The sequence below is a fragment of the Acanthochromis polyacanthus genome, chromosome 22 (genome assembly GCF_021347895.1).
Source record: "Acanthochromis polyacanthus isolate Apoly-LR-REF ecotype Palm Island chromosome 22, KAUST_Apoly_ChrSc, whole genome shotgun sequence".
In the NCBI taxonomy this organism is placed as follows: Eukaryota; Metazoa; Chordata; class Actinopteri; family Pomacentridae; genus Acanthochromis; species Acanthochromis polyacanthus.
This window is the reverse complement of record NC_067134.1, coordinates 580,650-638,426: the sequence shown is the minus strand read 5'-3', so window position 1 is coordinate 638,426 and position 57,777 is coordinate 580,650. Positions and strand designations below refer to the sequence as shown.

The window sequence follows — 57,777 nt, the reverse complement described above, 5'->3', positions numbered from 1 at the left end:
CCCTGAGAACGTTTTATCAGCGTTTCCTGAGAACGTTTTATCAGCGTTTCTCTGAGAACGTTTTATCAGCGTTTCTCTGAGAACGTTTTATCAGCGTTTCTCTGAGAACCTTTATCAGCGTTCTCTGGAACCTTTATCAGCGTTTCCTTGAGAACGTTTTATCAGCGTTTCTCTGAGAACGTTTTATCAGCGTTTCTCTGAGAACGTTTTATCAGCGTTTCTCTGAGAACCTTTTATCAGCGTTTCTCTGAGAACGTTTTATCAGCGTTTCTCTGAGAACGTTTTATCAGCGTTTCTCTGAGAACCTTTTATCAGCGTTTCCCTGAGAACGTTTTATCAGCGTTTCTCTGAGAACCTTTTATCAGCGTTTCTCTGAGAACGTTTTATCAGCGTTTCTCTGAGAACACTCCATCAGCGTTTCCCTGAGAACGTTTTATCAGCGTTTCTCTGAGAACCTTTTATCAGCGTTTCACTGAGAACGTTTTATCAGCGTTTCTCTGAGAACCTTTTATCAGCGTTTCTCTGAGAACCTTTTATCAGCGTTTCTCTGAGAACGTTTTATCAGCGTTTCCCTGAGAACGTTTTATCAGCGTTTCCCTGAGAACGTTTTATCAGCGTTTCTCTGAGAACCTTTTCTCAGCGTTTCCTTGAGAACGTTTTATCAGCGTTTCTCTGAGAACGTTTTATCAGCGTTTCTCTGAGAACCTTTTATCAGCGTTTCACTGAGAACGTTTTATCAGCGCTTCTCTGAGAACGTTTTATCAGCGTTTCCCTGAGAACGTTTTATCAGCGTATCTCTGAGAACCTTTTATCAGCGTTTCCCTGAGAACGTTTTATCAGCGTTTCCCTGAGAACGTTTTATCAGCGTTTCTTTGAGAACCTTTTATCAGCGTTTCTCTGAGAACGCTGCGTCAGCGTTTCTCTGAGAATGTTCCCTTAGTGTTTCTCTGAGAACCTTTTATCAGCGTTTCTCTGAGAACACTCCGTCAGCGTTTCTCTGAGAACGTTTTATCAGCGTTTCTCTGAGAACCTTTTATGAGCGTTTCACTGAGAACGTTTTATCAGCGTTTCTCTGAGAACGTTTTATCAGCGTTTCCCTGAGAACCTTTTATCAGCGTTTCTCTGAGAACCTTTTATGAGCGTTTCACTGAGAACGTTTTATCAGCGTTTCTCTGAGAACCTTTTATGAGCGTTTCACTGAGAACGTTTTATCAGCGTTTCTCTGAGAACGTTTTATCAGCGTTTCTCTGAGAACGCTCCGTCAGCGTTTCTCTGAGAATGTTCCCTTAGTGTTTCTCTGAGAACCTTTTATCAGCGTTTCTCTGAGAACCTTTTATCAGCGTTTCTCTGAGAACGTTTTATCAGCGTTTCTCTGAGAACCTTTTATCAGCGTTTCTCTGAGAACATTTTATCAGCGTTTCTCTGAGAACGTTTTATCAGCGTTTCTCTGAGAACCTTTTATCAGCGTTTCTCTGAGAGCGTTTTATCAGCGTTTCTCTGAGAACGTTTTATCAGCGTTTCTCTGAGAACCTTTTATCAGCGTTTCCCTGAGAACGTTTTATCAGCGTTTCTCTGAGAACCTTTTATCAGCGTTTCTCTGAGAACGCTCCATCAGCGTTTCCCTGAGAACGTTTTATCAGCGTTTCTCTGAGAACCTTTTATCAGCGTTTCACTGAGAACGTTTATCAGCGTTTCTCTGAGAACCTTTTATCAGCGTTTCTCTGAGAACGTTTATCAGCGTTTCTCTGAGAACCTTTTATCAGCGTTCCACTGAGAACGTTTTATCAGCGCTTTCTCTGAGAACGTTTTATCAGTGTTTCCCTGAGAACGTTTTATCAGCATATCTCTGAGAACCTTTTATCAGCGTTTCCCTGAGAACGTTTTATCAGCGTTTCCCTGAGAACGTTTTATCAGCGTTTCTCTGAGAACCTTTATCAAGCGGTTTCACTGAGAACGTTTTATCAGCGCTTCTCTGAGAACGTTTTATCAGCGTTTCCCTGAGAACGTTTATCAGCGTATCTCTGAGAACCTTTTATCAGCGTTTCCCTGAGAACGTTTTATCAGCGTTTCCCTGAGAACGTTTTATCAGCGTTCTCTGAGAACCTTTTATGAGCGTTTCACTGAGAACGTTTTATCAGCGTTTCTCTGAGAACGTTTATCAGCGTTTCCCTGAAACTGTTTATCAGCGTTCCCTGAGAACGTTTATCAGCGTTTCCCTGAGAACGTTTTATCAGCGTTTCTCTGAGAACGTTTTATCAGCGTTTCTCTGAGAACCTTTTCTCAGCGTTTCCTTGAGAACGTTTTATCAGCGTTTCTCTGAGAACGTTTTATCAGCGTTTCTCTGAGAACCTTTTATCAGCGTTTCACTGAGAACGTTTTATCAGCGTTTCTTTGAGAACCTTTTATCAGCGTTTCTCTGAGAACGCTCCGTCAGCGTTCTCTGAGAATGTTCCTTAGTGTTTCTCTGAGAACCTTTTATCAGCGTTTCTCTGAGAACGCTCCGTCAGCGTTTCTCTGAGAACGTTTTATCAGCGTTTCTCTGAGAACCTTTTATGAGCGTTTCTCTGAGAACGTTTTATCAGCGTTCTCTGAGAACCTTTTATGAGCGTTTCCCTGAGAACGTTTTATCAGCGTTTCTTTGAGAACCTTTATCAGCGTTTCTCTGAGAACGCTCCGTCAGCGTTTCTCTGAGAATGTTCCCTTAGTGTTTCTCTGAGAACCTTTTATCAGCGTTTCTCTGAGAACCTTTTATCAGCGTTTCTCTGAGAACGTTTATCAGCGTTTCTCTGAGAACGTTTTATCAGCGTTTCTCTGAGAACGTTTTGTCAGCGTTTCTCTGAGAACGTTTTATCAGCGTTTCTCTGAGAACGTTTTATCAGCGTTTCACTGAGAACGTTTTATCAGCGTTTCTCTGAGAATGTTTTATCAGCGTTTCTCTGAGAACCTTTTATCAGCGTTTCACTGAGAACGTTTTATCAGCGCTTCTCTGAGAACCTTTTATCAGCGTTTCCCTGAGAACGTTTTATCAGCGTATCTCTGAGAACCTTTTATCAGCGTTTCCCTGAGAACGTTTTATCAGCGTTTCCCTGAGAACGTTTTATCAGCGTTTCTTTGAGAACCTTTTATCAGCGTTTCTCTGAGAACCTTTTATCAGCGTTTCTCTGAGAACGTTTTATCAGCGTTTCTCTGAGAACCTTTTATGAGCGTTTCACTGAGAACGTTTTATCAGCGTTTCTCTGAGAACGTTTTATCAGCGTTTCACTGAGAACGTTTTATCAGCGTTTCTCTGAGAACCTTTTATGAGCGTTTCACTGAGAACGTTTTATCAGCGTTTCTCTGAGAACCTTTTATCAGCGTTTCTCTGAGAACGTTTTATCAGCGTTTCTCTGAGAACCTTTTATCAGCGTTTCTCTGAGAACGTTTTATCAGCGTTTCCCTGAGAACCTTTTATCAGCGTTTCTCTGAGAACGTTTTATCAGCGTTTCTCTGAGAACCTTTTATCAGCGTTTCCCTGAGAACCTTTTATCAGCGTTTCTCTGAGAACCTTTTATCAGCGTTTCTCTGAGAACCTTTTATCAGTGTTTCTCTGAGAACGCTCCGTCAGCGTTTCTCTGAGAATGTTCCCTTAGTGTTTCTCTGAGAACGTTCAGTGGTGGTTCTCACATCGCTCGGTTCCGTCGGCCGGTCCTCCTGCCAGTCGGAGAAGAACGCCCGGTGGAAGGACTCGGCGTATGAGTCGTTGTGCGATCCGGGCGAGGTCAGGAAGTGGACGTAGTCGGCCAACACGGCGCCTCGAGGCTCCGGACGGGAACATCAGAGAACTTTCCAGAGACCAGAGTCCGAGCAGCTCTGAGAGAACACAGAACATTCAGGGTGTTCTCACCAGCCTGGAGACCTGCAACACAACAAGGACACACGCAGACACGCAATCACTGCTGCACACGCACACAAAACCACACAATCTACAGTTGCGTTGTCTAGTGTAGTCTTGTGTAGTGTTGTGTAGCATTGTTTAGAGTTGTGTAGCGTTGTGGACCTTGGTGGTAGTGCACGGAGCCTCTGGAGGACTTCCATAAATCCAGTTTGTCATGGAGGATGATGTTTCCGACCACATCAGGACGTTTGGAGCCAGATGACCAGGCAGAGCGACCGCTGCCAGCTGCAGCACAACAACACAACAGCACATGAGGCCCGTCCAGTCATGATGACATCATCAGCAGGTGACTGTAGTCCGTACCGGTGTTGGACAGGGTGAGGATGCTGGATGGGTGTCTGTCTCTGGGGGAGCTGAAGCCTGAGATCCAGCCTCCAAAGTCTCTGCGGATGTCCTGGACATCATAGTACCAGTGGACCGGCATGGACATGGAGTCGGCCGCACACATGGCCCACAAGGCCTCGCCCACCGACCGCCTCATCTGGACTCACCTGGATCTACCTGGATCTACCTGGATCTACGTGTAGCACAGAGACATGGGTTAGTGAGGAGCTAGCATCTACAGGCTAGGAGTGAGCATCTACAGGCTAGGAGCTAGCATCTGTACAAATGAACCGAGGCATCGAGGCGTGTCTCGAGTAAAAGTGGGCGTGTCAGATGAAGCTTCGCTTCGAGGCTTGGGTCGCTTCTGAAAAAGTCACGTGACCGATGACAAACGAGGCCTCGGTTTGTGCAGATCACGTGATTGGTTCGTTCAACGTATCGCTGTCCCATAAAAACGTTTCGAATCTCGAGCTACACTGTGGGTGTTGTTGGCGTTTGTGGAGAGAGGAGTGAGAGCGAGTTGTAGTTAGTATTATTCAGTAAGTATTATTAGTTAGTATTATTCGGTGTGAAATAGCAGTAGCTGGAGGAGTAGGAGAAGTGTAGGAAGAGCAGCAGTTTAGATTATTTCCCAACTGCAGTGCTTTGATGTGAGATATTAGATATATTTTTCTTTTACATTGGTTTATGGGTTGTGTAAAATTATGGGTGTTTGTGTGTCAGTTTTACCATTTGTAAATGTAACTTCTGTATTTGGTGTCTGCACCTTCTGTCACCTTCTTCAGTCACATGGGAACTAGACACTGACGTGTATGTAAAGAAGCCACTGGGAGCCACAGTTCTACAGCAGGGCCTGCAAAGCATGTGTTAGTTTCTGTGTTACCTGTTCTGAAAGACAACATGTGTAAGTGAAACATGTACAAAAGTTTTATTTATTATTAATAAAATGAGCTGTAAACTATACACTGGTGTTGGGTAATGATTAATTCATGTGATGGTGCATATATAAATATATTTATATTTATATTGTGGTGACAGTGATTTTACAAGAAAACACTGTAAGAACATTCAAATTCCTGCCAGTTCCATGTTTGTTGGTTGTATCACAAATACTCTCTCACAGATGGAGCAAGGAAGAAAGAGGAAGTCCTCACCCGTGTGGGAGCATTTTGAGTTGACTACTCATAATAAGGTTTTTATGTGTGAAAACTCATAATATATTGGATACCTGCCATATATTGAACTATCAGTCCTAATATGTATGATTTTATTAAAGGTGAGGTGTTCCAAGGAGCTGGAGAAATATTGTCCAAAAAAAAGAAACCACCTAAATCCCAGCTCTGTGGAATAATTCTCTTATTTTTGAATAATATCAAATAAAATGCTGTCCCTACTTTTGTTTTTCACTGGTACCACAAGCACAGTCACAAAGCAAAAAGTAGCACAAGCACATTTTATTTATGTCGCCCTCATTACAATTAAAAGTATTTAAACACTTTACAGAAATCCAGAAACTGACCTCAATCAAGCAGTCAAACTACAGATCTCAGATCTCTCCCCGTTTGTTTCCACTTTCCTCTCTCTCTCTGCTGTCAGGAAAAACAGACACTACATTAAGTATATTATATGTTTATTGGCATTATCATTTAAACACAATTCAAAGCTTCACATAGCAAAGCCAGTGTGTCATTATAGGCACTCTGCCTGTTGTACTGTATTTGTCCACTTGATGGCGCAGTAGAGCAAAAGAAGCACCATGAAGCTTTGACCCATGAGTGAACCAACTGGATGGAAAGCCTCAGTGCTTCATGAAGCTTCATCTCGCCATCACTAGAAATTACCATCTAGAGGCCAAAAACTAGCTTGCAGAGGCAAGAAACTAGCCTCTAGAGGCTAGAAACTAGCATACAGAGACTAAGAACTAGCATGTAGAGGCTAATAACTAGCATTGTGAGATAAGGAATGAGCATTCCTACACCAGTAACTGCTCACTGGCATCTCTAGGCTAACAACTAGCATTAATAAGGGAATTTTTGGTGATTCTGGGTAACAACCTACTTTATTTTATTTTAGCTTTGTTATTTATGGTAACTCTGAATTTCTATCAATATATATTTCTATCAATAAATAAAAACAGTTTGTCAGGTTGAATGAAAGTGTCTTGCAGCAGCTAAATGACCTGAAATAGAAAAACAGCAAGTTACACGTCCTGTTAATCGATAAATACATGATTAATAAATAAATACAGTATGTTAAATATTAATGAATAAATACAGTAAATATTATTGAATAAATACAGCAAGTTACACGTCCTGTTAATCGATAAATACATGATTAATAAATAAATACAGTATGTTAAATATTAATGAATAAATACAGTAAATATTATTGAATAAATACAGCAAGTTACACGTCCTGTTAATCGATAAATACACGATTAATAAATAAATACAGTATGTTAAATATTAATGAATAAATACAGTAAATATTATTAAATAACTACAGCAAGTTACACGTCCTGTTAATCGATAAATACAGTAAGTTAAATATTAAAAACTAAATAAATACCGTAAGTATTAGTGAATGAATGAATAAATAATTATTAATAAATAAAAATAAATACAGTAAGTTAAATATTAATGAATAAATACAGCATATTAAAAACTAATGAATAAATACAGCAAATATGAAAAAATAAATACAGCAAGTTACACACCTTGTTAATAGATAAATATACAATATTAATAAATAAATAGAGCAAATTAAATATTAATACATAAATACAGTTAGTTATACATCCTGTTAAATAATACAGCAAGTTATGTGTTAATAAATAAATACAATAAGTTAAATATAAAATAAATACAGTCAGTCAAATATTAATTAATTAATGCAGTCAGTTAATTATAAATAACTAACTAAATAAATACAGTGATTTAAATGTTAATAATTAAATAAATAAATACAGTAAGTCCAATATAAATGAGTAAATAAATAAGTAATAAGTTAGTAAACAAACAAATAAATAAATAAATTAATTAATTAGTTAATGGTCAATGTCCTGTTATTTTCCAGCTGATATCAATGAATAAACACAGTTAAATGTCCTATCAGCGGCAGATATGAGAGAATAAAGCCAGTAAGTCAAATATTAATTTAATAAAAACAGTACATAGTAAGGAATAAATACAGTAATTTAAACGTCCTGTTAGCTGTTTTTTTTTTTAAATAAACAGAGTTAAACGTCCTCACCTGTGTGCTTTCTGCTTCAGTTACACCAGTTTTAATAAATAACTACAGTAATTTCAACGTTAGCTATTTTTAAAGAACAAACAGAGTTAAACGTCCTCACCTGTGTGCTCTCTGCTTCAGTTACGTCAGTTTTAATAAATAAATACAGTAATTTAAAAGTACTGTTAGCTGTTTTTAAAGAATAAACAGAGTTAAACGTCCTTACCGGTCTGCTCTCTGCTCGCTCTGCTTCAGTTACGTCATTGCTGTTACGACATCGTTACAAAACGACAGGAAGTGCTAACGTTAGCATGACAGGCTAAATAACGGTTCCGGTTATACCAAGCGTGTGTTTCTGTGGACTGTCGGAGCTTCATTCATTCTGGTGGTGTATTTATTTTACGGTGTTGTGTTTATTTCACACTAAACCGGCGCTACGGAGGCCGAAGGAGCTCAATGCAGAAAGCGAAGTCTGTTGAAGTTATTGTTCTTGCCTCCCACAGTCTAAACTGTCAGGCAGCCCGCCTCTGTATAAAACGAGATTTATTTGAACACTCAAACCTTTATGGTGTTTTAATAAATTGAAAAGGGTCATGAAACTATCACAAAGATGAGAGACACAAAGGCTACCTTTAGTTTTTTAGTGTAAAATACGTTTATCTTCTTAAAGCCTGACAGACATTTGTCGGATGTAAAAATCCTACTGACACTACGGCGGCCGCTATGGACCATTGTGAAGCGAAGGATAAATCAGTTCAGAGCAGATTATGACTGTTAGCAGATAATTAGCTTCAACTAAACTGCCAATTACTGAATTGTGTTTTTAATCGTTGCTCCGCAGTCAATTCATGTCGGTAGAACCTGCTGTTTGCCGTTAGCTGTTAGCCGTTAGCTCGGAGCGGCTAGCTGTTAGCTCCACGGCTATTGAATGAATTAACACGGAGGCTACTCTAACTACCGGAGCTGCTTAGTGCTTCATTATCTCCCGTTAAAGTGCCTCTGGTACCACTGAACAGTCTGTCCGGTACCGGTACCGGTGAGCTCCGGTGCTTCTGTTGTTAGCGCGGTGTTAAGCTAGCTGGATGCTAACGGTCAGTCTGGGATGGAAACGGCAGAGTTACCGGAGACACAAGTCGGTAAGAATCACTAACAGTTTACAGTTAACCGGTTAGATGTAATTAAAGTTAACATAACCAGTCAGAAAACAGGTTAAAGTTAACATAACCAGTCAGATAACAGGTTAAGGTTAACATAGCCAGCTAGATAACAGGTTAACGTTAACATAAACAGTCAGATAACAGGTTAAGGTTAGTTAAAGTTAGTATAACCAGTCGCATAACAGGTTAAAGTTAACATAACCAGTAAGATAACAGGTTAAAGTGAAAATAACCAGTCAGATAACAGGTTAAAGTTAACATAACCAGTCAGATAACAGGTTAAAGTTATCATAATCAGCCAGATAACAGGTTAAAGTTATCATAACCAGTCAGATAACAGGTTAAAGTTATCATAACCAGCCAGATAACAGGTTAAAGTTATCATAACCAGCCAGATAACAGGTTAAAGTTATCATAACCAGCCAGATGACAGGTTAAAGTTAACATAACCAGTCAGATAACAGGTTAAAGTTAAAATAAACAGTCAGATGACAGGTTAAAGTTAACATAACCAGTCAGATAACAGGTTAAAGTTAAAATAAACAGTCAGATAACAGGTTAAAGTTAACATAACCAGTCAGATGACAGGTTAAAGTTATCATAATCAGCCAGATAACAGGTTAAAGTTATCATAACCAGTCAGATAACAGGTTAAAGTTATCATAACCAGCCAGATAACAGGTTAAAGTTATCATAACCAGCCAGATAACAGGTTAAAGTTAACATGACCAGTCAGACAACAGGTTAAAGTTATCATAACCAGTCAGATGACAGGTTAAAGTTAACATAACCAGTCAGATAACAGGTTAAAGTTAACATAACCAGTCAGATAACAGGTTAAAGTTAAATAAACAGTCAGATGACAGGTTAAAGTTCACATAACCAGTCAGATAACAGGTTAAAGTTAACATAACCAGTCAAATGACAGGTTAAAGTTAACATAATCAGTCAGATAACAGGTTAAAGTTAAAATAAACAGTCAGATAACAGGTTAAAGTTGACATAACCAGTCAGATAATAGACAGGGGGAAAAAATTAAGCAAAAGCCAGATCAAACTACTGAATTTTTAGAAGAGTTTTGAATGTCGAAAGTGAGTCAGAGTTGCGGATGGGAGGTGGAAGTGAATTCCAGAGTTGGGGGGCAGCGGCTTCGAAGGCTTGGTCCCCCAAAGTCCGGTGCTTAGTACGGATGATGGGCATCAGGAGGTTTGAGTGTGCAGAGCGAAGGTGACGGGAGGGTCGGTGGTGTTGGAGGAGGTCAGAGAGGTAAGAAAGGGCCAGGTTATGGAGGGACTTGTACGTGAGGAGGAGAAGTTTGAAATGGATACGGTATGGAACCGGGAGCCAGTGAAGCTGTTTGAGGATGGGGGTGATGTGCTCCCTGGAGTGGGTGTGGGTAAGAAGGCGAGCAGCAGAATTCTGGATATATTGTAATTTTTGCAGTTGAGTGAAGGGAAGACCAAAGAGAAGGCTATTGCAGTAGTCAGGTCTGGAGATAATGAAGGCATGAATGAGTATTTCAGCAGTGGTGAGGGAGAGTGAGGGGCGGAGACGTGCAATGTTGCGGAGGTGAAAAGACGTTTTGGTGACGTGTTTGATATGTGATTGGAAGGAGAGGGTGGGGTCCATGATGACGCCGAGGTTGCGTACAGAGGGGGAGGGGGTGACATGATGACCGTCAATTAGCAGTGTGAAATTCTGAGCAGAGGGGAGAAGAGATTTGGGTCCGATAAGAAGTTCTGTTTTGTTGGTGTTAAGTTTTAGAAAGTTGTCCATCCAGGTTTTCTTATCAGATAGGCAGTTGGTTATGGTGGAAAGGATGATGGGGGTGATGGATTTAGAGGAAACGTAAAGTTGGGTATCGTCGGCATAGCAGTGAAAGTTAAGTCCATGGTGGCGAATGATTTGACCGAGGAGGAGCATGTAAATTGTGAAGAGGAGGGGTCCAAGCACCGAACCTTGGGGATCGATAACAGGTTAAGGTTAAAGTTATCATAATCAGCCAGATAACAGGTTGAAGTTAACATAACCAGCCAGAAAACAGGATAGAGCTAGTTAAAGCCTGGATTTGTTGATCCTGTTAACAGAATAATTCTGGGTTTGTTGTTTTTGTTTTCAGAGCGTGCAAAGACGTTCTGGGCTGAGGAGGACGTGGACCAGGCGTTTGACGGGTTCTTTGTGTACGTGGACCACCTGAAGAGGGTTCTGAAGGCCCACACGGCCACAGACAAAGGTTTGGCTCTGTCTCCTTGCTGGTTTTAGCATTGTGTTTCCGTGGTGACACTGGTGTTGTTCTTCAGAGTATGTCCAGGCGCTGCGGCTGTTGGAGTGTCTGGCGGGTTCGTCCTCGACGTCTCCAGCAGATCAGGACTCCTCGGTGGTCCAGGTGGTCATCGGCTCAGGTAGGACCAGTCTGAAGGTGCAGCAGCCACGGGTGAGCCTCGGTTTCACTGTGTTCTCGTCTACAGATGAGCTGCTGCCGGCTCAGTTCTCCCACAACAGCCCCGCCTCTGATGGAACCCAAAGCTCTGCAGCGCCACCTGCCGGCCAGGACGAATTACTGCCACCTCTGCTGCCAGAACAGCTGCAGTACCAGCTGCACACCTGCTGCAAGGTGACTCACCTGGAACTGTTCTATCTGGAACTGTTCCCCTCTTCTAACCGGAACTGTTCTTCTCCTGCTCTAACTGGAACTCTTCTTCTTCTGTTCTACTGGAACTCTTCTTCTTCTGTTCTACTGGAACTCTTCTTCTCCCGTTCTAACTGGAACTCTTCTTCTCCCGTTCTACCTGGAACTCTTCTTCTCCTGTTCTAACTGGAACTCTGCTTCTGTTCTACTGGAACTCTTCTTCTCCCGTTCTACCTGGAACTCCTCTTCTCCCGTTCTACCTGGAGCTCTTCTTCTCCTGTTCTAACTGGAACTCTTCTTCTCCTGTTCTAACTGGAACTCTTCTTCTCCTGTTCTAACTGGAACTCTGCTTCTGTTCTACTGGAACTCTTCTTCTCCCGTTCTACCTGGAACTCTTCTTCTCCTGTTCTACTGGAAGTCTTCTTCTCCTGTTCTACTGGAACTCTTCTCCCGTTCTAACTGGAACTCTGCTTCTGTTCTACTGGAATTCTTCTTCTCCTGTTCTACTGGAATTCTTCTTCTCCCGTTCTAACTGGAACTCTTCTTCTCCCGTTCTACCTGGAACTCTTCTTCTCCCGTTCTAACTGGAGCTCTTCTTCTCCCGTTCTAACTGGAGCTCTTCTTCTCCCGTTCTAACTGGAGCTCTTCTTCTCCCGTTCTAACTGGAGCTCTTCTTCTCCCGTTCTACTGGAATTCTTCTTCTCCCGTTCTAACTGGAGCTCTTCTTCTCCCGTTCTAACTGGAACTCTTCTTCTCCTGTTCTAACTGGAACTCTTCTTCTGTTCTCCTGTTCTAACTGGAACCCTTCTTCTGTTCTAACTGCAGCTCTTCTTGTCCTGTTCTAACTGGAACTCTTCTTCTGTTCTAACTGCAGCTGTTCTTCTCCTGTTCTAACTGGAACTCTTCTTCTCCCGTTCTAACTGGAACTCTTCTTCTCCCGTTCTAACTGGAACTCTTCTTCTCCCGTTCTAACTGGAACTCTTCTTCTCCCGTTCTACCTGGAACTCTTCTTCTCCCGTTCTAACTGGAACTCTTCTTCTCCCGTTCTAACTGGAACTCTTCTTCTCCCGTTCTACCTGGAACTCTTCTTCTCCCGTTCTAACTGGAGTTCTTCTTCTCCCGTTCTAACTGGAGCTCTTCTTCTCCCGTTCTAACTGGAGCTCTTCTTCTCCCGTTCTACTGGAACTCTTCTTCTCCCGTTCTAACTGGAGCTCTTCTTGTCCTGTTCTAACTGGAACTCTTCTTGTCCTGTTCTAACTGGAACTCTTCTTCTCCTGTTCTAACTGGAACTCTTCTTCTGTTCTCCTGTTCTAACTGGAACCCTTCTTCTGTTCTAACTGCAGCTCTTCTTGTCCTGTTCTAACTGGAACTCTTCTTCTGTTCTAACTGCAGCTGTTCTTCTCCTGTTCTAACTGGAACTCTTCTTCTCCCGTTCTAACTGGAACTCTTCTTCTCCCGTTCTACTGGAATTCTTCTTCTCCCGTTCTAACTGGAACTCTTCTTCTCCCGTTCTAACTGGAGCTCTTCTTCTCCCGTTCTAACTGGAGCTCTTCTTCTCCCGTTCTACTGGAACTCTTCTTCTCCCGTTCTAACTGGAGCTCTTCTTGTCCTGTTCTAACTGGAACTCTTCTTGTCCTGTTCTAACTGGAACTCTTCTTGTCCTGTTCTAACTGGAACTCTTCTTGTCCTGTTCTAACTGGAACTCTTCTTGTCCTGTTCTAACTGGAACTCTTCTTGTCCTGTTCTAACTGGAACTCTTCTTCTCCTGTTCTAACTGGAACTCTTCTTCTGTTCTCCTGTTCTAACTGGAACCCTTCTTCTGTTCTAACTGCAGCTCTTCTTGTCCTGTTCTAACTGGAACTCTTCTTCTGTTCTAACTGCAGCTGTTCTTCTCCCGTTCTAACTGGAACTCTTCTTCTCTCGTTCTAACTGGAACTCTTCTTCTCCCGTTCTAACTGGAACTCTTCTTCTCCCGTTCTAACTGGAACTCTTCTTCTCCCGTTCTAACTGGAACTCTTCTTCTCCCGTTCTACCTGGAACTCTTCTTCTCCCGTTCTAACTGGAGCTCTTCTTCTCCCGTTCTAACTGGAGCTCTTCTTCTCCCGTTCTAACTGGAACTCTTCCTCTCCTTTTCTAACTGGAACTCTTCCTCTCCTTTTCTAACTGGAACTCTTCCTCTCCTTTTCTAACTGGAACTCTTCCTCTCCTTTTCTAACTGGAACTCTTCTTCTCCTGTTCTAACTGGAACTCTTCTTCTGTTCTCCTGTTCTAACTGGAACTCTTCTTCTGTTCTCCTGTTCTAACTGGAACTCTTCTTCTGTTCTAACTGCAGCTCTTCTTGTCCTGTTCTAACTGGAACTCCTCTTCTCCTGTTCTCCTCCAGACCTGCCTTCCCAGTTTACCCAGCATGCCTCAGTCCACGCCTCCGTTCTGGGGTCAGAACCCACTGAAGGTTCCGCTGCTCTGTGGGTTTAAAAGGCTGAGTGCCGTTCCGCTATCATCGCCAGGAGGGGGCGGAGCCAGCGAGGACGAGGGCGACCAATACGACTGGGACGTCATCTACAAAGCACCGTGTGGACAGAGTCTACGTAACTATGACGACGTGATGCGTTTCCTGTTGGCAACAGAGAGCTACGATGTCCTGCAGGTCAGCTGGAAATACTCTGTTACTGGGGAAAGGACTCGAGTACTCCCAGACCCCAGATTACATGTTTTTACTGACTTCATTTGACAAATGTTATTTATTACACATCAACTATTTAAGTTTTATATATATAGATATAGTGAATGTGTTTAATGATTTATTTCAGAAAAGATTTAAGAAATAGTTGAATTAATATATTGTAGTTTAGATGTTTGAATAAGAACCAGAATCCTTCGTTTTCTCGCTGCAGATGGACTTCTTCACCTTCAGCGCCGCCGTCCGATTGGACCCGCCCCCGATGGCGGGCCCTCGGCGCCCGGAGCAGGACCTGAGCCGGGGGGCGGAGCCGACGCCGGTGGAGCTCTGCGTCGGGGACGGTGGCGTCCGGCCGGCAGAGTTTAGGTACCGGAAGGACCGCTGGCCACACGGCTGCTTCCTGAGCCGCGGCCCGGCGCTGTTCCATGACTGCTGCGACTGTCGAGACGGCTGCAACGATGCAAGCAGCTGCGCCTGCATCGCCATGACCACCGGGGGGCGCCACTACAACCACCACAGGCTGCTGGAACCAGTGCTGTCAGGGTGAGGAAGAATGAGTAAAGGTTGTTGATGATGATGAAGGTGGTGGTGATGATGATGATGAAGGTGATGATGATGATGATGATGAAGGTGATGATGAAGGTAATAGTGATGATGATGAAGGTGATGATGATGATGGTGATGGTGATGAACGTGATGATGATGATGATGAAGGTGGTGGTGATGATGAAGATGACGATGTTGATGAGGATGAAGGTGATGGTGATGATAAGGATGATGTTAAGGATGGTGATGATGGTGATGATGATGATGAAGGTGGTGATGATGATGAAGATGATGAAGATGACGATGAAGGTGATGATGAAGGTGGTGGTGATGATGAAGATGACGATGATGATGATGAAGGTGATGGTGATGATGAGGATGATGCTAAGGATGATGAAGGTGATGATGAGGATGGTTCCATCAGTGTGTGAATGGGTGAATGTGACATCCTGTAAAGCGCTTTATAAATACAGACCATGTACCATGATGGTGATGATTTTGGTGATGATGATGATGGTGGTGATGGTGTTTCCATGGTAACCCTCCCTGTCTCCAGGCTCTATGAATGCGGTCCGTGGTGTGGCTGTGACCGGTCTCGTTGTCAGAACCGGCTGGTCCAGCGAGGGGTCCGGGTTCGGCTGCAGGTCTTCCAGACTCCGGACCGTGGTTGGGGTGTCCGTTGCCGTGACGACCTGGACCGCGGCACCTTCGTGTGCGTCTACGCCGGCGTGGTGCTGCAGCGAGTCCCCACTCCCACCGAGCCGCCACCGCCCAAGCTGACCCGGGCCGACCTGCCATCGGACGACGAGGTGGAGGTGGTGACAGAGTGGCTGGCCCCACCGGTGTTGGAGGGGCGGAGCAACCTGCTGGAGACCCCGCCCCCACCCACATCCCCGCCCACCTCACTGCCGCTGCATGTCCCCGTCATCCAGAGACATGCTGATGCCGCCGCCGTGCCTCAGGACCGGGACAAGGTGTGTCTGAGTCTGTCTGACCAATCAGCAGCATGCAGGCCCTGCAGCAGCCAATCAGAGCAGACCAACAGAATGACTTCTTTTTGGAACATTTCTTTACTTTTTATATGTTTCACATTTTAAGTTTCTTTATTTTGTCGACTTTTCCTAAAAATAATTATTTGTTCTGGTAGAAAACTTTGTTTCCTCATTGAGTTTTACTTTTAGTTTTATTTGTAGTTTTACTGGTGGTTTAGTTTGTAGTTTTACTGGTGGTTTAGTTTGTAGTTTTACTGGTGGTTTAGTTTGTAGTTTTACTGGTGGTTTAGTTTGTAGTTTTACTGGTGGTTTAGTTTGTAGTTTTTCTTGTAGTCCTCTTCCTGGTTTCTGGTTCGTGGTCCTGACTCCAGGCTACTGGTTTTTTTGTCGTCAGTTTCAGATGGTTTTGGTGGGAGGAGCCGAGCCGACGCCTCCTTCAGCAGGTAAACAAACAAACAGAAAGACTTGTTGTTAATATTATCCACTTTAATTCTGGTTTTCATTCAGTTAAAGACGAGAGTGACGATAAACAGCCCTGATTGGTTCCTGTGTGTCAGGTGACCAGAACCAGAAGGTTTCCATGACAACGTTGCTGCAGGTCAGAACGACAACGAACATCCAGAAAGACTTAAAGAGGACGATGGACGACGTGTGTCTGATCGACGCCAGCAGGGAGGGCAACGTGGGCCGCTTCATCAACGTGAGACCATAAACAAACAACATAAATAAACAACAACAAACAACACTAATGATGGCAGCAGGGAGGGCAACGTGGGCCGCTTCATCAACGTGAGACCATATACAGCATTAACAAAACAAACCGCAGCATAAACAACAACATAAACTACATAAACAAAACAAACGGCAACATAAACAACCAACAACAACGAACAAAACAAACAAACTAAAACAACAACATGAACAAAACAAACAGCAACAAACAAGACGAATAAAACAGTCGTGACGCCATGTGTAGTTTATTGTCGTTTTATTTTGATTATCAACGTGAGCAATATAAACAAGAACCCAGACACATGGATCTCTAATCCTGGTTGAACCTGATTTCTTTCTTCCTGTTATTTTATCCTGTTTATCCTGTCGTGATGTCACTCACCTGTCTGACCATATTTGGATGTTTGGCTCCGCCCACAGCACAGCTGCCAGCCCAACCTGTTCGTGCAGAACGTCTTCACGGATTCCCATGACCCCTCCTTCCCTGTCGTGGCGTTCTTCACCAGCAGGTGAGCAGGAGGTGGAGCCATCTTCAGGTGATCTCTGGTTCACCTGTTCAGTAATAAATGTGTCTATCAGGGTGGAGGCGGAGCTATCTTCAGGTGATCTCTGCTGCTGGTTTACCCGTTTATCTCTGTCTATCAGGGCGGTGGTGGCTGGCACTGAGCTCACCTGGGACTACGGCTCCGACTCGCCCGCCTCGTCGCCGTGGCAACAGGAAGCGGTTTGTCTGTGCGGCGCTGACGGCTGCAGACAGAGGTTCACCATCCAGGAGAAGCTGTGTGACGTCTGCAACGCTCAGACGGAGGCTCAGTGAGGTTTATATCCAGACCACTGATTTATTAGCAAACTTTGTAATAAACAGTAAAATCAGACGAGTTCAGTGCTTTTATTTTGAAAGGCTGTCAGGATGTTTGTTCCTCCTTTAACAGAACCGAGTGTTTAAACTGTTTTCAGCAAGAATAACCCTTTAAACTACAATCAACTTTTATATTATGCTAAATAAACCTTTAAATTATGTAAAATAAACCTTTATATTATAATAAACCTTTAAACTGTAATAAATAAACCTTTATTTTATACACTCAGAAAACTGAAACAGTAATATACTCAGTTTATTTGGTGAAGCATTTTTACACTTCAAAAATCTAGCAAATTTTAAAGCTGTGAAATCGATTCCATATAATCAGGGAGTTTGAATTGAGGCAGCTGTGTACGACCACATGGAGCAGCATCACTTCTAAAATGAAGTATGTAAACTAAAAGCCTCCGTTAATGTAGCAGCATCCATACGTCTAAACCACACCGAGTAAATACAACTGGAAAGCTCAGCGCATGGGACTGAAGATTCGGCTTTTATTTCACCAAACTAACAGTTTTATTAACTAAATGTACCACAGTACACTAACACAACACACTTCAGCTGTTTACATGAAACTCAACACAAACATCGTTAGCTTAATGCTACGTTAGCTTTAATCAGACTGAGCAGCTAGCTCGGTTAGCATCGCTAACATTAAAGCTAATATTTACTGGATGCTAACTCTCTTCCCTGGTCAGCACACACATAAATAAACTCCACCAACATCTGGAGTGCATGGTACACATTATATCTGACACTACAGCTTCATATAAAGTACATTAACAGCAGCACCGATAAGAAAATAAACACTTACCGACCAATCAGAGTCAATAATATGTGTCTGCAGCCGGATGCTGTACGAATACGACCCGCACGAATAATCCCCGCATGAATACAGCCCTACACTTCCGGTAAGTTTAGAGCACTTTCTAAAGAGAGCGCCACTTACCGAAAGCGGCACGAATACGCCCGCACGAATAGACCTTTTCGCAGTGACGTCAGAGTCGGGGACACGTGACCATACCTTCCTTAGCAACGCACGCCGCCATTTTAAGAGGGGGCAACAAAGTCATTAGCAACCATGATTTGACCGCCGAAACCACGCGGTTTTGACCCGGAGAAAAACGTCTGGTGATTATTTCGGAAATCTTGAGCCAAAAGCCAAGCTACGGTATAAAGAAAAAATAGAACTGGTTGGTTTGCAGTCATGTCCGTACCAAATTCCTCTGGTTTCATGGGAAAACGACCCTACTAGTGTCCAGATCTTCATTGGCACTCCATTTACGAGTACCTTATCAACAGCCCAGGCATCCACACAATGGAGAAGATGAAGACTTATAAAAGCCTGGACTCATACGTTTTCTTTGAGGTATGCTTATATTTATATGTTTTTGTGCATACAGGTCAATGTCAGAATGATAAATGCCTTGTAAGATACGGCTACACCAGCTCCGCTATGCTAAGCTAATGTTAAGCTAACGGGGTGAGCCATTACACCTTTTAATTTCAAGTGGAAGTAGTGTATGTATATTAGTTAGATGTGCATTATCAAAACTAAGAGTCAGATACCTGTAAATGAGCTCTACCCACCCGAGGCCCAAGGGTATGAGGTGCTAACAATAATGAGGACAATGCTGCTGATTACAGCATAGTAGTTAGCAGAACGAAAGGGAGGAGAGAAGGGAGACTTGTTTGTTCAGTATTGAGTTTAGGAGTGTTTAAAAATAGCAGTGTGAGTAGAAAGACCCCTGACTTTTTGTGGGAAGCACAGCTAGCACTAGCCTAAGTTAAGTAGCTAGCCCTCAACATTTCAGATAATTATAGACATCATAAGCTGCAGTCAATTCCAGCCACTTTCAGTACAAAAAAAAAAAACGCTAATATTCTATTTGTAAATAAAAATATGACGAGAAATACAGGGAATATTGGACGCGCATCACGAGGTGCATTTCCTTGAAAACGACCTATTCGTGGATTTTATACCGACTTCAAGACATGTTTTGGACAAAATATTTTACTGGCTTGTTTCGTCTGGATGACCAAGGTTGGATTATGGCCGTTTTTTGTGGAATATTTTCATCTGTGTGTAATAATGAACCCGGAAATGTGAGTCGCGCTGTGTATGTTAAAGCCGTGTACAGAGAACGGATGGATGGATATTCGTTGTTTGTCGGACAAATGTGGTTATATCACCCGCTGTGGTAATCACATCTGAAAGTGGTTTATACCGGCGGATTCATGAGAATCTAAGCTTTCCATCGGCGTATAGTGTTTGTATAATCGCGTTTGCAGTTTCAGACATTTAGCAAATTGCTTATGCAGATTTCAAAGTGTACCGCGGGCGGGACACTGAAGCGCAACGGGTTAAGCTTATTAATTAATAATTTCAGAAAATCAGTTAAGGGGTAATAGTTTCATGAAACACAACATACCATTGACGAAATGCTGACTGCAAACATAGGACCATTTTGACTGTGGGCTCCATGTGGTTCCATCATTGTTAATCCGCTTCAATGCTTTGAGCCATAAAGTCCTTTTCTGGCCCTTTCCAGTCGGAATTCTGAAAAAGGAAATGTTCTTGTTGCTCCATGACTGAGAACTACAGCCAAAAACAGCGCAGGTTTTGGGCATATCTGCTTTTGGTCGTTAAAATCGGGTGGGAAAAGTGGGAAAGTACTGGTCGTCAAGGCAAAGCATACCCCTCTTAAAATGGCGGAATCGCGTTGCTAGGGGCAGTGACCGGCGGTGACATTCGATGATGACGTTTCGGAAAAAGGTCTATACGGCCCTACCGCAATTTACGTTTTACATTGGCGATTTCATTCAGAATATACTTACAACACAAAAGGATTATTCAAGGAGAATTCCCCACGAATACGACCCGCACGAATAATCCCCGCATGAATACGGCCCTTTGAACGGGGAATTCTCCTTGAATAATCCTTTTGTGTTGTAAGTATATTTTGAGTGAAATCACTAATTTAAAATGTAAATTGCGGTAGGGCCGTATTCGTGTGGGCGTATTCATGCAGCCTCCGGTAAGTGGCGCTCTCTTTAAAAAGTGCTCTAAACTTACCGGAAGTGTAGGGCCGTATTCATGCAGGTCGTATTCATGCAGGTCGTATTCGTGCAGCATCCGGCTGCAGACATACACTTCTCATCAGAGTCCTTTCAGTGTCTGCTGGTAGAATCAGTCGAAGGTAGAAAACTGGTTAAAACAAGCCAACAGGCAGAAAAACTGTTTGTGGAAAAGGTTCTGCTGCTCCACCGATAAATAAACCAACAGTTATTATATCAGAATTAAATAAAAACAGGAGAACAGAGTCTCTGCTGCCTCCTCCATAGGACCTGTCAATCATTCCATTCTTTGCTGAGATAATCCATCCCACCTCACAGGTGTGCCATATCAAGATGCTGATTAGACACCATGATTAGTGCACAGGTGTGCCTTAGACTGCCCACAATAAAAGGACACTCTGAAAGGTGCAGTTTGGTTTTATGGGGGGGTCCATTCCTCTTCAATCTCTGTGTGAAGTTGCTGGATATTGGCGGGAACTGGTACACACTGTCGTATACGCCAATCCAGAGCATCCCAGACATGCTCAGTGGGTGACATGTCCGGTGAGTCTGCTGGCCATGCAAGAACTGGGACGTTTTCAGCTTCCAACAGTTGTGTACAGATCCTGCGACATGGGGCCGTGCATTATCCTGCTGCATTATCCGGCTTCCTGGCTTTCCCGTATGAAGCGCTGTAAACTCTATTTTAAGGTGCAGACAGCACAACTGAGCCTTTCTGAAGAGCAGCTGGCGTGACAGTGTTTCAGTCAGGAGCTTTCTAACTGAGCGAGCCAACCTGAAGAAAGCGTGGAGAGACGATGCCGAGGTGTGGGAAGAATTTTTTGAAGAAAGACCAAATGAATGTGTTTTAGAAATGTTTTATATGTAGACTTGTGATGACACAGTACGTCTGTTCCTCTGATTTTATTTTATTTTTTATTCAGAATGTAAGAATCTATTTTTATAATGCCCTCTGAGCAGACAAAGCTTCGGGCCCCCCTCAGATCTCTGGCGCCCCCTGGGGAGGCGTGGAGCTCAGGTTGGGAACCAGTGTGCACGTGAATGTTATGCTGTCATCAATGGTGCTTTGTGACATTTGTGAAGCTGTTGGTTTATCTGACAGCTCGTTGAATGATGCTTTTCCTCAAACGCATCGCCCAGAGACCCCCTAAGGGACCAAACCCTCCGATCACATCAGGATAAAGCTCCAAAATGCTTCTGGGTTGAAGACGTCCAGCAGCCGCTTTGATGTCCTGCTGTCAGTGTGTCTGTAAATGAACAGGAGCCCCTACAAGCTCAGTGATGTTGTGTACTCATGGGAACACGCCGAGTCCTTTAGTGCTTCCCTAATGAACGGTAATGATCTGAACTGTGTTTCTCTGTCTGGAAATGAGTTCTGGACTTTTTCGGTTCTGCTGCCCCTTAAGCTTCACGGGCCCGTATTCGGGCCGAAAATGGCCGGCTGAAGTTTAACGGCAAAAGCATTTTTAGCTTTAAACGGGACGATAGAAACACTATACATCCATGGAAAGCTTAGAGTCTCATGAATCCGCCGGTATAAACCACTTTCAGATGTGATTACCACAGCGGGTAATATAAACACATTTCTAAAACAAACAACAAAAGTTTAAAGGGACACATGAAGGGCATAACTTACGTTTCGATGGTCTTTTACCGGTCAACGATGAAAATAATCCACAAAAACCGGCCATAATCCAAGAGTAGTCATCCAGACAATACTAGCAAGTATCATATTTTGTTCAAAACATGTCTAGAAATAAGTAAATAATCCACAAATAGCTCGGCTCCGTGCGCGTCCACGTGGCGCACGGTGGAGCTGCGCGTTCCATAATTCACTGCATTTTTATCCATAATTTTATGAAGCTTTCTGTAATCCACACGATCTCGGTCAGAAAATGGCGACTGAAGCCTCTGCTTTCGATCCCAGCCGCGTTTCAGCCAATCAAGTGACTCATCGCTGCCTCCGAAGCCTAAACAGCCAGCCGTTGCCCAGACCGATGGATCCATAGATATATACAAACACTGGATGGCTCATGAGCGCTGTCAGCCTATGGGGAGCGACGTCGCCACATGGCGGCCATCTTGGGACAGGGCTGCTCGATCACTCATAACATTAAAGTCAATGGAGCATGGATTTTAAAATCACTGTAGATTGCTCAATTTTCAACCGATTTTACAACAGCTTGGTTTGTTATAAACGTCAGAGATGTACTTGTTTTACTGCTTTCATAAGAATAATTAAAACCATTGAATTCATATAATAATGAACACAGATATCAGCTTTTTTCAGCATAAATGGATGTAAATGTAATTTTAATATTTAGCATTGCACTTTTTTATTACTATCAGCTTTCTAATGCACAGATAAAAACAAAGCTCAACCAAAATCAATGCACAACAAACAGATGTTGTCTTTTCTTTTCATGAACCTGGTGCCTACGTTACCCACAATGCATTTCGGCTGCAGGCTAACTAATCCAGGCATAGATGTATACAAACAATAAGTCTGAGGTCTCAATCAAAGTCTCTTAACAAGCAAATAAATACAACCACAACCACAAAGAATGTAATTTCGCCTAAAGATTAGGTTCTCAAAAAACGTTGGTCTCAGGAAAACCTAATAATTGAAAATCAGATTGTGAGTAACACCATCTTCAATGTGAGTAGCCAGGCAGAAAAGACACACAACTATGCCGCATTTTTCAAAACGAAAAGCTGCGATTTCGGAATTGAGCCCGAATCATAGCCACGTTAATAAGGCTTGTAATAAACTAAACCGTTTGTAAATCAATCAAGAATTGAGCGAGTTGTGAGTGTTAAAGTGAGGAAATCATCCACCTTACCATTGACTACAGTACAGTGCGCCAGAGCAGTCCCCTGTCCTAAGATGGCCGCCAAGTGACGCCGCCGCCGACTTCGCCTTGAGACATCTAGCGTTTGTATATATCTATGGATGGATCTGGTGAGTCTCATCTCTCCACTAAATTCAGAGCAAAATGACGCCGGAGGAAACGTTTGACTGACAGGGCTGATAGCCAATGAGCTTGCTGAATAGCCGAGAGGCGGGCTTTAGCGGCGCTGTGTGACTTTTCACACCTCCGGCTCTCCTGCTGCAGCTTTTCTCTGTCTCCGTCTGAGCCTCTGATTCAGATCAAGATCCACACTGAAGCTTATCTGAAGTGATTTTTTTTAGTTCTTTATGAGTTTTTGGAATGAAAATAGTGTGAAAAAACGCTAATAAACGACTATATACCATTTTTTCACAGGGTGTACATAGGGTGTCCAAAATTGACATAATTGGGCATATTAGTACAAAAACGTGTGAAACACTCATTTCTTGTAGTTTTGCTCTGAAATTTTGTCCTGAACTATGTAAGACCCCAAGCTGTTGCCTTGTTGTGTTTCAAGCTCTCACAGTGCTGCCACACTGATTTTCAGGTGTTTTATTAGGGAAAAAATTTAGGCGAGAATAAAATTCCTCCTAATTCAGTGTGTTCCAACATAAATAACTCTGTGTCAGTAGAACCTAGAGTAATTTTGACTGCACTGGGTGACAATGCAGGTTGTCAGCTTTCAAAGGAGACCCCAGCCATGCCTGTACTCCAAACAGTTCAAGAACAGCATTCAATTTACTTTCTGTACATCTTCAGTAGAAATTTCAGGGGAAAATTGACCGCAGCTTAAGGGAGGAACTCATTCACACAACAAGCAAGAAGAGCGAGTTTTACTGATAAATATGGAATCACTTTAGATATGTTTAGGATTTTTGGAAGATTTTTGCTCATTAAAAAAAAAAACATTTACAAGCATTTTCTTGCTAAATTTGTTTTTTTAAATAAAACTTTTAAGGAATTACTGTAATTTTCTTCCTGAAGGTTTTGCAAATTTTCAGAGATTTGTGGATTTTTTTTGCTGAATTTTTGGATTTTTTTCCAGACAAGGAAACAATATTTTTTGGTAAATGAAGGCAACAGGAGGGTTAAAGATAAATACAGCTGGTGTCTGAACGTGGAGGATGAGGTCTCCAGAATTAAACCCAGAACAGACTGACTGTGCTCCACATCCATCTCCTCAGCAGAGACTGAGCCTCACAGGAACAGAGTTATGACCAAAACGGACATTTTCACCTCAACCATGTTACGTTTCCTCAGTGCCACAGCTTATGGCTGTTACTCTGACTGCTTCCATGGAAGTTAAAGGGTAGAAATCAGTACGTTTGCACATGACAGCAGCAGTGTTCTCTGATGAACTCCATGGAGATTCAATTCAATTTTATTTTATTTATATAGCGTCAATTACAGTCAAATCGTCTCAAGACGCTTTACAGAACCCATATGCCTGAGATGACTCTGACATGTTCTGCTGTCATCATGGAGTAAACCGTTAGATGTAAAATCATTTCATGGTGGTCAGGCTGTTCTCTTCCTTCTTCTGTGTTTATTTACAGCTATCGGTGTGTGTCGTGTGCACGTTTTGTTGGGTTTCAGTCACCGAGGAGGACCGTGTGGGTCACCAGGCTCAGGAACCGTTATTTTGGGGGTCGGGCTGAAAGGTTTGGGAACTCCTGCTTCAAACTACAATAAATAACCAGTAAACTATAATAAATAATCTTTAAACTGTAATAAATAAACATTTAAACAAAAATAAACCCTTATTTTATAATAAAAAAAATACTTGATATGAGCTGCAGTTTTCTGACCGGCCGCTCCACCTGGGGGCGCTGTGTCCTCCACCAGACCAGAATGCAGCCTCCTCAGCAGAAGAAGCAGACCTCCGGGTCCAGACACCGACTGTCCTCCGGACGTGTAGCCGACCATGAGTGCTCTCCTGCGGCCTGCCGTCCTGCTCCTCCTCGGCCTCTCCCTGGCCGTCCTGCCCGCGTCCTCCTCCCGGTTCCGGATCCCTCCTCACGACCAGGTGGCCCGGATGGCCCGGTTCGTCGCCCACCGCTGTGACTGGGCCTCCATGGCCACCGTGTCCACCCACCCGCCGGTGGTCGGTCAGCCCTTCTCCAACGTCTTCTCGGTCAGCGACGGTCCTCCGGGGACCAGCTCCGGGGTGCCCTACCTGTACCTGACCCGGATGGAGGTGTCGGTCCAGGACCTGCAGGTGAGTCCAGAAACCTGTTCAGTAGCGACTGGCGGTGGGTCAGAACCTCCACAGAGAAGCCCTTAGACTCTGGTTTATACCGTATTTAAGCTCGTTTATATGCAGAAATATGCATAAATATACATTTAAATTAGTTTAAAGTGTAAATACTAGTAATGTTTACACTTTAAACGCATTTTTATGTACATAAATATACATAAATATGAATTTAAAGTGTAAATATTCTGTTAACTTCTGTTCTTTCTAAAATATTTACACTTTAAACTCATTTGTGTATTTATACATATAGATGGGTTTTGTAGAATATATTTTAAACTCATTTATTTATAAATATGTGTAGGATATATACGTGGATTGACTTGTAGCTTCTTAAGATGTTCCACCTTGGATCAGAGGTGGAACATCTTCAAGAACCAACGATGAGTTTTGTGTCTTATTTTTGTCGTTTTGTGTCATTTTGTTGTTTTGTGCTTTAAATGTTCCAGAGTCTGTCGATAAAACTCCACTCTTCAGTTTGTGTTTAGCTGTAGCATGACTCAGCAGTTTGTGCTGACAGTGACTCAGCAGTTTGTGTCATGTGAGGGTCTGCTGCAGATAAGAGTCTATCTGTGAAAACGCTTTAAGCTGCAGAACAGTAGCAGAGTTCAGGTTCATTACTGAGGCAGTGAAACCTGTAAAAGGCTAAAAGTTCAGTTTTTATTAAACTTTAAAAGCTGCAGATCAAGTTCAGTTTTTATTAAACTTTATAAAACTGCAGATCAAGTTCAGTTTTTATTAAACTTTAAAAAGCTGCAGATCAAGTTCAGTTTTTATTAAACTTTAAAAAGCTGCAGATAAAGTTCAGTTTTTATTAAACTTTAAAAGCTGCAGATAAAGTTCAGTTTTTATTAAACTTTAAAAAGCTGCAGATAAAGTTCAGTTTTTATTAAACTTTAAAAGCTGCAGATAAAGTTCAGTTTTTATTAAACTTTAAAAAGCTGCAGATAAAGTTCAGTTTTTATTAAACTTTAAAAAGCTGCAGATAAAGTTCAGTTTTTATTAAACTTTAAAAGCTGCAGATAAAGTTCAGTTTTTATTAAACTTTAAAAAGCTGCAGATAAAGTTCAGTTTTTATTAAACTTTAAAAGCTGCAGATAAAGTTCAGTTTTTATTGAGGACGAACTTCTCTGGACAGAATAAAGTTCAGACTGAGTTAAAAACAGGATCACTGATGTGGGGTTAGAAATAAGTGCAGACGTGGTGTTGGTCTGAAACACTGAACAATGATCCTAAACCTGAACGGTTTAGTTTATATTTGGGTATAATCTGTCTAACTCGTAATAAACAGACTCAGACTACTGATGACAGTAATGATACTAACAGAGGTCAGTAGGTGGCGCTAGTTCTCCATCTGACTACAGCATGGAGCTGATGTGTGTTCACTCATCAGTAAAGTTCATTAATTCATCTTTTAACATGTTTACCATTTATTCTGAAATACAACAAAATAAACAGCTACAAAGCAAAATAATAAATAAATGTAGTTCATAAAGCAAACTGTAGTTCAGTCTAAATAACAAACATTAAAGTGTTGTAAGAACTGGAAAGTTGGTCATAAAATAATAAATCCTGGTTACTGCAGACAGCTGCTCTTCTCTGACATCGTTACTTCTTCTCCAGATGTTGAGGTAGTGTTCAGTGTTCTGATGTCCAGGTGTTCAATTCCTCTGTAATGAACGAGCACACGCGTGTTCTAAACCGGTCTGATATTGGAACCTGTAAAATCCTGCTCCCTCTGATAATTTAACTGAGTAGCCACTTTCGAATGGTTAAATTAACTACCAGTGACGTCTGTTAACGGCAGCTTTTCCTCTTATGGGTTTGGCTCTTGGTAAGTTGTTAGGTTAAAGTTTAGAGGTTAGGAAAAAAACCCAAGGATAAGTTTGTAATTATGTCACCCACGGCCCCAAAGACGAGTCACCTCTCAGAACCTTTTTTAGATGTAATGCACACAATAACCTGACTTTCTACCACCAGAGAAATATAAATAATTAGTGATTATGATGGGCATAAAGTGAATTTCCAATCTGTTAACTTTAGCTGCAGGAAAAATGTTTATTATAATATTTCAGCAGGGGCAGCATGAGCTCTTAAATCACAACAATCAAACATTAAAATTATTTCAGTGGCTCAGCATGACTCGTAAGTAGAACTATGCTTTCATAAGAGAGAAGTAATAATCACCCAGAGTACATAATTTGGAGACAGAGCAGCCGGCTTGGACATAGTCGACTGCTCACCTGAGACCCGACAAGCCTTTGAGAGCCGCCGGGGTCCAGGGGGAAGTGGACGGGGGTCCGGACCAGATTTAGATCTGCAGGTATCCAATTTAGTTGTTTGAGCCAATAAAAACTTTGTTAATCCATTCTGGTGTTGTTCCTTTGGAAATAATAGAGTCCAGTAATGTTCCTTCAGTCAGTGTTAAATCCAGATCACAGTTCAGTAATCCTCAATGCAGAATAAGCAGTACTTTGGTCCATAATTCCATCAGAACAGTTATTCCTTTGCAGATCATGTTGAATCCTCCGTCCGAGTTACGTGATAAAATCCCCTTAGCTCAGGGCATTTCTACCCTGGTTTGCATCGAGCGACTTCCACCCAACGACCCCCAACTAGCGTCTGGATCAGATGTAATTTATAGTGAACTGAACCTTTTGCATAAGCAATGACTGCACCCTTAATTAACACAGCAATGACTCATACTAAATTAATTTGAGCTTCATCTCTACCCCCTCCCCCCTCACACACGTGTACCATGCACCGACCACATGGACACCTCCACTTTTAAGGAACTGAAACTATCTGCCCCCCCGATCTCTCCTGTCTGCAGCTCAGAGCAGGCCTCTGATCAGGAAATAGAGAAACAGATGTCAGCCTCTAACTGTCGCTGGCATCCCATTGTGCAATCTTTTGGACAATGTGTACAGACTTATTAAAAAAACCCAATCTATTCTGAGTTTAATCTTTACGGTGAACATTTGACCCTGGTTCACTTAACTCCTGACTTCTCACCTCTTTACCTGTTTAAAACCTCTTATTTTAACATTTATCAAAACTCTTAAAAGCATTCCCATTTCATAAAGCATAAGTTCCCCTTTTTAGTCAAATCTATCAAACACATCAGTTTCTATGGTAACCAAGAACACTTTCCACAGTGAGCTGCTGTTCTGACCTGGTTACTTCTTAAAACAAAGATTATCATGACAACCTTTCAAAAATAATCAAACCATCACTTTTTACAGTGAGTCACTCTTCTGATTTTTACACTGTTTCAACATTAAGGAATGTAAGAATAGACACTTGGTTAGTTCAAACTCATTCATTGGGTTATGGCATAACTTGATCCTAAATCACAGGTTATAACATCACAATGTTCCCTTATTCAGCTGTTGTTCTGTCAGAGTCTCCCTCTTGTGGCTGATTCTGGGATCTCATATCTCCATGCTCTACAACAAACCTCAGTGGTGGAAGAAGCTCCTGGAAACCAGCTGCAGGTTTCAGAGGACAGCACCTCTACTAATAAATAATTATTAATGAACAGTAATTATTGGACGGTCCATGGGTCTTTCTTCCTTCCTTTATTATCTTCGTGGGTTTTTAGGATCACATGGTCCAAAGCAGCAGAAGCCAAAGAGCTGTTTAACTTCTAGCCACACATTTATTATTCAGCCAAGGAACATGCTGGAGTCCTGGGATGACCAGCGTCCGTCCATCAGCAGCAGTCCTCTAAAACAGACCAACAGATTGGGATGAACTTTCCAGAGAAGGTCAGAAATGCCTCAAGCATCAGGTGATCAGATTTTATCAGTGATGTTTCTTATAGTCTGGATCTATGGATTGGTTAAAGACGTCTATCACTGCCAGATAGCAGCACAGCTTCACTGTAACCATGACAACAAGTGAATACTACAGCATGTCTCTATATTGGATCCAAACTTGTTTACAGGCTTCACGACGGAGTTTGATGATGTCATCACTGTGCACCGGTAAATCCACACGTTATTTTATCTGATTTCATGATAGGCAGAAAAATGAGAACGATATCGACCGATATTACATTTAATGCCGATATCAGGCCGATAATATCAGATATCAACTTTTATACTTTTTAACGTCCAGAGATTCAGAAAATTTCAGAAGTTTGAATGAAAATAATAAAAATGAAACCAAATGGTTCATTTAAGATTTAATCTACCTGTCAGGTGTCTTACCTGTCCTCTCAAGTGCCTTACTTGAGAGCCTCCGGTTGCGAGACGGCCACTCTACCCACTGAGCTATGCCTCCCCTACATGTCTTACCTGTCCTCTCCGGTGTCTTACCTGTCCCCTCCAGGTGAACCCCCAGGCGTCTCTGTCCATGTCTCTGGCTCAGACTGATTACTGCAGACAGCAGGGCTTCGACCCTCAGAGTCCTCTCTGTGCTCACATCATCCTGTCTGGATCTGTGCTGCAGGTACACACTCACCTGTTCTCACCTGTTAGTCCAGGTGTTCTAATCTGACCAATCACACGACTTCTCTGTGTCTTCAGGTAAACGGGACGGAGGAGGAGTTTGCAAGGAAATCTTTGTTTGTTCGACATCCGGAGATGATCGACTGGCCAACGGACCACAACTGGTTCTTCGCCAAGTTCAACATCACACAGGTACTACTAAAGTACTGCAAATAGTACTTCAAACAGTACTATGAATAGTACTAGTATTAATACTATTAGTACTGTGAATAGTACTACTGATACAATCATCGGTACTGTTGTAGTACTACCATCAGTACTATGAATAGTACTACTAGTACAACCATGCTCTGTGTACTTCTCGGGGTATTTCAGGTATTAAACATTTCCGTCTCTCAGCCAATCAGATCGCAGCAGCTCACCTGTCTCCTTCTCCTTCCAGGTGTGGGTTCTGGATTACTTCGGTGGAGTGAAGACCGTCTCTCCAGAGGAATACTTCCAGGCCACGCCGTTCAAACACCACTGATGGGAGTTGTAGTCCTATGGGTGTGTTTGTAGTCCTACGGGTGTGTTTGTAGTCCTACAGGTGTGTTTGTAGTCCTCAGGGGGTGGCCATGTTGATTTAAAAGAACAATGTCACTTTAAGAAGACCCTGAAAAACCAGCAAACTTCAGATTTTCTGAAGTTCTCCCATTTTAGTGGAAAATCTGAAGTTTTTATAGACTTTTTAAGGAGGGTTTTTAAATATGAATCCACATTTCGTCAACACCAGGTTTTATTTTAAATTTATGATGTCATTGTGATTTATTTTTGATAAATCTTTCTTTTTTTTATCTTTTCCAGATAAGTGCCTTCAGAATCATGAGACGAAATGACTGCAGATTTATCCTATTATGAGCTTTATCACTTTATTCATTCAGAACCTTGAATTCTACTTTAAATTAAAAATCCTCTCATTTAAGTTGTTCATTTCAGTGTTTTTAGGCTTTAATTTGAATTAAAACATTTAAATTCAGCCTTTAAAGTGAATAAATCTGCATTAAATGTGTGAAATTGTTTTTGTTGTTTAGACATAAATCAGAACATTTAGATCCATCATTAAACCAGTAGAAACCGTTGAATCAATCCAGAGGAAAGCTTTGAAGTCATTTTGTTTTCTCTGCATTATTGTGATTTTTATAAAACAGTTTTTATTCTCGTTTATTTTTAATAACTTCGTCAGAGGCTTTTATTTCAATATGAAACCTTTACTTTTAGTTGTGTTGCTGCAGAAAACCGACTTTATAACAAATGAAACGCACAAGAAACTACTCTTATTTTGACATATGCTTAAAAACGAGCTTGTTGGGGGCGGGGCTAGTGTATGATGCGGGCGGGGCTTGTAGTATTTCCTTGTTTGAGGGCGGGGCTTCAGTCATCCTTTAGATCTGGATGCTGCTAGAACCAAAGTTTGCTGTTAAACATGATTGTTGTTTGTATAAATAAAGGTTTGAGTTTAAAATGAGACGTTTGGATTCAGTTTTTATTGTTTCTAAGAGTGTGAACGTCTGTGGAACAAAATAATAAGTAATAATTCAGATCCCCTTGGTCGGTCTGGTGAGGAGGTTCTTTAGTGTTCTAGATGATGGAGTGAAGATGAGGAGGTTCTTTATTGTTCTAGATGATGGAGTGAAGATGAGGAGGTTCTTTATTGTTCTAGATGATGGAGTGAAGATGAGGAGGTTCTTTATTGTTCTAGATGGAGAGAAGATGAGGAGGTTCTTTATTGTTCTAGATGATGGAGTGAAGATGAGGAGGTTCTTTATTGTTCTAGATGATGGAGTGAAGATGAGGAGGTTCTTTATTGTTCTAGATGATGGAGTGAAGATGAGGAGGTTCTTTAGTGTTCTAGATGATGGAGAGAAGATGAGGAGGTTCTTTATTGTTCTAGATGATGGAGTGAAGATGAGGAGGTTCTTTATTGTTCTAGATGATGGAGTGAAGATGAGGAGTTCTTTATTGTTCTAGATGATGGAGTGAAGATGAGGAGGTTCTTTATTGTTCTAGATGATGGAGTGAAGATGAGGAGGTTCTTTATTGTTCTAGATGATGGAGTGAAGATGAGGAGGTTCTTTATTGTTCTAGATGATGGAGAGAAGATGAGGAGGTTCTTTAGTGTTCTAGATGATGGAGTGAAGATGAGGAGGTTCTTTATTGTTCTAGATGATGGAGAGAAGATGAGGAGGTTCTTTAGTGTTCTAGATGATGGAGTGAAGATGAGGAGGTTCTTTATTGTTCTAGATGATGGAGTGAAGATGAGGAGGTTCTTTAGTGTTCTAGATGATGGAGAGAAGATGAGGAGGTTCTTTAGTGTTCTAGATGATGGAGTGAAGATGAGGAGGTTCTTTATTGTTCTAGATGATGGAGTGAAGATGAGGAGGTTCTTTATTGTTCTAGATGATGGAGAGAAGATGAGGAGGTTCTTTATTGTTCTAGATGATGGAGTGAAGATGAGGAGGTTCTTTATTGTTCTAGATGATGGAGAGAAGATGAGGAGGTTCTTTATTGTTCTAGATGATGGAGTGAAGATGAGGAGGTTCTTTATTGTTCTAGATGATGGAGAGAAGATGAGGAGGTTCTTTATTGTTCTAGATGATGGAGAGAAGATGAGGAGGTTCTTTATTGTTCTAGATGATGGAGAGAAGATGAGGAGGTTCTTTAGTGTTCTAGATGATGGAGTGAAGATGAGGAGGTTCTTTATTGTTCTAGATGATGGAGTGAAGATGAGGAGGTTCTTTATTGTTCTAGATGATGGAGTGAAGATGAGGAGGTTCTTTATTGTTCTAGATGATGGAGTGAAGATGAGGAGGTTCTTTATTGTTCTAGATGATGGAGTGAAGATGAGGAGGTTCTTTATTGTTCTAGATGATGGAGTGAAGATGAGGAGGTTCTTTATTGTTCTAGATGATGGAGTGAAGATGAGGAGGTTCTTTATTGTTCTAGATGATGGAGTGAAGATGAGGAGGTTCTTTATTGTTCTAGATGATGGAGAGAAGATGAGGAGGTTCTTTATTGTTCTAGATGATGGAGTGAAGATGAGGAGGTTCTTTAGTGTTCTAGATGATGGAGTGAAGATGAGGAGGTTCTTTATTGTTCTAGATGATGGAGTGAAGATGAGGAGGTTCTTTATTGTTCTAGATGATGGAGTGAAGATGAGGAGGTTCTTTATTGTTCTAGATGATGGAGTGAAGATGAGGAGGTTCTTTATTGTTCTAGATGATGGAGAGAAGATGAGGAGGTTCTTTATTGTTCTAGATGATGGAGTGAAGATGAGGAGGTTCTTTATTGTTCTAGATGATGGAGTGAAGATGAGGAGGTTCTTTATTGTTCTAGATGATGGAGTGAAGATGAGGAGGTTCTTTATTGTTCTAGATGATGGAGTGAAGATGAGGAGGTTCTTTATTGTTCTAGATGATGGAGTGAAGATGAGGAGGTTCTTTATTGTTCTAGATGATGGAGTGAAGATGAGGAGGTTCTTTATTGTTCTAGATGATGGAGTGAAGATGAGGAGGTTCTTTAGTGTTCTAGATGATGGAGTGAAGATGAGGAGGTTCTTTATTGTTCTCGATGATGGAGTGAAGATGAGGAGGTTCTTTATTGTTCTCGATGATGGAGTGAAGATGAGGAGGTTCTTTATTGTTCTAGATGATGGAGAGAAGATGAGGAGGTTCTTTATTGTTCTAGATGATGGAGTGAAGATGAGGAGGTTCTTTATTGTTCTAGATGATGGAGTGAAGATGAGGAGGTTCTTTATTGTTCTAGATGATGGAGTGAAGATGAGGAGGTTCTTTATTGTTCTAGATGATGGAGTGAAGATGAGGAGGTTCTTTATTGTTCTCGATGATGGAGTGAAGATGAGGAGGTTCTTTATTGTTCTAGATGATGGAGTGAAGATGAGGAGGTTCTTTATTGTTCTCGATGATGGAGTGAAGATGAGGAGGTTCTTTAGTGTTCTAGATGATGGAGTGAAGATGAGGAGGTTCTTTAGTGTTCTAGATGATGGAGTGAAGATGAGGAGGTTCTTTATTGTTCTAGATGATGGAGTGAAGATGAGGAGGTTCTTTATTGTTCTCGATGATGGAGTGAAGATGAGGAGGTTCTTTATTGTTCTAGATGATGGAGTGAAGATGAGGAGGTTCTTTAGTGTTCTAGATGATGGAGTGAAGATGAGGAGGTTCTTTAGTGTTCTAGATGATGGAGTGAAGATGAGGAGGTTCTTTATTGTTCTAGATGATGGAGTGAAGATGAGGAGGTTCTTTATTGTTCTAGATGATGGAGTGAAGATGAGGAGGTTCTTTATTGTTCTAGATGATGGAGTGAAGATGAGGAGGTTCTTTATTGTTCTAGATGATGGAGTGAAGATGAGGAGGTTCTTTAGTGTTCTCGATGATGGAGTGAAGATGAGGAGGTTCTTTATTGTTCTCGATGATGGAGTGAAGATGAGGAGGTTCTTTATTGTTCTTTATTGTTCTCGATGATGGAGTGAAGATGAGGAGGTTCTTTATTGTTCTAGATGATGGAGTGAAGATGAGGAGGTTCTTTATTGTTCTCGATGATGGAGTGAAGATGAGGAGGTTCTTTATTGTTCTAGATGATGGAGTGAAGATGAGGAGGTTCTTTATTGTTCTAGATGATGGAGTGAAGATGAGGAGGTTCTTTATTGTTCTAGATGATGGAGTGAAGATGAGGAGGTTCTTTATTGTTCTAGATGATGGAGAGAAGATGAGGAGGTTCTTTATTGTTCTAGATGATGGAGTGAAGATGAGGAGGTTCTTTATTGTTCTAGATGATGGAGTGAAGATGAGGAGGTTCTTTATTGTTCTAGATGATGGAGTGAAGATGAGGAGGTTCTTTATTGTTCTAGATGATGGAGTGAAGATGAGGAGGTTCTTTATTGTTCTAGATGATGGAGTGAAGATGAGGAGGTTCTTTATTGTTCTAGATGATGGAGTGAAGATGAGGAGGTTCTTTATTGTTCTAGATGATGGAGTGAAGATGAGGAGGTTCTTTATTGTTCTAGATGATGGAGTGAAGATGAGGAGGTTCTTTATTGTTCTAGATGATGGAGAGAAGATGAGGAGGTTCTTTATTGTTCTAGATGATGGAGAGAAGATGAGGAGGTTCTTTATTGTTCTAGATGATGGAGTGAAGATGAGGAGGTTCTTTATTGTTCTAGATGATGGAGTGAAGATGAGGTTCTTTATTGTTCTAGATGATGGAGTGAAGATGAGGAGGTTCTTTAGTGTTCTAGATGATGGAGAGAAGATGAGGAGGTTCTTTATTGTTCTAGATGATGGAGTGAAGATGAGGAGGTTCTTTATTGTTCTCGATGATGGAGTGAAGATGAGGAGGTTCTTTATTGTTCTCGATGATGGAGTGAAGATGAGGAGGTTCTTTAGTGTTCTAGATGATGGAGTGAAGATGAGGAGGTTCTTTATTGTTCTAGATGATGGAGTGAAGATGAGGAGGTTCTTTATTGTTCTAGATGATGGAGTGAAGATGAGGAGGTTCTTTATTGTTCTCGATGATGGAGTGAAGATGAGGAGGTTCTTTATTGTTCTAGATGATGGAGTGAAGATGAGGAGGTTCTTTATTGTTCTAGATGATGGAGTGAAGATGAGGAGGTTCTTTATTGTTCTAGATGATGGAGTGAAGATGAGGAGGTTCTTTATTGTTCTAGATGATGGAGTGAAGATGAGGAGGTTCTTTATTGTTCTAGATGATGGAGAGAAGATGAGGAGGTTCTTTATTGTTCTAGATGATGGAGTGAAGATGAGGAGGTTCTTTATTGTTCTAGATGATGGAGTGAAGATGAGGAGGTTCTTTATTGTTCTAGATGATGGAGTGAAGATGAGGAGGTTCTTTATTGTTCTAGATGATGGAGTGAAGATGAGGAGGTTCTTTTGTGTTCTAGATGATGGAGTGAAGATGAGGAGGTTCTTTATTGTTCTAGATGATGGAGTGAAGATGAGGAGGTTCTTTATTGTTCTAGATGATGGAGAGAAGATGAGGAGGTTCTTTATTGTTCTCGATGATGGAGTGAAGATGAGGAGGTTCTTTATTGTTCTAGATGATGGAGTGAAGATGAGGAGGTTCTTTATTGTTCTTTATTGTTCTCGATGATGGAGTGAAGATGAGGAGGTTCTTTATTGTTCTAGATGATGGAGTGAAGATGAGGAGGTTCTTTATTGTTCTTTATTGTTCTCGATGATGGAGTGAAGATGAGGAGGTTCTTTATTGTTCTAGATGATGGAGTGAAGATGAGGAGGTTCTTTATTGTTCTAGATGATGGAGTGAAGATGAGGAGGTTCTTTATTGTTCTAGATGATGGAGTGAAGATGAGGAGGTTCTTTATTGTTCTAGATGATGGAGTGAAGATGAGGAGGTTCTTTATTGTTCTAGATGATGGAGTGAAGATGAGGAGGTTCTTTATTGTTCTAGATGATGGAGTGAAGATGAGGAGGTTCTTTATTGTTCTCGATGATGGAGTGAAGATGAGGAGGTTCTTTATTGTTCTAGATGATGGAGTGAAGATGAGGAGGTTCTTTATTGTTCTAGCCACAGTTCAAGCATCCAGATGCAGCTTCATCCATCTGCTTCCAGTGTCCTAAATGAATAACAGCTGGAATCGATCTGTGTGGATTCAGGATCCCCGTTAATGTTCCCCTTCAGTTCACCAACGAGAATCCAAAGCAGAACCTAGAAGGAGTCCAGACCAGTGGATGTACAGGGTTAGTGGGTTTTTTAGGGGTTAGTGTGATAATCAGGGCTAGGGTTTATTTTATGGCTAGCAGGATTTATCAGGGTCAGTTGGGTTTATTCGGGTTTGTAGGTTTTTTTAGAGTTAATTAGGGTTTATAGGGTTAGCAGGGTTAGGGTTTATTAGGGTTAGTAGGGTTATTAGGGTTAGGGTTTATTGGGGTTAGTAGGGTTAGGGTTTATTAGGGTTAGTAGGGTTTGTCGGATTAGGGTTTATTAGGGGTGATGATGGAGGGCTCTGTGAGTCTTTCATTTGCTTTGGGTTCCTGCTGAACTTTTATTTTTCTAAATATAATCTATTGTAATCTGACACCAGAGTAAATACTGGAGGATTTATAAATAATCTGATTACTGTGGTGGACAGATTAGAATCATCTGACATTTCAGTGATGTTGAAACTTCCGAAACTCTGAGCCCATGGTTCCATCTGAGGAGAGGTTTACAAGTGTAGTTGGGTATGTGTGTGCAGTTGTGTATTTATCTGTGTGCATCTGCAGCTCCTCACCACTTGTGTGTTGTGTAGCTGTGTGGTGTGTGTAGTTGTGTGTATCTGTGTGTGTGTGTGGGGGGGTGTATGTAGTTGTGTGTCTGCAGCTCCTCACCACTTCCTGCTTCAGTCGAGTCGACGCTTTGAGGGGAGCAGTTTGCAGAACGTTGTTTCTTCAGTTCGACGGTTTAAGATGAGGTTCTGGACGCTGGTTCTGGTTGGTGCCTCCATGATTCCCCGGACAGGTGAGAACCTCCAACACACCTCGACGACCTTAGATGAGAGAACCTTAGATTAGAGAACCTTAGATTAGAGAACCTTATAGAAACATCAGCTTCTGATGGTTCTCTGTGTGGGTTCTACCTGAACATGGTGGTTTCCAGACTCAGAACAAAGAAGCTGTGGAGGATTTAAAAACGTAGAACTGTGAGCAGCTTTAGTTGAAACTGGAGAACTCCAACATGTTTGTGGAGAACCTTCAGACTGAGCTGATGCAGACGAGGCTCTTTGTTCGTCTGCAGCAGGAAATAGATTTAGGTCGATGTTTTCAGACGTTAGGAGGAAAGTCAGAGTTTTTCTCTCATGTTTGGTTCGATGTTCCATTCATGTTCTTAAAGAGAACCCACCAGCAGGTTTGTTCTGTTTTCTGTTAAAGAGTTCCCAGAGTGACTCCATTTATCAGCCAGAAACTAAAAACAGAAGACAAATCTCCAGATCTACAACTGGAACTTATTGTGATGAGTTTGGTTCCATCAGAAAAATGAACTCTGAACTTCAGGTTGAGATGTTTCTTGATGGTTTTCTATCTCCATGGTTCCTCAGATGTGCTTCTGTAGAGATTCTGTCCTCCATGTCCTGGTAGCCAGTCATCTCCTCAACTGTAACTGTTTTTCTGTCTCCATGTTTCACTATGCTGAATGGATCTCAAACACCTTTCTGCTCTGTTCACTGTCTTTGAGCCATGCTGCATTTTACTCTGTCTAAAATTTTCCAGAATTACTAAAAATGTGTCTAATATGACTTAAATTTTGTCCAAAGTAACCAAATATGCCAAAAATAACTCAAATGTGTTCAAACTTTCTCAAGAATTGTCCAAAATAACCTGAAACGAATTTAAGATGACTAAAAAAATGTCAAAAATAACCTAAAACTTGTCCAAAGCCGTATAAAATTGTCCAAAATTTGGTAAAATTTCATCCAAAGTAACAAAAATAACATAACTGACTCAAAATTTGTCCAAACTTACTTAAGAATTGTCCAAAATAGCCTGAAAAGTCTCCATAATTACTGGAAACGGGTTCAGAATGACTCGAGCTGAATTTAAAATGACAACAGAAGAGACAAAAAAAGATGGATCTCCACATGTTCCACCATGCTGGATGTTTCTCCAGATATTCCACAATGCTGGATGGTTCTCCAGATGTTCCAGGATGTTGAATGGTTTTCCAGATGTTCCTCCAGAAAACACTGCCTGCAGTTCACCCAAGAACTCTCTGAACGTTTCCCTGGGGTTCTGATCTGAGGTTCTTGAAAGTTCTTGTGGAGAACAGAATCCGTAGAGTAGATGTTAACGATGTCTGAGCAGCTGAAAATGAATCCAGGTCAACTCTGTTTCCATTTCCTTCATCTGTCACCAGAAAAAAAAACATTTTCAAACATTGTTATAGAATCTAGTCTTCTAGGAGTGATACCTATGGTCCATACCTAGGGTTGATATCTACGGTCCATATCTACGGTCCATATCTATGGTTGATATCTACGGTCCATATCTACGGTCCATACCTATGGCCTGTATCTACGGTCCATATCTATGATTGATATCTACGGTCCATATCTACGGTCCATACCTATGGCCTGTATCTACGGTCCATATCTATGATTGATATCTACGGTCCATATCTACGGTCCATACCTATGGCCTGTATCTACGGTCCATATCTATGGTTCATATCTACGGTCCATATCTACGGTCCATACCTAGGGTTGATATCTACGGTCCATATCTATGGTTGATATCTACGGTCCATATCTACGGTCCATACCTAGGGTTGATATCTACGGTCCATAACTACGGTCCATACCTATGGCCTGTATCTACGGTCCATATCTATGATTGATATCTACGGTCCATATCTACGGTCCATACCTATGGCCTGTATCTACGGTCCATATCTATGATTGATATCTACGGTCCATATCTACGGTCCATACCTATGGCCTGTATCTACGGTCCATATCTATGATTGATATCTATGGTCCATATCTACGGTCCATACCTATGGCCTGTATCTACGGTCCATATCTACGGTCCATACCTAGGGTTGATATCTACGGTCCATATCTACGGTCCATACCTATGGCCTGTATCTACGGTCCATATCTATGGTTGATATCTACGGTCCATATCTACGGTCCATACCTAGGGTTGATATCTACGGTCCATATCTATGGTTCATATCTACGGTCCATATCTACGGTCCATACCTAGGGTTGATATCTACGGTCCATATCTACGGTCCATACCTATGGCCTGTATCTACGGTCCATATCTATGGTTGATATCTACGGTCCATATCTACGGTCCATACCTAGGGTTGATATCTACGGTCCATATCTACGGTCCATACCTATGGCCTGTATCTACGGTCCATATCTATGATTGATATCTACGGTCCATATCTATGGTCCATACCTATGGCCTGTATCTATGGTCCATATCTATGGTTGATATCTACGGTCCATATCTACGGTCCATACCTATGGCCTGTATCTATGGTCCATATCTATGGTTGATATCTACGGTCCATATCTACGGTCCATACCTAGGGTTGATATCTACGGTCCATATCTACGGTCCATACCTAGGGTTGATATCTACGGTCCATATCTACGGTCCATACCTATGGCCTGTATCTACAGTCCATATCTATGGTCGATATCTACGGTCCATACCTGTGGTTGATATCTACGGAACACTTGGAATAGTTAGTGGCATTAACATAATGGTGGAATCTCAGAGAACGTTAGTCTTTATGTCATCAGTGATATCAATCCAATCATCAATCAGTGGAGCCTCTAAGATGGACACAAGCTTCCTGTCTATTAGAGGTGTAACGGTACACAAAAATCACGGTTCGGTTTGGTTCGGTTCTCAGTTAAGGGGAAAAATGAAAAAAAACCAGCTGATATCAGAGCTGGTATGACTTTCTGGCTGAAGTGTGGACGAGAAGGAACTTCATAACTGGGCTCTATTATCTAAAATAGGAAATCTATTTTCTTGTAATTGCTTTTTTTTATTTTAAACAACACCATTCAGTTAGGCTCTTGTTTACCACCATAAATATACTAGTAGGCTAAAAAAAATACACAATGTAGTCATTTATCTGTAGCAAAGAGTACAACAATAATGTAAAGTTACTGTAAGCTGACCTTCATCAGTTTAAAACCTCAGTTCTGAACAACGGAGTATGGCCGTAGATCTGCTGCTATGAAAACACCGTGGACTTGGTTATTGCTTTAGCCCGTTCTGAAATGCTAGGCAGGGTTTGATGAAATGATGCTGGGAGCATCGTTTGTACAGTTCTCTGTTTTTTCCTAGCAGCAGGGATAGCTACACTTGGATGGAGCTTTTTCTAATGTGTGTCTAAGTTTGACGTGTTGCTGGATGCAGAGCTGAGGACAGCTTCAGTGTCGGCGTACGGCTTTCCTCTTGTCCACTTGTTCTTCTACTTTTTCTTCACTGGGAAACCGAAGTGATCCCAAATGGGTGATTTTAATGACGCCGGAGCGTCTTCCAGCTCTAGTTTCTTCTTGTTGTTGCCAGCATTAGCCATGAAGCTCCAGCAGGAGAAAAACGATCCGTCACATCCTGTGGTTCACTGGAAACTCCTCCTTGTTTTTAGTTCCGCATACTGTGCTACTGTGAGCCAGAGAAGGTCCAACACAACAGTGGGCACTACAAAGTTTTAGGTTTCGCAATTAAAACAATTCTGTACATTCTTAATAGTCTTAAAATTTTCGTACCGCGGTACACCTCTGTACCGAACCAAACGGGCCTGTACCGAATGGTTCGGTACGAATACGTGTACCGTTACACCCCTACTCTCTATAGAACCTCTCTCTGAGGAAGTAGTCTGGAAGTTCTTCATTGACTCTCTTTGTACTAAAGGAACCACAGTAGACAGGAACTCCATTCTCTGCCCTGACCTTAGATCTGAGGAAGGAAGATCAGAGAACATTTCAGGAGTTTGGTTCTTTTTGTTCTCCTGAACTAACCTCCAGATCTTTTGGGTGGGCCCATGAGTGGGTTCCTTCTGTCTAAGAGGTGTTTAGGTAGAACCTCATCTGAAATACCTGCCTGAAGAGGGAAGCTTGAGATGGAAATGTAGGGTCCCTAAATCTAGGATCTTGTTTTATCTGTCTTCATTTTGGAGTTCATGGGTGAAACCATAGTCTGTTCTAGAGAACACAGAACCTCATGAACAGATGGTCTCACTTCCTGTTAGAACATTCAGATGGTTCTCCAGCAACCAGAATCTCTACTGTTTCTTTAATGTTCTCGACTGTGCTTCTTTAACGTTCTCTGCTCTGTTTTATTAATGTTGTCTACTTAAACTCTGACATGTTGTTAGCTTTCTTTAGTCTCCAGGTTCTAGTGAGAACTCTGCAGAACCTGTCTTGCTAATGAAACCAATGTGAATCAGTGTGTTTGTGAGTCATGAAGAGTTCTGGTAAACAAAAAGTGTGACGATGTTTCCGCTGGTTCTGAACATTCTGGGTAGGTTTAGTCACTTCATGTTCTCCAGCTGAGAGTTCAGTTTCAGTGGAAACTTTTTGCGTTCATTTCTGCCTCTGCTGTTCTAACAATCTGATGGAGACCGAAAATCAGTCACTGAACGATTAAACTGTAATGAGTCAGCTGTTTATGGAGGGTGTTATGTGACTCGCACTGACATCTAAACCAGACTAATCTCCTTTTCTATTTTTACACGATTCCCCAAAGCAACACAGCATCATCTCTGTATAGAGTGACTTTAAGTTGTTTGTATGATCAATGGAAGGCCAGAAAATACCTAGATTTAGAACCAAGTTTCACTCTCACCACCATGATGCTGCCACCACCGTGCTTCATTTCATGATCGTGTGTTTGTGATGTGTGGTGTTTATTCTGATGGACATAATTCTTCAGATGTCATCAGAGAGAAACTTCCTGGAAACTCATCAAATCGACCTGCAGCCGAGGCTCCGCCCACCTGTGATGTCATCATGGTTCTATCAGCAGAAACTTAAAGTCTGACAACATTTTATTCTAATGTCTGAAGACATTTTATTCTAACGTTCGACACCATTTTATTCTGTTCAAATGTTTTAAGTGTTTGATGATTCTGTTAAACCCGGTTTGCTGAAACAGACGGAGGGCAGAAGGAAGAGGACAGAGTTAGAGTTCATCCTTTAGGTTAAGGTTTTAGTGTGTGTCAGTAAAACACACACACAGTAACACACAACCACACAGTAACACACACACAGTAACACACACACACACACACACACACACACAACCACACAGTAACACACACACACACACACACACACACACACACAGCTGTTACTAATAACCACGGTGAGCAGAGGAGGAAACCACTGAGCTTCACATCGACTCAGAACTTCCTGAGGAGAAACTGAACGTGAGAGAAATCAGAAGTTGAGCTTTAGATGTTCCATCAACTGTTCTCTGTTCTTCTGTTCTCTGTTCTTCTGAAGGTTCTGGACACCAGTTTAACTTCAGACATTCTATGAACTGTTCTCTGTTCTTCTGATCCCTCAGAGGCCCTGAAGTTCTACGATCCAGAGCTCTGCTTCATCCTGGACGGGTTCCTGGGACTCTACGGCCTCGTCATCACCGGGATGTTCATCAAGGAGAGGGTGGGTTCTAACAGGAACCTCTGATATTTGGTTTGTTTATCTCATTTAGAACATCTTCTGTTCTCTAACCATGGTTTCTGTTTGTCTTTAGTTCTTTAGAACCAAAGTGAAGGAGGAGAACGTCTATAGCGTGAGTCACCATCCTTCATTACTGAAGAACCTTGAGTTTGTTGTGTTTTGTTCTCTTTGGTTCTATTAGTAAATGTTCCTTCGTGATGATGACTGAATGTTCTCGTGTTCAGGATCTGGGAGGTCCGGGTTCTGGAAGCTTTCCGCTGATGAGAGACGCGGAGAGAGGAAGGGTGAGTTCCATGTGGTTCTGCAACAGAACCGGAAGTTCTTACAGTCAGACTTCAGAAGGTTCCAGCAGTTGCTTCTACATTTGTTCTCCAGAGAACCTTTGTGGTGTTGGTTCTAAACATCTCCGACTGTTACTGGGTCTCTTTAGGATCTGTTTAAGGTTCTCTCAGGGTTCTGAAATTAATCGTGAAGTTATGACAAGAATCTGAACTGATCCTCTGGAACTACACAGTGGATAAGAGATGAGAACCTTGTAGAACCCCAAACACTCGCTGGAGGAGACTGAGAAAACCCTAAAAGACTCCGTGGCAAACTAAGAACACCCATAAAGAACCTCATAAGGAACCCAGTGAACTCCAGAGAACCAATGAAGAACAAATAATCCCCAAGAAACGTTAAAAGACCTCTAAAGTAGTAGAGCCCTAAAGTACTCTCTGAGGAACAATGACTCACAAAGAAGTCTGACAGAACCCAGAGAACTCAGGGAACAATCAAATCCTCGAGGAACTTTAAAGAACTATTACTTCCAATAAACACTGTGGAACTTGAAAAGACTCTTTAAAAAACAGAGTAATGTCTAATCAAAAAATGACCCTCAAAGAACCTTTAAAGAACCAAATGAAGTCGAAGAACAATCCCCAAAGAACACTAAAAAAACAAACAAAAGGCAGCCTTAAAGGAACCCCAACAAACCCCAAAGAACCCAGTGTGAGAACCCCTTTAAGACACTAAAGAACAGTGTCAGTCTCTAAAAACAAACCCCAGAGATCCTGGTGTGAGAACCCCTTAAAAACAAAGAAACCTGAGAACCAACAGTGAACTCAAAACAATAACATCTAAAAAGATCTACGATAAACTGAGAACTCAGACAAAAAACTCAGAATGAACCTTACTGGACCCTGTAGTTCTCTGAAAGAACTCTGGCTAATGTCCACAGAACCCTCAATATCAACATTGGAACAGTTTCTCTGGGATCTTAATCGACTGCTAAAGGTTGAGGAACCTTCTTTTCTGCTTTTCTAGAACAGTTACGATCAGGAGTGACAAGGTTCCATAATCCTGCTTTGATAAACATTCATAAAGATAAACCCTGAAGAACTGTCTAGAAGTTCCAGAACATTTGATAGAACCTGTTAAACTGTGGACTGATTTTTCTCTGTGATGTTCTGTCTTTTAGAACCGCAGAACTGATGACGACACGTACACGGTAACCGACACAACGTTCTCATTTTTATTCCTAAAGATGTTTGTTTGTTTGGAGGTTCTGCAGCTTTTTGAACTTGTTCTGTAGATAACTTTAGAACACAAAATGATCGTCTTTACTTGTTGTGTTTTTATGTTCTGCATGTTCTTTGTTATTTACATGATGTTGGTTCTAATTTCAGGATCTGACCAAACGTACCGACGGAGAATATAAGGAACTTCCTCTGAAACGAGAGGTCAGGGGTTCTCGAAGTTCTTCATGTTCTTTAGATTCTTCATGTTCTTTAGGTTCCTTTGGTTTTTAGGTTCTTAGGGTTTTTTTTTTGGTTCTTCAGGTTCTTTTGGCTATTCATGTTCTTTAGGTTTCTTTAGTTTTTACTTTTTTCTGGTTCTTTAGGTTCTTTTGGTTTTTAGGTTCTTCATGTTCTTTAGGTTTTTTAGGTTCCTCATGTTCTTCATGTTCTTTAGGGTTTTTTTTAGGTTCATCAGGTTCTTTAGGTTCTTTAGGTTCTTCATGTTCTTTAGGTTTTTTAGGTTCCTCATGTTCTTCATGTTCTTTAGGTTTTTTTTTAGGTTCTTCAGGTTCTTTAGGGTTTTTTTTAGGTTCTTCAGGTTCTTTGGGTTTATTAGGTTCTTCAGGTTCTTTAGGTTCTTCAGGTTCTTTAAGTTTTTAGGTTTTTTAGGTTCCTCATGCTCTTTAGGTTCTTTAAGTTTTTTATTTTTTTAGATTTGTTATGGTCTTCATGTTCTTTAGGTTCTTTTGGTTCTTTAGGTTTTTAGGTTCTTCGTGTTCTTTAAGTTTTTAGGTTTTTTAGGTTCCTCATGTTCTTTAGGTTTTTTAGGTTCTTCATATTCTTCATGTTCTTCAGGTTCTTCATATTCTTCATGTTCTTCAGGTTCTTCATATTCTTCAGGTTCTTCATGTTCTTCAGGTTCTTCATATTCTTCAGGTTCTTTAGGTTCTTCATATTCTTCATGTTCTTTAGGTTCTTCATATTCTTCATGTTCTTCAGGTTCTTCATGTTCTTTAGGTTCTTCATATTCTTCATGTTCTTCAGGTTCTTCATATTCTTCATGTTCTTCAGGTTCTTGATCAAAGCGTTTTTTCAGATTTACTGACGTTTGGTTCTTGATGTTTCAGCAGCGTCAGAGGAAGACCGATCAGGTTTATCAGGTGAGAACGTTTTCTAGAACCTTCTGTTCAGTTATTAAGCCTCCAACACTGACTGACTGATTATTGATTCACTGATTTATTATGAATTGATTGTTGATTGATAATTGACTGATTATTGATTATTGATGTGTTCAGGGTCTGAGTTCTGCCACCAGAGACACCTATGACTCCCTGCAGATGCAGCCGCTTCGCTAAAGAACCACAGTTCTAGATGTGGAAGCAGGACTGGGACCAGGACTGGAAGCTGGACTGGGACCAGGACTGGGACTAGGACTGGGACCAGGACTGGGACCAGGACTGGAAGCTGGACTGGGACCAGGACTGGGACCAGGACTGGGACCAGGAAGTCTTTATTTTTCTTTCCTTTCTTTTTGTTGAACTTCTATAAAATCTGGTTCGTTGGTTAAAGTTCAGCCTCAGAAATCTGAGAAGTTCCAGTTTTTTTCCTGAATTGTTCTTTAAACCTGCTGAGATTATTAGAAATGAGAATTAGATTCATTAGAGAACAGGAAGTTCTTTTAAATCAATTATTATGAAAACAGGAAGTTGCTTTAAATGATTTATTATGAAAACAGGAAGTTATTTGAAATGATTTATTAGAGGACAGGACATTTATTTAAATGATTTATTAGAAAACAGGAAGTTATTTTAAACATCATTTCAGTCATTTTTTCATTTAAAAACACCAAATGATTTCAACATTTCAGCTTCTCTAATGTGAAAAACTGTTTTTTTATTCATTCATATTTTCAGCTTTTTGCTGATGTTCTTGTGGATCAGGACGACATTTATTGTTATTTTATCACATTTAGGCTCTTCAGGTTCTTCAGGATCTGAACAGAAAGATGAATTTCAAACAACATATTTGACCAGAAGGTTGTATATCTGGACGTTAAATCAGAAACAGAGTTTGTTAAATTCAAGTCAGTGAATTTCCTTCTCTGATTTCGATCTTATTGATGTTTCAGTTTATTTTAGGGAGTTTGTATTCAAATTATTTACAGTTTAAAGAGTTTAAAGTTCATTTACCTCCAATATTATCTTGTTAATTATTAAAACTAATTAATCGAATGAACCAAGAGGAGAAAATGCTCCCAGATAAAAACAAACATTAACTTCTGATGTTAATATTCGTCTTGAAATCGGCTCAAAGCCCCAAAACATTTCAGAAATATCCAATAAATAAACGAGTTGTTCATCATTCAACTGTAAAAATTAACATTAGATTTTCTCGTCACGGTTTTACAGGACGCTGCAGCTTTAATGTTTTCTGTTGCTTTGTTCATATAAAATATTATAAATGCTTGAATCCTTTCTTTTCATTTTCTTGTATTTTTCTGATGAGTTTTAAACAACAGCGTAAATGAATCACTTGTTCTGATGTTTTCCTGAGAATTTCTGCTGTTTGAACAACAGTATATAGTAGTATATCGTCTATTTTGCTTTATTAATAAAATCCTGTTTGAAAAAACATATTCAAGAGTTTTGTGTTTTCAACTATGGATTTACATAGTCTTATGGATATTTTAAGGATAAATATGTTTTTTAAAGGTTTATTTACGACTATGTTGTGTCATTTTATTTATTATCTACTATTTCATTAAACAGACACCTTTATCCAAAGGGGCATACTTTTTTATTTTATTTCATTTGTCTTGTGTTTTGCCGTTTCCGCTAACAACGGTTTTATTTTGAAATGTACAGGAAGTAGTATTTGTGCTAGCAGCGGCTAACTGGACGCTAGGAAACAGCTGGTTAGCATTTAGCATTTAGCCTCCTGCGCTGCCGTAAAATGGCCGCAGGACCACAGCGTTAGTATCAGTACTAAAGTAAACAATAACGTAAACAAAGCGACGCGTTCATGAATTAATTCAGCTTCTTTAACGAGCTAATTAGCAGCTAACAGTTAGCTTAGCTCCTGACCACAACACGGAATCCCTGCGTTTCTTCGCTCGTCCGCAGCCGCAAACTTTAACCTCAAAAAACGCACATTTTCAAAGTGTGCAAATGGAAACAAACGCACCGAAGAGACGAGACAACAAGAAGTCTCTGCGGGTGAAGGTGATTAGCCTCGGGAACGCAGAAGTCGGGAAGGTAAAGGACCAAAGGATTAAATTAGACAGACTCTAAATGGACCTCCGGCAGGATTTAACTAGAGATTTATCAGCTGTGATGAAGCTTCCCGTTGGTCCTTTTCTTACATTTAAATGATTTAAATGGGCTTTGAAATATAGTGTTCGCTTTAATAATCAACATTTCTGCTCATTTAGATGTCGACTTTAATGATTTTTGAGGCTCTGATTTAGTTTGTTAAATCTGTCGCCAGACTCCAGTTAAAAAATCAATTAATTTGCTTTTAACCACAAACTCTCCCCCAATCCAGCAGCTGTTGAGTGTTTATGTGGAAGAGTATTTTATTTTCTATAAATCGGCGTATATTCCATTCATGAAGTTAAACACGTGTTCTGTATTCCCATTAATTGGCAGCAGCATCTCTGCAGCGGTTCAATTAGACAGAAGTGGTTTCAGCTTGGTGAAAAGAATTCTTCTGACGGCTCTGAAATCATCGTATTTTTGTTTTTAACATTTTCTAAAGTGTCTAAAAATGTATTTAATATGTAAATGACAGCTTTCAGATGAAGATTCTACTTTGAAATGTTCCAGAGCTGCATCATCAAGCGTTACTGTGAGAAGAGGTTCGTCCCAAAGTACCTGGCCACCATCGGCATTGACTACGGCGTCACCAAGTGAGTCCAGCGCTGTCCAGGTGTCTACATGTGTGTACAGGTGTGTCCAAAGTCATCATGTCTGTGTGTTGCTTCAGAGTGCAGGTACGAGACCGAGAAATCAAGGTGAACATCTTCGACATGGCCGGACACCCCTTCTTCTACGAGGTGAGGAACACCTGTCTTCTTCTGTGGTGTCACCTGTCTTGTCCTGTCTTCTTCTGTGGTGTCACCTGTCTTGTCCTGTCTCCTTCTGTGGTGTCACCTGTCTTGTCCTGTCTCCTTCTGTGGTGTCACCTGTCTTCTTCTGTGTCTCAGGTGCGTAACGAGTTCTATAAGGACAGTCAGGGGGTTCTCCTGGTGTACGACGTCGGCCTCAGAGAAAGTTTTGACGCTCTTGACTCCTGGCTGGGGGAGATGAAACAGGAAATGGGCTCGCAGGCCAACATGGACAGTATTGTGTTCGTCGTCTGCGCCAACAAGGTGAGTCTCAGCCAATCAGAGACAATTATATCCTCCACCAATCAGAGACATCCTGAACTTTACCCATCTCATATAAGTGTTTTTGTTCAGCTGCAGTTCACTGTGTTGGTTTGAGTTTCAGCTCAGGTTAACTTCTCAGATCAGGGTTTAACCTCGTACATGTGCAGGTGGACCTGACGAAGCGGCGGGTGGTGGACGAGGGTGAAGGCCGGCTGTGGGCGGAGTCTAGAGGCTTCCATTACTTCGAGACGTCGGCACAGAGCGGTGAGGGCATCAACGAGATGTTTCAGGTACGCCATCGTTAACTGGTCTGTGGTGGCGTTGAACTGGTCTGTGGTGGCTTTGAACTGGTGGTGAGCTCTGTGTCCTCCACAGGCATTCTTCTCCTCCATCACTGATATGTGTGAAAACGGCGGGAAACGCCCGGCGACTGAAGTCAGTGTGGGCTTTACCAAGGAGCAGGCCGACACCATCCGACGCATCCGCAACAGCAAGGACTCCTGGGATATGTTGGGCGTGAAACCAGGCGCCACACGGTGAGTCACTGTAAGAAAGGCATGTTTACCCACTGTGGATTCATTTCTACCCACTGTGGATTCATTTCTACCCACTGTGGATTCATTTCTACCCACAGTGGACTAATTTTAACCCACTGTTGACTCATTTCAATCCACTGTTGACTCATTTGTACCCACAGTGGACTCATTTTAACCCACTGTGGATTCATTTCTACCCACTGTGGATTCATTTCTACCCACTGTGGACTCATTTTAGCCCACTGTTGACTCATTTTAGCCCACTGTGGATTCATTTCTACCCACTGTGGACTCATTTTAACCCACTGTGGTCTCACTTTAACCCACTATGGATCATTTTTAACCTTGCCAGCAAGTTGATTTCACGTGATATTTGTGAGTTCACAAATCTCTCAAGAAACCATCTTGCTCCGCTCCAGCATTCACTTTTCGTACAGCACCAAGTTGGCACGGGCCAATCACGCAGCAGTATTCGTGTGTGGGGCGGGATATCCGGGTGTGAAGACGACACCAAGCACCAGTAGATCAAAACAAACACGGCAACGGAGGACAACGATCGTGTAGATGCTGCTGTTAAGTCAGTTTTAGCTGAATCTCCTATCGCTTCTTTGAAGGAAGAACAACGAGAGGCGCTTTGCTCATTTCTGGATGGTAAAGATGTTTGTGCTTTTTTACCTACGGGTTTTGGTAAGAGTTTAATCTACCAATTGGCTCCGCTCGTTGTGAAGATCCCGCGATTGGCTAAAAACAAACCTGTCAGAGGCGGGACATACTGTTGCATTGTCCAATCCGTGCCTCTTTCCTCCGAACGGATTTACATGGAGCGGTCCCAGATTGATATTGTGGAGTACTATCAAGTACTACACAATTATTAATCTGGCTATTGCCAGGTTAGATCATTTTAACCCACTGTGGATTCATTTTAACCCTTTAAGCTTCAGTGTACCGCCGGCGGTACACCTACTAATTTGCATAGGAATTTCAAGAATGTCCGACGGGTGCAAACGCGATTATACAAACACTATACGCCGATGGAAAGCTTAGATTCTCATGAATCCGCCGGTATAAACCACTTTCAGATGCGATTACCCAGCCCGATCTCACGAGGATTCGTGAAACTGTCACGTAAGTTTTAGTTTCGGTTTCGTGTGCACCAACACAATTTCGTCATGTTTTTCGTGCCGCTCACCACGAAATGCGCACCAATGTATTTTAAACGGCGGACTTTTCGTGCCACTCAGAACGTATTTCAAAAGAATGTGTATATTATATTTTTAATGTAAAACCGTGGCGAATCCAACGCTATATTTTGCATGACATCGTCCCTAACCATAACCCTAACCATAACCCTAACCATAACCTAACCATAACCTAACCATAAGCCGGTGGTACACTTACCAATTTGCATAGGAATTTCAAGAATGTCCGGCGGCCGGCGGCCGCAAACGCAATCACACAAGCAGTATACGCCGATGGACAGCTTAGATCGTCATGAATCCGCCGGTATAAACCACTTTCAGATGTGATTACCACAGCGAAAAACATTTCGTGGTGAGCGGCACGAAAAACGTGACGAAATCGTGTTGGTGCGCACGAAACCGAAACTAAAACTTACGTGACAGTTTCACGAATCCCCGTGAGACCGGGTTGGATTACCACAGCGGGTGAGAAAAACACATTTGTCCGACAAAAACAAATATTCATCCATCCGTTCTCTATACACGGCTTCAAAGCACACAGCACGACTCACATTTCCGGGTTTATTATTACACACAAAAAAAAAGATTCCACAAAAAACGGCCATAATCCAACCTTTTACATCCAGATGACACAAGCCAGTAAACTATTTTGTCCAAAACATGTCCTGAAGTCGGTATAAAATCCCCGAATCGGTCGTTTTCAAGGAAATGCACCTCCCGATGCGCGTCCAATATTCCCCGTATTTTTCGTAATTTTTTTATTTAAAAATAGAATATTAGCGATTTTTTTGTACTGAAAACGGCTGGAATTGACTGAAGCTTAAAGGGTTAACCCACTGTGGACTCATTTTAACCCACTGTGGACTCACGTTCTGTATGAGCAGTGATGGCTTCATGGTTCCTGCTGTGTCGTTTCTAGGGAGGAGGTGAACAAGGCGTACAGGAAGTTGGCGGTTCTGCTGCATCCTGATAAATGCGTCGCTCCGGGCAGCGAGGACGCCTTCAAGGCCGTGGTGAACGCTAGAACGTCGCTGCTGAAGAACATCAAATAGACTGAACTGGACTCACTGCTGGTTGTTTGTTTGTTGTCTTGTGTGCCATGTTGTTATGCCAACCACCAGGTTAACCTGGTTAACCAGACTAACTCACCCAATCTAACTTATTTATGTGGAGACGGACAGAAGCTGAGCAGGGACAAACCTCCCCTGATGTTTTAGGTTTAAATATGTTTACTTTCGTTAAATTTAAAATTTTCATCATCAGAAAGGTTGAAATGAATATTTCTGGTTGTGATTCTGATGTTGAAGTGGAGAATCCAAACATTTAAAGTTCTGTTCTGAGTTTTTGTTGCATTAGAAGCGTGATGAGGCGGTTAGTTTGGTTAAATGTTTATTTTTTTTAGTTCTGGATGCATTGGAACGTCTTTTAAAGCCAAATCAGAACAAGTTAAAGTTAGAACATGTTCTGGATCCAGACCTGCCAAGAACCGAACCAGAACCAACATAGAACCAGACTGGTTTATTTATGGACTTCTCTGGGTTTGTTCCCTGGAACGTATTTATTTATTATTATTTATTGTGTCAAACTGATCATGTATGTTCGTTTATTACACATTTAAACTTGTTCCGTCTTTATTCCTGTTTGTGATTATGGATTTTTTTTTACAGATGTGTTCCAGTCTAGTTCCCTAAAGGTCTCGTTTCTGAGCTTTAACTCTATTTATTTATTTAGCTTCTGAAACTGTTCAACTGTTTGTTGCTTTAAATTATTCTTTCTCACACTTGTTCACCTTTAGTGACTCATTTTCTGCAAGTTACTGATTTAATCTACTTTTACATAATTAGTTCTCTCAAAGTTCTTCTTTTCCCCCTCATTAAGTATAATTAGTTCCCTCAAACTGCCAAACAGTTGCCTGAAATTATTTCAGAGATCTAATGTGAACCTCACATGAGAACTGTTCCCTGAAATACATCTCTAATCCAGATCTATTCATTCTCAGCTCTGAAGTGACTCCACTAGTTCCCTTAAGTGTTCTTTCCTAGATAAAAAGTTTAATCAACTGCAGGTTTTTCAAGGAGATTCTGCAGAAAGTTTCGGCCGTTTTTCTCTGAATCCTTGAAATCGGATTTGTCTTCCAGCACGAAGGTTTCCATGATGAACGTTGAGGTGAAGAACAGACGAGTCTGTTAGTTTGTTCCCCCAGAAAGCATGTTGTCATAGTTTTATATTTTATATGTGTGTCCGCAGGACTGAATAAAAACAGGCTGAGCTTCCACTGCAGCTCTAATGTCATCTTTATCTAGAAACATCAGGCTCATCTTATTTGGAAAAGATCTAAATGCTTTTGGTTCTGGTCTGTTGACACCTAGAAGAGCTGCAGCTTTGGTGGAAGCTAAAACTCAGGCCTAGTAGAAATTCAGAGAGGCCATGGAGGAGGACTTTTGGTTGGCCTTGAGAAAGTTCTGGCCAACTGACACTTCGGGAAGGAAGGGAGAATTCGACCCAGGCTGACAGCTGGAGAGAGAACTGAGGATGTTGTCGGGCGGTGGAAAGAACATTTCAAGGAACTGTAAAACCTGCTTAACGCATCCTGCAGTGAGGATCCTGAAGACTCTGGGGAATCTTCGCCCTAATCCATGGCAGAGGTCACCAAGGTAGTTAAGAAACTCCTCAGTGGCTCCAGGTGTGGACAAGATCCTCCCTGAGATGCTGAAGGTTCTGGACATTGTTGGACTGTCTTGGCTGACACGTCTCCACAATGTGGACATCAGGTACAGTACCTGTGGAGTGGCAGACCGGGGTGGTGGTTCCCATCTTCAATAAGGGGGACCAGAGATGGAGTTCCAACTATCAGGGTATCACACTTCTCAGCCTCCCCAGGAAAGTTTCCTCTAGGATGCTGGAAGGGAGACTCTGACCGATTGTTGAACTTCAGATTCAGGAGGAACAATGTGGATTCTGTCCTGATTGTGGAACGGTGGATCCGATCTTTACACTGGTGGAGCTGCTGAGGGGGTCATGGGAGTTAGATCTATCAGTCTACATGTGTTTTGTGGATCTGGAGAAGGTCTATGACTGTGTCCCCTGAGGACCTCTGTGGGGATACTGAGGGAGTATGGGGTACCAGGCTCTCTGATAGGAGACATTCAGTCCCTGTACAACCAAAGTGAGAGCTGTGTCCATATACTCAGGACAAAGTCAGACTTGTTTCCAGTGGGTGTTGGACTCCTCCAGGGCTGTCCCTTGTCTCTGATCCTCTTTGTGGTCTTCATGGATCTCAAGGATCAGCCGGGGTGAGGAGGGTGTCTGGTTTGGGGACCTCAGGATCTCTGCTTTTAGCAGATGATGTGGTTCTGTTGGTTCCTCAGATCTTCAGCAGCACTGGAGCGGTTTGCAGCTGAGTGTGAAGCAGTGGGGATGTGGATCAGAACCTCCAAGTCTGAGGCCATGGTTCTCTGATGGAAACCGGTGGTTTGGTCCCACTGGGTTGGGGGGAGTTTCTTCTCCAAGTGAAGGAGTTCAAGTATCTCAGGATCTTGTTCACCAGTGATGAGAAAATGGAGCTAGAGATGGACAGGAGGATTGGTGCAGCATCAGCAGTATTGAAGGCGTTGGACTGAACTATCAAGGAGAAGATCTCAGTTTACCATCCACCTACGTTCCAACCCTCACCTATGGTCATGAGCTCTGGGTGGAGACCCAAAGGATGAGATCATGGATACAAGCGTCTGAAATGAGCTTCCTCTGTAGGGTGTCTGGGCTCAGCCTTAGAGATAGGAGGAGAAGCTGTCGCCTCCTTACATCAGAGACTTTCTGAGCCTGGAGGAGACCCTGAGGTCGACGCAGAACCTGCTGGAGGATTATCAGGACTGAAGGACCTGAAACGACCCGCTGCCTCCTGATCCCACATCAGTAGAAGGAAATAGTAAACACTAAATATAAGGTGTCTGTTTATAAAAACACATATAATAAAAAGAATGAGAAGATAGTAAAGAATAATGACATTTAGAAACCAAAACTTCTGTTAGCATCAACACTGTTCAAGTTTGAAATTAAGTAAAATACTTAGAAGTGCTAAACATGAAGAAAAACTGTTACAAAGGTTACTATAAAAACAGTAAACTGACAAAAATAAATTTAAGGTTGAACATATTTTAACTTTAGATAAAAAAAACATGTAATAAACGTGGAATAATGTGAAAATACCAGGATTAAATTAGAAATATGGAAAAGAAAAACTTAAAGATTCTGTCCAAAATTAAAACCCTAAAACTACAAAAGACTTGAAGGGTCAAGAAATGGAAAAGTAGTTTGTAATTTTAGACAATACTGTTACAAGTAATCTGATTACTGTTGGTCCCAGTGATTACAAGTAATCTGATTACTGTGGGTCCCAGTGACTGCAGTAATCAGATTACTGTGGGTCCCAGTGACTGCAGTAATCAGATTACTGTGGGTCCCAGTGACTGCAGTAATCTGATTACTGTGTCGACGTGTTTCCTGACACAAACCCGGTGTGACCTGGTTGGAGGTCGGCCAATCCCATCATGCACCTGAAACTCTCCGTTAATCTGTGATTAATGAGGTCCTTGGAGTTTCAGGAGTCCTCAGACATCTGCTGCCTTACATCAGCTCAGGACACCAAGAGCTAAAGGTTCTCCTCCAGGAGCTAAAGATTCTCCTCCAAGCCTGGAGAACGATGACAGAATGGTCCAAGAGGAATGGGTTCCGTCGGAGGAACTAAAGCAAAAAATGTTAAGAGGAACGCTGAAGATGGAACAAAGAGGAAACTCAGGAGAAGCTGAAGTCTTCATCTGGAACCAGAAGGTCAGTGGATCAACCAAACCGTTCATCTGAGTTCTTTAAAGGTTTTATTTCTACCTGCTCTGGTTTGGTGACCAGACATTAAATCAGATCCACCATCTGTTCCATCAGCCCCGTTCAGCTCAGAACTCATCTAGACTCATCACGTTCCAACATTTTCTGCTAATTCTAATTCTAATTATCAGGTTGTTGAGCTGCAGGTTCCACATGAGCACAGCCAGGCGGAAACTGAACTTTAAGGTAGATAAAATCGCCTGGGTTCAGGTAAATCCCAGAGAAACCTGTTTAAATTTACTTCTAACTGCTCAGAATCAGTGAAGCTACCTGGCCCAGCAGGAGCCAGAAAAGATGGAGGCTAAAGGCTAGTTCATGGAGGCTAACAGGCTAGTTCACGGAGGCTAACGGCTAGTTCACGGAGGCTAACGGGCTAGTTCACGGAGGCTAACGGGCTAGTTCATGGAGGCTAACGGGCTAGTTCATGGAGGCTAACAGGCTAGTTCATGGAGGCTAACAGGCTAGTTCATGGAGGCTAACAGGCTAGTTCATGGAGGCTAACAGGCAATTAAATGGAGTCTAACAGGCTAGTAAATGGAGTCTAACAGGCTAGTTCATGGAGGCCTAAAGGCTAGTTCATGGAGGCTAACAGGCTAGTTCATGGAGGCTAACGGGCTAGTTCATGGAGGCTAACAGGCTAGTTCATGGAGGCTAACAGGCTAGTTCATGGAGTCTAACAGGCTAGTTCGTGGAGGCTAACAGGCAATTAAATGGAGTCTAACAGGCTAGTAAATGGAGTCTAACAGGCAAGTTCATGGAGGCTAACAGGCTAGTTCATGGAGGCTAACAGGCTAGTTCATGGAGGCTAACAGCCAATTAAATGGAGTCTAACAGGCTAGTAAATGGAGTCTAACAGGCTAGTTCATGGGAGCTAACAGGCTAGTTCATGGAGGCTAACAGGCTAGTTCATGGAGACTAACAGGCAATTAAATGGAGTCTAACAGGCTAGTAAATGGAGTCTAACAGGCTAGTTCATGGAGGCTAACAGGCTAGTTCATGGAGTCTAACAGGCTAGTTTCATGGAGTCTAACAGGCTAGTTCATGGAGTCTAACAGGCTAGTTCATGGAGTCTAACAAGGCTAGTAAATGGAGTCTAACAGGCTAGTTCATGGAGGCTAACAGGCTAATTCATGAGGCTAACAGGCAATTCATGGAGTCTAACAGGCTAGTTCATGGAGTCTAACAGGCTAGTTCATGGAGCTAACAGGCTAGTTCATGGAGGCTAACAGGCTAGTTCATGGAGTCTAACAGGCTAGTTCATGGAGGCTAACAGGCTAGTCATGGAGGCCAACAGGCTTGTTGACCAGAGGCTAAAATGCTAGTTAACAGAGGCTAACAGGATAGTTAACGGAAGCTAACGGGCTAGTTGATGGAGTTAACAGTCTAGTTGATGGAGGCTAACAAACTAGTTAATGGGAACGAACAGGCCTAGTTAATGAGATTAACGGGCTAGTTAAAGGAGGCTAACAGTCTAGCTAACGGAGGCTAACAGGCAGATACATCCAGCACAGTGAAATTTCCTTCTAGAGTACATGAAGTCTGTAGAGGTGGTTTAAATGTAAATGGTAAACATCTCTAACATTAATTTTTCCCTCTACTGAAAACCTGTGGGTTCTTAGAAGAACGTCGGACATACTGATGCCAAAATAGGAGAAATTCACCTTTAGTTTCAGTTTTAGTTTTTTAGGAGCAACGAACTGCAGGTGTTGAGGGAACATCTGGATCTTCTAAAGGTTTCAGTGATTCATGATGATATAAAGCCGATGCTGTGACTTTGCAGGGAGGTGGAATCACCTGGTAACCATGGACGACGGCTGCATGCTGGAGAACGGCGACTGCAAGGTGGCGCCGCACGGCCCTGATGTCACCTTCAGCACCTTAAGCCCCGCCTCCGGCCTCCAGCGCAAACGGCTGCTGTGGCAGAACGCCGTCAGAAACATCATCGACCAGCACAACCTGTACACCCTGAGGCTTGCCGGGGGCCTGGACCGAGGACGGCACTGCATCACTGTGACCGACGCCTACATCGCTGAAATCAACAGGTAGACACACCTGTTAGAGTCAGGTTTACCTAATGCTGACTTCAGGTTAAACTACAGAGATCAACAGGTAGTTAAAGAAAGTTTTCTTCCCCCATTTTACACCGCTTTTACTAGGTATCAACTGACAACAAACACGTGTTTCAAAACTGGAATCACCTAGTAACGAGACAATTTCTGAGTTGGAATCTTACATTGATAGACTGTACAAAATGATGCAGAAACCCGAGAACAACGCACTCGAGAAGAACTCAGCTCTAGCGACAAT

At 41.8% G+C, this 57,777-nt stretch overlaps 5 protein-coding genes across 40 annotated transcripts; all 5 read left to right on the top strand.

Annotated features, from left to right (window-relative positions):
* Window positions 1–8,106: 8,106 nt before the first annotated feature.
* LOC127531973 (histone-lysine N-methyltransferase SETDB2-like) lies at window positions 8,107–17,100 on the top strand. 2 transcript variants are annotated; one of them, XM_051942746.1, is made up of 11 exons: window positions 8,107–8,625; window positions 10,766–10,879; window positions 10,947–11,048; window positions 11,115–11,260; window positions 13,659–13,922; window positions 14,170–14,498; window positions 15,058–15,475; window positions 15,894–15,936; window positions 16,051–16,193; window positions 16,646–16,734; window positions 16,871–17,100. In XM_051942746.1, exons 1-11 carry the CDS (start codon window positions 8,592–8,594, stop codon window positions 17,040–17,042), a joined length of 1,854 nt encoding a protein of 617 aa, XP_051798706.1. In that variant the 5' UTR covers window positions 8,107–8,591; the 3' UTR covers window positions 17,043–17,100. The 2 variants fall into 2 exon arrangements, with proteins under 2 accessions (XP_051798706.1, XP_051798705.1); XM_051942745.1 differs by having other exon boundaries at window positions 15,888–15,936.
* A 7,797-nt stretch (window positions 17,101–24,897) lies between these two features.
* Window positions 24,898–31,268, top strand: LOC110970377 (cellular repressor of E1A-stimulated genes 1). 4 transcript variants are annotated; one of them, XR_002597045.2, is made up of 5 exons: window positions 24,902–25,274; window positions 29,646–29,765; window positions 29,843–29,956; window positions 30,207–30,350; window positions 30,608–31,268. XR_002597045.2 is itself a non-coding variant. In XM_022220647.2 (5 exons), the coding sequence occupies exons 1-4, from the start codon at window positions 24,981–24,983 to the stop codon at window positions 30,288–30,290; spliced, it is 612 nt and encodes a 203-aa protein (XP_022076339.1). In that variant the 5' UTR covers window positions 24,902–24,980; the 3' UTR covers window positions 30,291–30,310; window positions 30,608–31,268. The 4 variants fall into 4 exon arrangements, 3 of the variants coding, with proteins under 3 accessions (XP_022076336.1, XP_022076339.1, XP_022076338.1); XM_022220647.2 differs by having other exon boundaries at window positions 30,207–30,310; XM_022220646.2 differs by having other exon boundaries at window positions 30,207–30,330.
* Window positions 31,269–31,761: 493 nt separating this feature from the next.
* Window positions 31,762–36,146, top strand: LOC127531939 (uncharacterized). 31 transcript variants are annotated; one of them, XM_051942438.1, is made up of 3 exons: window positions 31,762–32,807; window positions 33,432–34,211; window positions 34,300–36,146. In XM_051942438.1, the coding sequence occupies exons 1-3, from the start codon at window positions 31,786–31,788 to the stop codon at window positions 35,924–35,926; spliced, it is 3,429 nt and encodes a 1,142-aa protein (XP_051798398.1). In that variant the 5' UTR covers window positions 31,762–31,785; the 3' UTR covers window positions 35,927–36,146. The 31 variants fall into 31 exon arrangements, with proteins under 31 accessions (XP_051798398.1, XP_051798379.1, XP_051798388.1 ...); XM_051942419.1 differs by having other exon boundaries at window positions 33,003–34,211; XM_051942428.1 differs by having other exon boundaries at window positions 31,762–33,041.
* A 285-nt stretch (window positions 36,147–36,431) lies between these two features.
* On the top strand, window positions 36,432–47,123 carry LOC110972754 (T-cell surface glycoprotein CD3 zeta chain-like). 2 transcript variants are annotated; one of them, XM_051943058.1, is made up of 8 exons: window positions 36,432–37,294; window positions 42,874–42,971; window positions 43,063–43,101; window positions 43,214–43,273; window positions 44,449–44,478; window positions 44,657–44,710; window positions 45,619–45,648; window positions 45,784–47,123. In XM_051943058.1, exons 1-8 carry the CDS (start codon window positions 37,243–37,245, stop codon window positions 45,841–45,843), a joined length of 423 nt encoding a protein of 140 aa, XP_051799018.1. In that variant the 5' UTR covers window positions 36,432–37,242; the 3' UTR covers window positions 45,844–47,123. The 2 variants fall into 2 exon arrangements, with proteins under 2 accessions (XP_051799018.1, XP_051799017.1); XM_051943057.1 differs by having other exon boundaries at window positions 36,699–37,294; window positions 45,616–45,648.
* Window positions 47,124–47,353: 230 nt separating this feature from the next.
* On the top strand, window positions 47,354–52,226 carry LOC110970381 (DnaJ (Hsp40) homolog, subfamily C, member 27). The gene is made up of 7 exons (XM_022220650.2): window positions 47,354–47,742; window positions 48,313–48,395; window positions 48,473–48,542; window positions 48,693–48,857; window positions 49,025–49,147; window positions 49,233–49,393; window positions 51,512–52,226. The coding sequence occupies exons 1-7, from the start codon at window positions 47,656–47,658 to the stop codon at window positions 51,642–51,644; spliced, it is 822 nt and encodes a 273-aa protein (XP_022076342.1). The 5' UTR covers window positions 47,354–47,655; the 3' UTR covers window positions 51,645–52,226.
* Window positions 52,227–57,777: the final 5,551 nt, after the last annotated feature.

Coding starts and splice junctions, on each gene's coding strand:
- LOC110970381 (XM_022220650.2), top strand. CDS start 47,656: ATGGAAACAAACGCACCGAAGAGACGAGACAACAAGAAGTCTCTGCGG. Junction 47,743..48,312: donor GGAACGCAGAAGTCGGGAAG/GTAAAGGACCAA, acceptor GAAATGTTCCAG/AGCTGCATCATCAAGCGTTA. Junction 48,396..48,472: donor ATTGACTACGGCGTCACCAA/GTGAGTCCAGCG, acceptor GTGTTGCTTCAG/AGTGCAGGTACGAGACCGAG.
- LOC110972754 (XM_051943057.1), top strand. CDS start 37,243: ATGAGGTTCTGGACGCTGGTTCTGGTTGGTGCCTCCATGATTCCCCGG. Junction 42,972..43,062: donor GGATGTTCATCAAGGAGAGG/GTGGGTTCTAAC, acceptor GTTTGTCTTTAG/TTCTTTAGAACCAAAGTGAA. Junction 44,479..44,656: donor CTGATGACGACACGTACACG/GTAACCGACACA, acceptor TTCTAATTTCAG/GATCTGACCAAACGTACCGA.
- LOC127531973 (XM_051942745.1), top strand. CDS start 8,592: ATGGAAACGGCAGAGTTACCGGAGACACAAGTCG. Junction 11,049..11,114: donor CCAGGTGGTCATCGGCTCAG/GTAGGACCAGTC, acceptor TCTCGTCTACAG/ATGAGCTGCTGCCGGCTCAG. Junction 13,923..14,169: donor AGAGCTACGATGTCCTGCAG/GTCAGCTGGAAA, acceptor TTCTCGCTGCAG/ATGGACTTCTTCACCTTCAG.
- LOC110970377 (XM_022220644.2), top strand. CDS start 24,981: ATGAGTGCTCTCCTGCGGCCTGCCGTCCTGCTCCTCCTCGGCCTCTCC. Junction 25,275..29,645: donor TGTCGGTCCAGGACCTGCAG/GTGAGTCCAGAA, acceptor TGTCCCCTCCAG/GTGAACCCCCAGGCGTCTCT. Junction 29,766..29,842: donor TGTCTGGATCTGTGCTGCAG/GTACACACTCAC, acceptor CTGTGTCTTCAG/GTAAACGGGACGGAGGAGGA.
- LOC127531939 (XM_051942411.1), top strand. CDS start 31,786: ATGAGGAGGTTCTTTATTGTTCTAGATGATGGAGTGAAGATGAGGAGG. Junction 34,212..34,299: donor GATGGAGTGAAGATGAGGAG/GTTCTTTATTGT, acceptor GAAGATGAGGAG/GTTCTTTATTGTTCTAGATG.